Source organism: Mauremys mutica, unplaced genomic scaffold (assembly GCF_020497125.1).
Source record: "Mauremys mutica isolate MM-2020 ecotype Southern unplaced genomic scaffold, ASM2049712v1 Super-Scaffold_100320, whole genome shotgun sequence".
Classification (NCBI taxonomy): domain Eukaryota; kingdom Metazoa; phylum Chordata; order Testudines; family Geoemydidae; genus Mauremys; species Mauremys mutica.
Genome location: NW_025423313.1, coordinates 4,912 through 74,992, shown reverse-complemented (window position 1 = coordinate 74,992; position 70,081 = coordinate 4,912). Strand labels below are relative to the sequence as shown.

Below are 70,081 nucleotides of genomic sequence, written 5' to 3'. Positions count from 1 at the left end.
TGGGAAGATGGGGGAATCAGGAAAATACCATGGATTTGTTTACACTGCAAGTGAAGAATAATTAGAGTATTTTTGGTTTAAAGTCACTTTTCCCTTACTGGGAATTGAACCCAGGCTGTGGCAGTAAAAGTGCTAAATCCTAACCACTAGATCACCAGGGAGGTAATGATACTGTTTTCTTTTCACTTATGTTACACTTTCTTAGGCTACTTTCTATCCAATTTCTGAAGCTGCTCCATTGTCCACTCCCTGAGGGGCTAAGAGCAGAAAGTGCAGGAATCCCTGTACTCAGGGTCACAACCTGAGACCAACCCAAGCCACTGAAACAAACATAAATGATGCTTCTTCCAGCAGGATCACAGAGCAACACAAAGAAAACACAGCAGGAACAATCCTCCTCTGCCTTCATTTACCCCATCGCAACCCTCTCAGCAGCTGACTCTTGTGGGAAGGATGCTGAGCTGATAGGAACTCTGGCATAGAGACCAAGCGAGGGGTGTTGCACCCCCTCAGTGGGAGCTGATCACATTCTGACTCTGGAGGAGGAGGGAAAGGCCATGGCCACATGATGGGGCCAGTAAGTACCACAACATGGTTCTTTTCTGTGGGATGACTCTGAACATTAACTGATCTCCACTTCCTTGGATTTGAAGAGATGTTTAGTTGGGCACTTAGGAGGCTGAAGCAATTTTATGGAAGGTGATACTACGATTAAAGGGTTATTTAATGTTGTAGAAATTGTTAAAAACACTGAGCTTAAACTGGAACTGCCTGTTGTTAAAGGCTGGTTTCCCCACGTTAGTTCCATAAGCTCTGCTAGAAACACCCTGGGTTCTCTCCTGCCTCAGTGGGAACTGGAGGGAATCGTCCCCTGCTGCCCTTGGCTCCAGGCTGGTTTTTCTGGGGAGGGGACGTGGAATTGATTTGTTTGCTGTTGAGAAGGGAGCCGGGCCAGTTCTCAGGGAACGAGAACTCCCAACATCTGCCCAGCCCAGCCCAGCCCAGGCTGCTGCCCTGTCCCAGCCTCTGTTCCCCTGGGGGCCCTGCGTGTTTGACTCTAGAGCAGGCCGGGAGCAGCAGCTGAGGCAGAGGACAGCCTGGGCCGGGCAGAGAAGAAGGAGTTTAGCCAGCAAAAAAGCCTGGCTTTTGTGTCAGGCTCCTTTCTTTTATTTCTTCTCATAAAAAGAAAAGACCTCACTGCACAATCCTTGTAAGAGCTTGTTCAAGACACAGAGACCCTTCCTTGCAGCTAAGTCTTGGAAAGTGTTAAATGGTAAGTCTGGAGCTGATGGAAAGGTTACCATGACTCAAGTTGAGCTGAAGCTGCTGTGACTGAAACACAGAGCTGCTGTGACTGAAACACAGAGCGCTAATCAGTATCTGATCACAGCAGCTTGTGGGAGAAGTGCATGTTAGAAGCCCTCTATCAACTCAGCTGTGGCTTTCTGTGCACAGAGAGCCAGACAGCAAAAAGTCTGCAAGTCTTGAAGGAAATGGGGAATGTCTGTACTTTGGAATTTGAAGGTGTAGTCTTGGACCATCAAGTGTAGTGGTTGCAAATACCCTCTTGGGGAAGGCACCATGGCTTAACTGGCTAAAGCACCTGTCTAGTAAACAGGAGATCCTGGGTTTAACTCTCAGTGGTGCCTTGTTCTATAGCTTTCATCTCTTTGCTCACATTTTCCTGTGTCCTTCTAGGAAACAGAAGAGACCTCCCTTGACAATCCAAGTAATTGCTTGTGAAGGAAAAGACTTCTTTCCAGCGGAGCGTTGGAGAGAATCAAATCCTCAGTCTGGAGCTGATCAAAAGGCTATTGGCATTGGCAAGGAGGTTGCTCCGGCTGCAATTTGCTGTGACAGGAGAGCCTGTGTTGGGCACCCATGCAATTCGCTGAGGCTATCTGTGCACAGAGCCCCTTCTAGAGGGTTCTCTGCAGGGCTTGCAGGAAATGGAGAATTACTGTCCTTTCACTTTTCATGTTATTGTTGATGAAAAATGGAGCAGTTAGGGGAGAAGTCCCAGAGCGTGGCACCATGGCAGAGGTTCCCAAGAGAGCTGCGGTATAAAGAGCAGATTCAGGATCCAGCATCCAGTGCTGCATTGCTGAACGTGCCTCCTCTTGTCACCTTTTGGTCAATCTTTTTTGTTAACAGAGAAGCCCGACTCTGGCTAGCTATACAAATGCTTGCAAAAGAAACGGGTCTTTTTGCTGACATGTGTCAAAAGGAGGCTTTGGATAAACATGGAAACAAGGTCAAGGTCACTGAAACTCATCTTGCATGTGCAGTTGTTGAAGCTACAAGGCAGAGCACTAAGCACAGTATTACCCATGGCTGGTCACAGCAGGATCTCTGTGTGGTGGGATCCGCGGGGTACAATCCTAAACTGTGGAACTGCTCTGTTCTCTTATCTCTCCAGCCTGGGCTGTGTCTTACAATGCTTCACTAGTGACAAGCAGCAAAACCCCCTCCATGTGCTGTGATCACTCAACCAACAACATGCAGCAATGCACCTGTCATAAACAGATAGTTAAGGGTTAAGGTCTGTTTTACCTGTAAAGGGTTAACATGTAGTACCTGGTGACCACCTGACCAGAGGACCAATCAGAGATAAGATTTTTTCAAATCTCTGTGGAGGGAAGCCTTTGTCTGTGTGAGAACTGGTTTTGGTTTTAACAGAAGACAGTCATGTCTCCAAGTTCTCCTGGAGTAGTTTCTACTAATTAATAGTGAGTATTAATTAGAAAGGCGAATTAGTCTTATGATTTGATTTCTATATTTGCAATTGTGTGTTTGCTAAAGGAAATGCTTTATTCCTGTTTGCTGATATTGCTTTTACTGAGAAAAGGGGGAGAGGGGATTCTCTCCAGAGATTGATAAGGTTATACCCTATGAGTGTCCAGCTTGGGCTCATAGAGATTCTGTATTTTTCTTTTTATTCTTTAATAAATTCTTTTCTTTTCTTTGAACTTGGTTAATTCCTTCCCTTGGGGAAATTCAGGGGAAGGGGAGGGGGAAGTGGGCTGCTTCCCTGTGTGTGTGAGATTCAAGGCGTTTGAATCCAGGCACCTCTGTCTCCAGAGCAGGCTGGAGAGAGGGGGGAGGGGGAAGGTTCCTCCTCTGTGAATTGATCTGTGTTCCCAAGGGGGGAAACAGGGGTGTCTCGGCCCACGTAATCGACCGAGTGGTGGCAGCCGAAGGGGAGACCTACCCTAGGATTTTGGGGTGGGGGGAAGACATGCGGGTCCTCACTTTGAAACCGCCCAGTTTCAAGTGAGGGTAGACTCCTGACATGGTGGCAGTGGTGTTTCGGACCCAGAGAGAGAGGCAAGGCTTTTCTACCAGAGGCACTCTGAGGCAGTTTCAGGGTTACAAGTATTTTCAGTTTTTTGCAGGGCTTTCTGTTACAGTACTTGCGTCCATTGTGATACGAGGTACCACTCAGGATTCCTGAGGTGGGGGGAAGTGCTCGCCAAGTACATTCCCATCCAACAGGAAAAGCAGGTTTGGGGGTTGCAGAGAGAAACCCTCCAGCCAGGTTTTTTTTCTCCCTGTGTCTTTTCAAAGGATCAGAAGACAGGAGAACACAAATCCCTAAGGAATAGACCAGATTTTTCTCAGGGGTATTGTTAGCAGCAGCCTTTCAGCTGGGCTGCTGAGTACAGCAACTCAGAGCACAGGCAGTTTACAGTTCAGCCAGTTTGGCTGAAGGGAATTTAGTTTTCCAGCAGGCTTTGTTGGAAGCAAGTTTTCTTCTGTTGCTTGGACAGGCAGCTGGAGGAAAAGGCAGTTTAAAGCAGTTTTCAGGGTTAGGAGGTTTTTTTCTCTGCTGGCTATGCTGAGGAAAAACTCTTCCCTAGAGGTGTGTCCTTCCTTTGTGATATCAGGTATCACTCAGGATTCCTAAGGTGGGGGGAAGTACTCGACAAAGTACATTCCCATCCAACAGGGAAAACAGGTTTGGGGGAGGGTAGACTAAACCCTCCAGCCGGGTTTTCTTTCCCTGTGTCTTTTGAAATCCTCTGGGGCCAGGGAATACAAATCCCTGACAGGATTTACTAAACTTTTTTCGCAGGTACTAAGTAGCACCAGCTTCTTCTTTTTTTTCTCTTTTCTTTGTCTGCTTAAAAACAGCTAGGGAAAAGGTGCAAGTTTTTCTAGGAGGTTTGTTAGAAGGACCCCCACTGTGAGGTACTTAGCAAGTGCTAGAAACAGAACAAACCAGTTTTTTTGGGTCTTCTCAGTATATCAGCAAACAGCAACTACACATTTGCAAATGAAAAGGTTTTGTTTCTTTTCTATTCAGTCTCTCGGGAATATAAAGGGTTAGGAATTGGGGAAACCAATTCCTTGACTGCAGAGGGGTGTGGCCAGCACCAAAAAGCAACACCAGCAAGCCACACATAAAATTCACTAACTGCAGAGGGGTGTGGCCAGCACCAGAAGGCACTGTTCCCCATCCCAAGAAATTTCCCACCTACATGGCAGGTGAGGACACTAAGGCCTTCTTCAAAAAGGTTAAAAGGACCTGCCATGGGTACAGCATCCCTGAAGACCAGTACAAGGACTGGTCAGGAAAAAGGACTTTTGCTGTCTATTACAATTATTCCATCCCCATGCTACTGGGGGAAGACTTGGCCAACCATGTGCAGCTGGCCAAGAGGGGGGGAGTGGTCACCCGCGGCCAGGCCAAACAAGCAGGCACTCCCATCCCTGTTCTGAGCCATCCACCAGGACCCTGTCTGTGTTACCAGAGACCCAGACAGAGGTGGTGGAACCGAATCCCATGCCAACAACTACAGCAGCCATAGTACATCCAGTCCCAGAACCGGAACTGGAAGAGCAACCAGCGGCACAACCAGCGCCAGCACTGACGCCAGCGCTTGCAACTCCACCGCCAGGGGGCGCCAACGGGCCTAAACTGGCAGAAGCAGCAGACAACTCTACCCAAGAGGCTCAGCCAGAGCCTGAAATATCACCTTGTGCACCAGCGGAAAGCGGTCCACAGTCAATGCAAACAACCTCATCACCTGCATCGCTCCCAGAGGAACTGGTGTCTCCCGCCTCAAGGGAACAGTTCCAGACTGAGCAGGAAGCCGATAACAGCCTTAAGAAAGCTTTGGGCGGCGGCACGAAGCAACCCACCGCCTCTCAGCTCTTCTACCCAATTCCAGTTTGTTGTAAAACAAGGACTTTTATATAAGGACATTCTTTCTGGTGGACACCAGGAAGGCCAGCATCCTCAAAGACAGTTGGTAGTTCCAACTAAGTACTGGAACAAGCTCTTAAGCTTGGGCCCTGACATCCCAGTGGCCATTCTGGGGTCAACAAAGCAAAAACAGGTTAAAAACATTCCTTCCACTGGGAGGGGATGGGCAAACACAATGCCAAGTATGTCCGCTCAAATGCATACAAAGTGTTCTTCAGTGTCAAATATCTTGTTGTTTACATACTTAGTAGTATATGTAATAGTGCATGTGTTTTGTTTATCTGTTTATGTTACAGTGCTAGGAGGAAATCACCACCAGTAGTTCCCACTGTTGGCGATTTGGGGGGCGTGTCATAAACAGATAGTTAAGGGTTAAGGTCTGTTTTACCTGTAAAGGGTTAACATGTAGTACCTGGTGACCACCTGACCAGAGGACCAATCAGAGATAAGATTTTTTCAAATCTCTGTGGAGGGAAGCCTTTGTCTGTGTGAGAACTGGTTTTGGTTTTAACAGAAGACAGTCATGTCTCCAAGTTCTCCTGGAGTAGTTTCTACTAATTAATAGTGAGTATTAATTAGAAAGGCGAATTAGTCTTATGATTTGATTTCTATATTTGCAATTGTGTGTTTGCTAAAGGAAATGCTTTATTCCTGTTTGCTGATATTGCTTTTACTGAGAAAAGGGGGAGAGGGGATTCTCTCCAGAGATTGATAAGGTTATACCCTATGAGTGTCCAGCTTGGGCTCATAGAGATTCTGTATTTTTCTTTTTATTCTTTAATAAATTCTTTTCTTTTCTTTGAACTTGGTTAATTCCTTCCCTTGGGGAAATTCAGGGGAAGGGGAGGGGGAAGTGGGCTGCTTCCCTGTGTGTGTGAGATTCAAGGCGTTTGAATCCAGGCACCTCTGTCTCCAGAGCAGGCTGGAGAGAGGGGGGAGGGGGAAGGTTCCTCCTCTGTGAATTGATCTGTGTTCCCAAGGGGGGAAACAGGGGTGTCTCGGCCCACGTAATCGACCGAGTGGTGGCAGCCGAAGGGGAGACCTACCCTAGGATTTTGGGGTGGGGGGAAGACATGCGGGTCCTCACTTTGAAACCGCCCAGTTTCAAGTGAGGGTAGACTCCTGACAGCACCCAACTAAGTTGCACTGAATGCTCTATAAGCCACTCCTCAATTACACATAGAGAGACACCAGCATATCTCCCCAGCCCTCAGCCTTGCACCTCAGAAATGTACCGTCTTACACTGCTCAAAACCTCTTGAAAAGTGCAAGCTCATTAATTAATTCACCACTTCCTCAAAAAGAAAGTGAACATGCACCAGCCTTTTTAATCTGAGCAGCTTTCCCAAGCACTTTGGACAATTTCACAAGTAAGTATAAAACATTAAAATAAGTTTATTAACTACAGAAAGATAGATTGTAAGTGATTATAAGTGTTAGGCAGAGAGGTCAAAGTTGGTTACATAAATGAAAATAGAATCTCAGTGTGACATTCTAGACCTTTGGGGGAGCAGGCTGTAATCCCCATATTCCTCATTTTCATATAATCGTGATCTTACATATAGAGCATGACTTGTAAGGTACCAGGGGAAAGGATATGGTCTGCTGAAAGTCATTTCTCTACCCAAAGATGTATACCATTGATTGTGCAGTATGGTTGTCACTATGCTGTAAGTTGGGGGAATCAGCCATCACCTGCATGAGGCCACAGGAGGGGAATTGTTCAGCCTTGCTTGGAGAGACGCAGTGATGCTCACCTGACTCTGAAGAGGGCCACAAAGCCAATGGGGAAGAAAGACATGATAAAAGGAGAGACATTCGCCAAGCTTTATCTCTCTCTTCCACCTCCACCTACAGCCATCACCACACCAAGCGACTGAAGAGCTGATCAAAGGGGAGACCCTGGCTGAAAAGCAACCAGCCAGCCTGTGGTGAGAAGCATCTAAGTTTATAAGGGCACTGAAAGGGTTAAGATCAGCTTAGAATGCGTTTTGCTTTTATTTCACGAAAACAGCGAGGAGTCTGGTGGCACCGTAAGAACTAAGAGATTTATTTGGGCATAAGCGTTCGTGGGTCAAAAACCCACTTCTTCAGATGCATGGAGTGAAAATTGCAGATACAGGCATAAATATATATTGGAACATGACACGAAGGGAGTTACCTTACAAGGGGAGAACCAGTGTTGAAGGCCAATTCAGTCAGTGTGGATGTGGTTCACTCCCAATAATTGATGGGGAGGTGTCAATACCAAGAGAGGGAAAATTGCTTTTGTGGTGAGCCAGCCACTCCCAGTCCCTATTCAAGCTCAAATTAATGGTGTTAAGTTTGCAAATAAATTATAACTCTGCAGATTCTCTTTGAAGTCTGTTTTTGAAGTTTTTTGAACGGCTACTTTTAAATGTGAATGTGTGAATGTGTAATTAGACTAGTGACTGTTCAAGTCCCATATGGTCCAGTGGTCAGGATTCCTCATTTTCAGCCAGGTGGCCTGGGTTCAATTCCCAGTGTGGGAGCAGACTAGAGCTTTTGCTCAGAAGGGAGGCAGGAAATGAAAGGAATGGGAAGGGATCCTGCCAGCAGTGGAGTTGGACAGTGTTCAGAGGGGATCCCAGAAGTGGGGGTAGGGGCAGTAGCATAGCTGGCAGGATTCAGCAGAAGCAGCCACTTCCCATCAGGCTGGCAGGCAGGCACGGAAGTGGCGCCTGCCAGCCGGCACTGCCCACCACACAACCGGAGGAGCCGCGGGGCGGCAGGCCGGCGTGGAAGCGGCGCCTGCTGGCCCGGTGCAGGCACACCCAAGCCCTGGGACAGGAGCCGGGGACAGGCGGCAGCGCAGGAGGGAAGGTGAGCCAGGGAGGGTCTGGTCTGAGGGCGTGGCCAGAGGGGGAGCCAAGGGGGTATGGCCAGAGGGGGAGCCAAGGGCGGGGGTGCCTTTTTTATGTTTTTTGCTCCCCCTATGCTGAAAACCTGGCTACACCACTGGGTGGGGGGCAGAGGTCTGAGGGGAGATCAGGGAAGAATCCCGGCTGTGTGGGAAGTTGACACTCTGGAGAGCACAGGCCTGGCATGGGGAGTGGGAAGAGTGAGTGTGTCTCTCTAAACTCACCAAGGGCAGACTCGGCAGGACTGGAAGAATTACGTGTTTGTTGGTAAATGTCAATTTCTGTGTAAACACACGACCCAATGGCAAAATATTCCCATCAATAATAATCAGAATTGACAGATGGGCAAAGTAAGAAACATGCTGCTTGAGAACGTGTCCTGTTCTAATCCATTAGGGGTCCCCTCTGCCTTAGGCACCACCCTGTGGGCGTTTCATTTCCCTCCCCATTTTCACACAGAGACACAATTTCCTTTGCATGGATCCTTGAACAGCAAAACCTCCCTGTGTCTCTGGTCTGAGCCAGGGCATTCGATTCCATTGAAACCTTCTCTCCTGCAATGGCAATGGTCAGACAGAGGGGATGAGTCCACCTTCCCCCCTCCCCCCTGGCAGTGAGATATTCCCTCTCCTCTTCATGCTGCTGCTGTTATTCCATGAGTCATCAAGGATGGAATAAAAAGCTGAGTTTACTCCAGGGTGAGGAAAGAAAGGAGCCACCAACTCCCTGAAAAATCTCAGTGCCCAGAGAAAACCTGCCCTGCTATTGGACTCACAGAGGTGCTGGCGATACGACGGGAAAAGGGACTGTCTGAATTGTCAAGGCAGGGAATGAACAATCTACAGCAGCATCATTAACCACAAACACACTCTAGCCATGCTCCAGCCAGCAGGGAAATGGGCAGGAATTCTTGCTGTTCAGCCATGGCCACACGTACAGAGCTGCACAGCAGTGAGTGTGCTGGGGAAGCTGGTCTGAGCAAACCATTGGAAATGACCCTTCAGTGAGAACAGAGCCATAGTGTAGAAAGACCCCTGTGTTAAGTGGGTGTGATGAGGGCTTAGGGAGCTGGGCTGACACCATAGGGGTTTTTCTGTGGAGGTGTGATTCTTGCCAGCTAGGCAAGGCTGATGTGTGGTTTCTTCATGGCTGTATTTTCAGTGATGCAGGTTTCTCTATCCCATTGTTCCATAATTATAATCAGCCAATCAGAACCTCTCCATAGACCCCTTACACGACAACCTTTTAACCATATTGGCTGCAAATATAGAACAGTGGTCGCAACGGTGATCTATACAGTTACAGATTATGTCAATAACATCACAGGAGGTGACACAGCATCAGTGAGACTGATACTGGAATACTGCCTCCAGTTCTGGTGTCCTCATTTGAAAAAGATGTTGTGAAATTGGAGCTGGGGCAGCAAAGAGCCACCAAATGTTCTGAGGGCTGGAGAAAAATGCCTTCTAGTGAGCTATTGAACGAGCTCAACCTGTTTAGCTTATCAAAAGAAGATTGAAAGGTGACTTCATTGAAGTGTTGAAGTGCCTTAATGGAGAGAAAAGATTGGCTATTAATGGGCTCTTTAATCTAGCAGAGAAAGGCATAACAAGACCCAATGGCTGGAAGGTGAAAAGAGACAAATTCATATTACAACTAAGGCACAAATATTCAACAGCGAGGATGATTCACCACAGGAACAAGCTACCAAGGAAAGTGGTGGATTCTCCATCTCCTGATGTCATTTAATGAAGACTAGATGCCTTTCTGGAATGTGTTTGCCCCAAAAGTAGCTCTTGTGTCATACAGGAGGCCTGTGATATGCAGGGGGGCAGATTAGATGCTCTAATGGTCTCTTCTGGCCATAAAGGCGACTAATTTCTGAAATATTGAGTGTAGCATTGGGAGCAGAGTCTGATGTTTTCCTGTCTAGCCGGCTTGCTTCCTAGAACGAACGCTCCTTGAGTGGGGTGACCACAGGGAGTAGCTCAAACCTCCAAAGTGCCTGGGCAGGGGCAGGACATTAGCACAGCAAGGGAGGGGTGTGGCAGTGACATCACAAAGGCCTTTTGCAGGACCTCAGACTATTGGTCAAAGGTGGTGGGGAGGTGGTGACCTCACAGAGAGATGCTGACATCAGCCAGGCAGGACAGGGGCGAGGGGTCAGGGAAACCTCAGAGACCCCTGTGGCTTTGCTTCAGCAAGTCTCCTTCTCCAGGTCTCTCTTTGAGGACTGAGAGAGTATTCGGGTTCACGGACGTGAGCGCCAGGAGGAGCCTCCTTTGAGTTTTCTCCTCCCCTTTTCCTGATTTTACTAGAAAACAGCCGTCCCTGTTTAGAAGGTAAGAGCCTCCTCGAGGTTTGAAACCTGTTCAGTCTGATCCATCTGGTGACCGTTGAATTCTAGGCATGGAAACCACGAGCTTAAGGAGGAAGAATTTTATTCTGCACCTGGGATTTTGTCCCTTAGAATCACTGGGGACATTAGGGTTTGTCCTTTTTGTTTCACCTTTTCCTCCATCCATCCCTCCCTCCTTTCTCTTTGTCTCTTGCTTCTTTTGTCCTTTCACCTGTTCCCCTCCCAACACCAGGAGTTGTGTGTGTGTGTGTGTGTTGCGGGGGAGCAGTGTGTTTTTTCCCCATGTAGCCAGCACCAGACCTGGCACCACCCCCAGCTCTGCCCCCTTCCTGCCACTGCAACCCCATCTCACCTCCTGACCCTGGCTGGGCACCCCCGGCCCCTCGTAGCAGGGGGCAGTGCAGGAGGGTGCAGGGGGGTCTCCTTGCAACCAGGAGTGGGTGTCTGGTGGGTGCTGTCACTTCTGCCAGAGACCCCCAAGAGACTCACTAGCTTCCTCCGCATGCGAGGAGGGGCTCCTACTTTCTGACTTGGGGGGGGGAGGAGATTCTGTGATGTCAGAGCCCATGTGGGGAGGGGTTCAAATCACGAGTCTGGTGTGGAAGGGCAACCGCCCCCCAGTCAGATTCTGCTAGGGGGCTGGGCTGGGATCTGTAGGGAGGGAGACACAGGAAAAATCAGCCGCCACTATGGAACCCAGGAGTCCTGGCTCCCAGTCCCCCTGCTCTCACCTCTAGACCCCCCTCCACTCCCAGAGCCAGGGATAGAGCCCAGAGCTTCTGGCGCCCAGCCCCCTCCCTGCTCTGACCACTAGACCCCACTCCCCTTTTAGGCTCACTGCCTCTTCTATCCACCCAGCCCACCTTTCCATCCCTTTGCTGCAGGTTTCTGGGGTGTCACCCCTGCTCTGTGCTCCCCCAGTGCAGCCCAAGGCCTTTCCTCCCCCCAACCACACATCCTCTCCCCCTCGTGCTGGATCGTCTGCTTGGCCCCCCACCGCCTCCCGGGGTGCGCTGTGTGGTGTGGCTGGGGATTGTGCAATGGCCCAGCACCAGGCAACGCAGAACGGACACCACATGCCCTTCCCTGCCCCACCACACTGGAGCTGCCTTCCAGGTGCATCGGAGCCCAGCGCCCTGCATCTGTGCCCTCCTGCCCCACAAGGGGTGAGCTGCAGTCCCCACCATGCTCTGCAGAGGGAAGAAGGGTCAAGCCAACCAGCCCATTTAGGATGGGGGAATCAACACTCTTTTTTCTGCACAGCCACTGACCATCAGCAGGATTCCTCCTCCCTCCTGTGCCTCAGTGCGACTAAATCTCCACACCTAGACAGCTGGTCCATCCGCTGCACCCCAGTCCCCCATGCCTGAGCCTCCCTGCCAAAGGCCTGCACCCGGCTCCAGAGAATTAAGTCTCACATCTCGCTGGGAACTCGACTTCTTCTCCCCGGAGAGTCTCGGCCCCCTCAGTAGATGACCTGAGAAACACAGTGTCGCCTTTTCCAAAGAAGAGCTTAGACCCCCTCATCATGTGGCCTAAAGGATAAGGCATCTCCCTGTGGATCGGATGATTCAGGATTTGAGTCCCCTCGTGGTTGTGCTCACTTTGTGCTGCAAGTCCTGCTTTCTTCACAGCTGGAACCTCTTCTTGGCTGCTCAGGCCAGTGCTCCGGCTTCAGCTAGAGCCCTGGGAAGGAGTTGAGGGTTGGGTGTTACAAAGGCTGGGGCATGAGCCCCAGGTGCTTCCAGTCTTGCCTTTGCCCTTCCTGACTTGCCAAAGAAAATGGGCGGCTGCCCGGGCTAGAGTGTGGAGCAGTTTCCCTCTTCCAAGTGTGCACCTGTCCCTGTGCTGGAGGGTACTTGCTACATAGCATCTTCGGAGCCTGGATGTTTCTCTGCTGCTCGCCAGCTGGGGAAAAGCCTCTTGGGGTAAAATCTCCTGCCCCACTGCCAAAGTGAGCACCTTGAGTGGGAACAGATAGAGGCCCCATCAGGTGGGCTGGCCCTGCTTTCCTACCGTCTTCTGATGCTGGCCACAGAGCATCAGCAGCCGCCCCACATGCTGGGTGGCTGTTGGCCTTCACTGGGGATTCAGCATGCCAGGGAGCAGGCTAGCCCAGTGTCTTTCTGGCTGTCTGCTGGCCACGCATAGGCATGGTTCTCCCCTCCTCTTGCCCTGCGGCTTATAAGCCTTCCCTTGGAGCTGTCAGCACCAGCTGCTTCTGCTCTAAAGGTGCCCAGAGGAGGAGAGGTGCTGGGCTCCAGCCTGGGACTCTTCCCCCTCCTAACTATGAAGCCTGGCCCTGGCACTGCTTTCTTCAAGTGCCAGGCAGGCAAGAGGAACAGCACAGTGGCAAGTGCCAAACTTGTGGGCATCAGGTGAAGCTGTGAGAATCCCAACCCTCAGGCATCAGTAGCCAGTTCTAGAGCCCTGACCCACTGCAGCCGTCCCACCCAGAGCCTGGCTCTAGGAGGTGAGAGTCACCCAACAGGAGGGGAAAGACTGGCTCTTGCACAGCTGGAGACAGAGGAGTTGAGCACTGGGAGCTCCAGGGCTTTTCCACAAACCAACACAAGGTCCCACTGAGATTTGAACTCAGATTGCGGGATTCAGAGTCCTGAGTGCTGCCCGTTACATCATGGGACCAGCTTGTGCTGTTTTCTCTGCACATCGGTGACTCTCACGGGGCTGGCTTGTGTAAGGGACTGTTGGCCCCTTACTAAAACTTAGTGGGGTTTTTGGTTGGCTAGTTCCCAGTTCCAATAGAAGGGGGAAGGACCAATGGGAAATCAGGACCCTGAGACTGACAGTCCCGAGGGCAATGGGGAGAGGCCAAAGCTCCAAGTTAGCTGCACTGACAGGCTAGGCAGTGTAATGAGGGAGTCACCAGGCCAGGGGGTCCCAACCTCCGTGGGAGCTGGAACTGCCTGGGCCAGAGTGGGGCAGAGCTAAGGAGAGAGCAGGAGCCCGAGAAGAGCCAGGGAGCGGAGCTGCGCAGGTGTAGTGCCAGAAACTGCTCCCTGTAGGACTTTGCTACCTGCAGCAGTTACTGAGACCGAAGAAGTGAGCTTTAGCTCACGAAAGCTCATGCTAAAATAAATTTGTTAGTCTTTAAGGTGCCACAAGTACTCCTGGTTTTTTTGCGGATACAGACTAACACGGCTGCTACTCTGAGTCCTGAGGTTGTTCTTATTTGCTGACTTGTCCTAATTAGCTAAAACTTGACAGTGGTGGGGGATGGAAGCATAAAGGCTTCATCCTCCAAACGACCCTGCCTGGTGTCCATCTGTATCTATTACCTCTTAATACCGGATTGTAAAAAATAGAGTGAGGTCATTTAAACATCATTTATTTTGCAGCTTCATTTACTGTGCTAACAATGTAGCATCCTGACACCGATACTTCTGCCCATGTGACCTGTGGGTTGGATTCATTTTAGTGGGATGTGGGACATTGGAGGATAATTTAAACTCTTAATTTCCTTATGGTTTCCCTGTAATATACCTCTCTGCTGGTGCAATTTCTGACCATTGCACGTCTATTGTATTTATTACAATAGCACAAGTAAGTCACACAAGTGACATAGTCTAGGGGCTTGGCTACACTTGCAAGTTAGAGCACATTAAAGCAGCCCCAGGTGCCCTAACTCCTCAGGTGTCCACACTCACAAGGCACATGGAGCGCCTGGGCGCTGCAGGTGGAGCGTTCTGGGTAATCCACCTCCATGAGAAGTATAAAGCTCGCAGTGTGGACGACGTGTTGCATCACTGCACTATGTTTGGCATCAGGAAATGTCCCATAATCCCCTGAAGTCAAGAGCCCACTCTGGTCATTGTTTTGAAATTGGCTGCAGGCATGCGAATATCCCCTTTCAAAGCTCCGTTTCTGACAGCCGGCTGCTTATCTGCTCCGGGACAAAGCAACCGTTAGTGTGGAATGCTGCTGTTGTGAGTGTGTGTGAGAGGGGTGGGGTCTGCTGCTGTCGGAACACACAAGACAGCATGCTGACACACTCTCAGCCCCCCAAACACACTGTCGCTCTCCCCACGTACACACAACACACTCCCTGTCACACTCCACCCCCGTCCCCCATTTGAAAAGCACGTTGCAGCCACTTGCACACTGGGATAGCTACCACAGTGCACTGCTCTCTGTGGCATTGCCAGAGCTGCTAATGTGGCCACTCCAGTGTGCTTGCAGCTGTCAGTGTGAACACACGGCAGCGGTTTCCCTGCTGTGGTTTAACTCCCAGTGCTCTACATCTGCAAGTGTAGCCAAGCCCTAAATTTGCCAGACCAACCGAACTCAGTAACTGCCCTCCACCACCACATGCAGGGAGTAGGGGCACCGTGGAGCACACGCCGCACTTACTGGCTCAGCCTTGTGCATTCTGGGGTGGCCACCTCCCCGTTGATGAGACCTGGTCCCATCATCTCCGCGGAGCTCCAGTCTGCCCTGCTGCCATCCCTGTCTGTGTTGTCTTCTCTAGCAGTTGACTGGAAGGTGAGCACTGGCCGCATGCCATGTAGCCGTGTTGTCTCGAAGGGCGAAAGCAGGAGGAATGGTGCCTTCATAGCCCACCTAATATTCCATAACATAGTTAAGGAAAATATTTCTCAATGAATTCTCAGTAAAAGATCAGAGGCAGCCAGTGTCCGCATCAGTCTACGAGCATTGGTATTTTCTTGAAATTTGTCAGACCAACCTATCTAACACCTAACACACATTTGAAGTTCTTCTTTTCACACTGTTGCTCATTCTCAGGTTCTGCTTTGTCTCCAGACAGATCCATTCTCTTTCAGGACAGCCTTGCTCTTTCTGTCCGTGTCACTCACTGAGGTGTCGGAGTAAACACTCCCCTTCCTTCTATTCTCAGACAAACACTAGTATTAAGTGTCTGCTACTGATGGGTCTAGAAAGGATTTGTCAAGTGGAAGATACTGTTTCTGGGGGAGTGCTCCCAAGATCCAGTACTTTGGGTTCAAACGTCTCCCAGCTTCCTTGGGGAACATAACACCAAGGCTTTGTTGCAATATACAAGGAGTTTTTCCACCCCAGCTGAGACTTGAACCCACAATCTGTGGCTTAGGAAGCCAATGCCTTATCCATTAGGCCACTGGGGCCCTGAAAAGCAAGAAAAAGAAGGATGGAAATTCCCTCTCAGGATTGCACATTCCTCACATTCACTCAGAAGCCAAATACCCCATTTAATGGCCTTACAGAAACGTCTGCATCCCCTGGCAGTGAGGCAACTGGGCAGGTGGCTGACAGAGCTGAGCACCACCTTTCTGCCAGCCATCTTTAGAGAAGAACCCCACCCTAGAGTCACCCCTCCCTCCTTCAGCACCTCCACGGCTGTGGCTCTGAGTGGCAGTAGAATGCTTAGGGGGCGAATCCGGGGCTGGAAGGGGGGTAAGGTCGCCCTGTAAGGAGTAACCAGGTGGGGCAGACCCAGGGGGAGGCTGTGGGCTGCTGGTTGGTTGTTGGGATCCGAGCTTTAGATCAAAGCTGCACAGTGACCTGACACCCAGGGTTATAAGGCCGACATAGTGACCCCCTTACTGGCCTCGGTGACCCCCAAACCCTTGTTACTAAGGGCATTGAGGAGTCTCTGTCCCTTAATAACTTCTGGGAGCTCCCCAGCAGGCTGCAGGCGTCAGCCGCCTCCTGCCGCACAGGTTAGACTCTTGGGGCTGTGCCAGCCGCCCCCTCGCTTGCAGGCCCAGTGTAAGAAGAAGGAAGCCCGGTGCTGGCAGAAGAGGGTTTTGATTGATCGACCTCTGTGTTATGGGCACAGGACGCTTCCACTCAGTAGCACAGCTGGGGGGGAGCAGGGGGAGCAGCTAAGGGCGCCGGGTTCCTCCGGTGGGGGTGTGGAGCAGCCGTTCGTTTTCCTGTTCGCACTCCTCTGCGGTGTGAAAATCAGGGAGGGGAGGCAGAAGCCCCACTTCCCTCCCGAAATGACGCCCAGTGGGGGAAGCCAGGACAACAGGGTGGGGCGGCAAGTGGTGGCCAGACTCTCACTACCAGGGTCTAGTCTAGCTCAGGGTCCAACTCAACTTCCTCCCCGCGCCACTGGCCCCCAGTCCCCTTCCACCACCAGGTCAACTTGGGCACTAGGGCAGGAACGGGGTGAGGCAGCAAGTCAAGCTGAGCAAGGCAGGCAAAAGTGAGTCTTGTCTTCCTGGGCTGCTCACAATGACGTCCTTTTTGTGTGCAACTGCTGCAAAAACATCTCGAGCAGAAAAGCAACAGGCCAAAATATTACCATGCAGCTGCCAAAGTAACTCAGTTGGGAGAGCATTAGAGTGAAGTTCTAAAGGTCCCTGGTTCAATCCCAGGCTTTGGCAGGACCTTTCATCCCTCTTTGCACAGTGGTGGCTTGTTTTCTGGGAGCACAGTGGTCCCTGCACCCAAGGTGAGTCCCTGAGCTTGGGCTCTACAGTAGGAAAAGATATTGTGGGCTGCTGCCCCTAATTGGCTGGCCTGACATTTAACAATGAGGGACAGGAGCTGTCTCTCCTAAGTGAGTTATTGGTGGACGCAATATGGCAGGAAGAGAGTGCTAGAGGGGGTGCTGGGCAGTGACAGGCAGGTATAGAGGATGAAAACTCCTCTGTGCAGCTGAGGGAGGGCAGTACCAGGGAAGGGGCATGTGTGAAAGTGGCCCTGTGGAAGGGAGTTGGGGGCCCAGGAGGAGGCACTTGATGTTCAGTGTCTTGGAGCAGCTGGGCTTGGACATGGTGGGTGTTCAGGAAATGCACATTAACAACTCTAGGGTAGCTTGATGGGCAGAGGGTGATTGGAGGAAGGGCCCATCTCTCTGGTCCTCCAGGCCAGGGAAGAATGATGGGGTTGGAGTCTTGTTCTTCACATTCGCAGTGCGAGTACAGAAGGGGCTGGAGCTCCGACCAGGGAGGGCATTACTGGTGGCTTTGTGCTCCATGGCACTGGTTACTGCTATATTAGTGTGTATGGTCCCCAGTTAAGGCATGAAAGGAAAGTTCTATGAAGGAACTGGCTCCCTTCTTCTAGACTGCACGGTGTTTGGTGTCGGGGGGGATTTCAATTGTTGCACCGGCCTGAGGACTGCTGGTCCTGTTTTCCCAACAGTCAGAGGAAATTCTTCTATGATGAGCACTACCTGACACAGGTCTGTAGAGAGGTTGCCTTAGAGGACGTGTTTCTCCACAGTGGAACCAGTGGAGGGTTGGCAGTAGCCTCCTATTCCTCTGACCTGAGCTCACAGCAGCCGCAGAGGGGATACACCTTTCTGCAGGGACAGGCCAGGAGTTGCACTGACCGGATTTCCGTGAAGGAGAGCACGTCGACAGCCCAGTGCAGGGTGGAGCCAATGGACTGTTCGGATCACGCAGCTCTCACCATGTGCTCAATGTGGGCAATTCCCTGACCCAGGGCAGAGGACATTGGAAGCTGAACATCCAGAGCTTGCAAGATAAAGGAGCACGGGGGCGAGGCCTGGCGGTGTTGGCAGAACAGGAAAGCATCAGAGGGTTCTGTGGTTACCAGGGGGATTGGTGGGAGTCGGTGAGGGAGGAGTTGGCGGCTTTGTTCCGGCGGCTGGGGAAACACCACAACATTAAAGAAACCAACAGTGCAAAGTCCTGCAGTGTCACCTGTGGGATTTCCACAAGAGCATCCAGGCAGGGGAGCCAGTCAGCGTGTGACTGTACGACCGGATCAAGCGACAGCTGGCCGAGTTCCAGGAGATGAGGCTGCAGCTGGCCGATATGAGCGGGAGCATCGAGTGAAGGGAGGAGCAGACTCCCCTGACATTTTTGCAGCCTGTAGGGAATGGAGACAAAGCAGGGGGATGCAAGGACTCAGGGCAGGACCCACGGATCCGGTAGTGCAGGACCACAGTCACTGGAGGAGGACAGAGAGTCCCGCAAGAGGAAGCTGATGGTGGGAAGCAATAAGTGCAGAGTGCAAACCAGCCAAGAGTCAGAGGGGTCTAGAAAATGAAATAGCAGCAGGTTCCATGGTGTAATGGGCAGCACTCAGGATTTTGAATCCTGGAATCTGAGTTCAAATCTCAGTGGGACCTCGTGGCGATACGTTGCTTTGCTGCAAAGCCCTGGAGCTCAATGTGTTTGGCTACCTTCTCTCAGGGTGAACTAGACTGAGTTTTTTTCCCCCTTACGCTGGGTGACTGATGCCCACTGGAGATAGGTCTTTGGTCCGGCTTGTTCAGTGGACTGGCCACTGTAGGTTGGGGGTCCCAGAACTTAACAGTCTGGCTAGAGATTCCTGTGGATTGATCATATGGTTGCTTCTTGCTGCTTCACCTGATGTCCACAACTTTGGTCCCTGCAGCTGTCACACTCTTCCTCTTGCCCACATGGTATTTAAAGGAAGGAGGGCCAGGGCCAGGCTTCATAGTCAGGGCTAGGCAGGAGGGAGGCAGAGTCCCAGGCTGGAGCCCAACACACCTCTCCTCCTCTGGGCACCTGGGGTGTTGTTCCCCCCTGTTCAGGCACCCCTGGGGCCCTGCACTTCACACAGCTCTCCCTGATTTCAGCTGTTCGTGAGGGAGCCTCACTGCTAGCGCAGACTGGGCAGTTTCTTGCATGAGAGACACTGTCCCAAAGCAGGACTAATGCTTAGAGCTGGTTATCAGTGATTTCAGATCTGTTGGTCTGCAGCAAGACTCTCCATTGAGTCTTAACCGGCTCTGTTATTACACAGGAAAGAACAAAAGGGTGAAATGGGGCCTGGAACCCTTAAGAAGAATCCACCCCACCGAGTACAACACTTGTCGCTACCTGCACTCACCTCCACTGAGAATGTTTTGGGGTCACTCCTCACCTTTATCAACCTAGGAAACTGGGATAATAGCAATTAACAGGTGCTCCAGTGGTGCAATTGGTTAGCGCACAGTACTTATAGGGCAGTGCTGATAGGAGCCATGCTGAGGTTGTGAGTTCAAGCCTCACCTGGAGCACTGGTTTTCATTAGCCAAGTGGTGTCACCCCCTCCTTTGGCCTGTGGGATGTAGAATTCCAGCCCTGGGGACCCTCAGGAGGGGGCTAATAAAAAATGCCCCCTTCACTTATTACCTCCTCTCCAGGTCAGAATCTACAATCCTTTCTCCCCCCCCCAGCCCCTGTGCCAGGATCCCTCAAGCAGAGCCTGGAGTCCTGCCCAGGGCGTCTGTACTATTGACAAAGACTAAGTGACAGGGACAAAACACTCAAATCCCACCTGGTGCGGGGAGCCAGGTTTGCTCTTCAAATTCTGTCATTGGTACATTTTCAGGCCTGGGAATGTCCCACAACAGCATTTAATGGGAAGCTGCCTGCAGAACAGTTACACTGCACAGAGCTCCTGTGGAGGAGGGGTGGGAATTAGTAACATTTTGAGGATCGTTTGGGAAATGAGCCTTTGCTGACAAGGTTTGTCTCTGTTCATATTTCACCTTCAGGTGTTATGTTGAGGGATCTTTAGTATATTTTTGTGAGGTTAATAACTATCTCCTCAACTTTATTTACTCATCTTAAAAATTGGTGTCACTTGATTTTTTCCATGTCCCTGTGAAAATACAACTGACACGTGTGGCTTTCTACAGAGGGTCATGATGTTAAAGTTAAGGAATTCAGTCTCTGTACTTCTGGGGGGAGTGTTGCTTTTTTACAGCTGCCACAGGGCCAGGCACACTGGGCTGTTAGCTGCACCCACTGTCCTTGCCAGGGGCCCCTGCTGAATCCTGGGGGTTGCACTGCCGTGCTGGGGTGACTGCAGGTAGAGAAGCTGCTGTGGAGCAATGTAGAGCAGGTGCAGGAAAGAGACGGGGGTCACTATTCTCATTCTGAACTGCACAGTTTTCCAAATTTGGGACTAGATTCATAGATTCATAGACTTAAGGTCAGAAGGGACCATTATGATCATCTAGTCTGACCTCCTGCACAATGCAGGCCACAGAATCTCACTCACCCACTCCTGTAACAAACCCCTAACCTATGTCTGAGTTATTGAAGTCCTCAAATTGTGGCTTAAAGACCTCAAGGTGCAGGGAATCCTCCAGCAAGTGACCCGAGCCCCACGTTGCAGAGGAAGGCGAATGTCCGAGAACAATTCTAGGGGAAGGTGAACGCAGAGCAATGACACTGGAGATGCCCAGACCTCCAGTGGGGGCAGCGTGGAAATTAATAATGGGAAGATCATTTGTGAAATTAGTCGTCACTGACAAGATTTGTCTCTGTTCCTATTTCACGCTATGGTGTTAGTTAGAGGAATCAGTACAGATTTTTACTATATTAATTAAACACTTAATTTTATTTAATCAAGCCAAAAACTTAGTATCACTTATTTTTTCTCTGTCCTAGCAAGAATGAATTGAATTTTGTGACTTTCTGGAAAGTGCAGCGAGATTAAATGTGGGAAATTCAGTCTGTGTGTTTGTGAGCTGATGTTTTCCTCTCACAGGTCAGTGCCTGCATTGAAATACCCAGATGGCTCTAAGGGCTGGTGTACGCTGGGCACTGAACTGGCAAAGCGATGTCTCCCACGGTGTGATCCCTCCCACAAACCCATATAGTTAAGGTGACCTAAGCTTGGGTTAGACAGTGCTAAAGAAAAGGAAGAATTGTTCTGTCCATGTAGCTATTACAGGGATGGGAAAATCCTTCCAGTCACTGTCTACTCCAAAGTGCTATAGCAGTGCCACAGCAGCGTTTTAAGTGTAGACAGAGTGAAACTAGATTTATCTCCAGTTCGCATTGTGGATGCTCAGGCACTAAGACTGCAATAATAACAACGGCACCGCAGTGCTTGCATAGTGGCAGGATTTGAACCTGCGCAGGGAGACCCCAATGTATTTTTAGTCCATTGCCTTAACCACTCGGCCACAACTACTTAACATTCATATGTTTCACTGCATGATGGTTCTGTTGTCACTGAATTGTCACTTCAAATTGTTTGCTCAGACCAACTTCCCCAGCACACTCACGGCTGCGCATCAGTGTAAGTGTGTCCTTGGGTGAACAGCGAGAATTCCTGCCCATTTCCCTTCCGGCTGGAGCAGCATGAGAGTGTGTTTGTGTGAATGACATTGCTGTAGATTGTTGTTCATTCCCCACTCTGACAATTCAGACAGTCCCTTTCCCATTCAAATCTCCAGCACATCGTTCCAATAGCAGGCGGCAGGATTTCTCTGGGGCACTGAGGGCTGGTGCGTGAACTCAGCCTTGCATTCCACCCTTGATGTTTCATGGACTAACAACAGCAGCAGAAAGAAAGAGCCGAACCAATATCTCCCTGGCAGGGATGCAGGTGCCATGACCCCTCTGTCTGACCGTCGCCATTGCAGGAGAAAAAGGTTCACTGGCATCAAATGCCCTGGCTCAGACCAGAGACACAGGGAGGTTTTGCTGTTTATGGATCTGTGCAAAGGAATTTTGTCTCTGTGTGAAACTGAGGTCAGAAATGAAACGTCCACATGGTGGCCCAATGCTCTATGGAATGTGGGTGAAGGACTCGGGCTGAGAAATGATTTAACAGGGGTTTGTTTCAATTTATTGCCCTGATTAAAATCTATGGCTAAAAGGCAGCCACTGTTGTTAGTACTTGTACCTGTGTAGGGACACCCCAGTGGGTGTCAAGTCCATCGCCTTAACCAGGGGCAGTCGATTATTTTATCAAGGTACAAATTTCTTGGCCAAGGCATAGTCAAGGTCTAGGCTCCAGAGAAAACAATACACTGCTGATAAGAAGAAGTACATCAAAAGATTTTGCAGCCACCATGGGCATAACTATGATGTGTCGTGTTTCACTCTTTATACCTGGCGCCACCTCCTTTCCCTTTAGCCTTGTAGTTGACCAAGGGCAAAGCTGAACATCTCCTCAGATACCAGGGAGTGTTTATGTCCATTCCTGTGAGCTACACAGGGGTTTGATGTTGCTGTTTTAATCCTCCGGGATAAGGAACAATTCAGGCTGTCCCTGAACTGAAGGAGGAAGATCAGTTTTTGACAGGGAGAGGGACGCCTCCTCTTAAAGGTGTTTGTCTGGCTGGCAGTCCTGGTTCCCAGGTCTTGCCCGTGGGGCTCCAGCAGTTTTGGGACCAGGTCACTCCCTTGGCCCCACCTGCTGCCCCCAGGCGGTCCCCCCCAGGGGCCCTGTCAGTGCAGCGGAGCTGAGCAGCATCTGCCTGCTCACTGCAGTGGCTGCCGGCCCCTCCCCATGGCAGGGAGGGTCTGTGCCTCCACGCGCTGCCCCTGCCCCAAGCCCCTGCAGCCAATGGGATGCTGTGGGGGTGATGCCTGGGGGCAGCAGCACACGGAGGCCCCCCAGCCTGCCCTGCCTTGGAGCCCCAGGTAAGCGCCACACCCCTGACCCCCTTCCTGAGCCTGCACCACCACCCCCTCCTCATATACTCACTCCCACCCCCACCCCCAAACTCCCTCCCAGAGCCTGCACCCCCTCCCTCCACACCCCCAGCCCCCAAACTCCCCCCAGAGCCTGCACCCCTCCTGCACCCCAATCCCCAGCCCCAACCCAGGGCCTGAACCCTAGACCTCCTCCCCCCACCCAAACTCCCTCCCAGAGCCTTAGGCAGGTGAGGGGCGGAGTTTTGGGGGATGGGTTCTGGGCAGTATGAGTGACATTATTGGCCCACTGGGAGGACTGGAGGACTGGCCCTGGTCCTAAGGTAAATTGAGGTTGAGACCCTGCTTTAAGGGATTGGAGCAATGCTGGAGAGACTGACGGGCAGGGAGCTGGGGAGCTGTGTGTGCCCCAAGGAGAGTTGTTGTTGTGCTCTGGTGACACAGAGCGGGGGTGGGGAGTTTGTAAGCTCTGGTGTTTGTATAGAAGAGAGAAAGTTTACTAACCCCCAGGTTAAAAACTGTTCCTGCTCTGGGCTATCCAGGGCACTCTCTGTTGTGAGTGTAGGTCAGTGGGTGAATGTTTCCTTCTAGGATAATAGGTTTGTAGTTCCAATCCAAGTGATTCCCTTTAAAAACTTTTTCGAATTAAAATCGATTTCCAGACCCATCTCCAGTATGTTCAGGAGTTCGCTGAATGGGGGCAGGGGGCTTGAAATGAATTTAAACACTCAGCATTTTCCTGTGCAAATGAATAAAGACCTAGCAGAGCTGTCCAGCAGCTGAAATCAGTTCCAGTCCTCGGCGTCTCTAAGAGGGACACTCGGTAGCTGAGGCATGTGGGACACCTCTGTGGTGAGGACAGGTGAAAAAATGCTGGATTCAATGAAAGCTGAGACCATAGGAGGGGAAGGTGAACGGCAGCACCACACAGGGTCATAACACTCAGACACGGGGCTTCACTGTCACTGCCCCTGTGTTTTCCATCATTTCTATCCTAAGGAACACACCCTCCCCCTCCCCCACACATTGTCACACACAACCTTCTCCCCTTGAGCCCCATCCCACCCCTACCCCTCTCCCCCACACACGCCATGGGACACAGCCTCTCGGTGACTCACCCAGATGGGGGCTTGTCTCTGCATCTCCCCAACAGGGGAGCAGAGAGCCGAAAGGGCCACAGGAGGCCAATGGAGCTAGGCAGGGATAGAAAATACTTCCCCTCCCTTCAGTCCCGTTAATCTCACCCATGAGACATTCCAGCACCGGGTGGGCTCAAAGCACCAACCTTCCCCTCAGCAACGGAAGGGGGAACCAGCTCTATCACATGGAAGGAGGCTCCCCACCTCTGCTGCTGCCATCCTGCAGCCTTTAATATGGATTTGTTTTAGCTAATGCAACCCCCCACCCTCCGCTAATCCATCCATGAAACATGGAGACAAGCTCCTGAAAGCAGGGTCCAAGGGTGCAGTGGTTTAGTGCCCAGTACTTACAGAGCAGTGCTGAGAGAAGTCATGCTGAGGTTGTGAGTTCAAACTTCATCTACAGCACTAGTTTCCTTTAAGCAAATGGCTTCTGCCAATCATTTTGCCCTGCAGAAAATACAGTTGCAGCTCAGAAGACACCGAGGTCCCCTTGCTTTACAGAGAGCAGGGCAGATGCCACAGATCTACCAGGCTCTGCTCTCCACCAGCCGCCTGTGTCAGGAGGGGTCGAGCAGAGCCCAGAGCACTGCCCCTGACTCCCCCTCAGTCTTTGCTCCCCAAACCACCTGTGGGCTCACCCTCTTCGCTGTGAGACTCAAACCCTGCCTGGCTTTCTGTATGTTGGGGTTTTTTTGTTGTCTGTCATGTTGATGTGCATGTGGGTCCTGTGTGATTTTTGTGGATGCCATATAGTTTTGTGTGTGGGTGTATGACTTTTGCATGCAGATTGTTTTTTGCTATGTATTCTGGTATGTGGTTTTTGTGCTTTCCTGTTGTGGGCTTTTGCTGTATTTTTTGGTGTGGATTTGTTCTATGTTTTGTGTGGCTTTCCCTTGTGTGTCTATGGCTCTGTGTGCTGTGTGGGTTTGGTTTTTGTTTATGTCTGTGTGGGCCTGTGCAGTCTGTGATGGTCTCTTTCTCTCTGTTTGTCTCTCTGTTTGTATCTTCATGTGTAAATTCACTGGAACATTTCAAACTCTCCACAGCTTTGCCAATTTTCACCAGGAATTTTACTCATTAACAAATTCTCACTTGTTCCCTACCAGTTGGTGACCATCGCCCCAGGGGCCTGTCAGTCTCCAGGTCCTGATTTCCCATTGGCCCTTCCCCCTTCTATTGGGACTGGGAACTAGCCAACCAAAAAACCCCACTCAGTTTTAGTAAAGGGCCAACAGTCCCCTTACACAAGCTGGGCCTGTGAGGGAGGGAGAGCTCAGTGGTTTGAGTATTGGCCTGCTAAACCCAGGTGTGTGAGCTCAGTCCTTGAGAGGGCCATGTAGGGATCTAGGATAACAATCTGTCTGTGGATTGGCCCTGCTTTGAGTAGGGGGTTGGACTAGATACCTCCTGAGGTTTCTTTCAACCCTGGTATTCTATGAGAGGGTCACCAATGTTCAGAGAAACTAGCACAAGCTGGTCCCATGGTGTAAGGGTTGGCATGCTGAAATCTGAGTTCAAATCTCAGTGGGACCTTGTGGTAAATCCCTGGAGATCCAAGTGCTTTCCTATCTCCAGCTGTATGAAAATGAGCTGTTTACCTTGTGCTGAGTGACTCATACCCCCTGGAGCCAGGTCTTTGGTTGGAATGGGGTCTAGAAGTGGCTATGGTTTGACTGGGTGTTTGGGATTTTTGATGCCCACACGTTTGGCCCTTGTGCTTTCTACCACACATTTCCTCTTGCCCACATGGCGCTTGAAGAAAGGGGTGTCAGGGTCAGGTTTCATAGTCAGGAAAAGGCAGGAGGGAGGAAGAGTCCCAGGCTGGAGCCCAGCACCTCTCCTCCTCTGGGCACCTAGGACAGAGGCGGCTGGTGCTGACAGCTCCAAGGGACGGCTTAAAAGCCACAGAGCAACCAAGGGCAGGACAAGAGGAGGGGAGAACCATGCCTATGCGTGGCCAGCAGACAGCCACAGAGACACCCAGCCAGGCTGCTCCCTGCTCCCTGGCATGCCGAACACCCACTGAAAACCACCCACAGCCAGCTGCTGCTGCTTTGTGGCCAACATCAGAAGATGGTAGGAAAGCAGGGCCAGCCCCCCTGGTGGGGCCTCTGACCGTTCCCACTCACGGTGCTCACTTTGGCAGTGGGGCAGGAGATTTTACCCCAAGAGGCTTTTCCCCAGCTGGCGAGAAGCAGAGAAACACCCAGGCTCCCAAGGTGCTATTTAGCAAGTACCCTCCAGCACAGGGACAGGGGCACACTTGGAAGAAGGAAACTGCTCCACACTCTAGCCCGGGCAGCTGCCCATTTTCTTTGGCAAGTCAGGAAGGGCAAAGGTGAGACTGGAAGCACCTGGGGCTCATGCCCCAGCCTTTGTGACACCCAACCCCCAACTCCTTCCCGGGGCTCTAGCTGAAGCCAGAGCATTGGCCTGAGCGGCCAAGAAGAGGTTCCAGCCCTGAAGGGAGCAGGACTTTCAGCACAAAGGTAAAACTACACCAACATAACCATGAAGAGACTTGAACCCTCAATCGCCTGATCCAAAGTCAGACAACTTATCCATTAGGCCATGTGGTCACAGGAACAAAACCTTTCCAAGTACTTATTTGGAAAAGGCAGACACTGTGTTTCTCAGGTCCTCTACTGAATGGGGCCGAGACTCTCTGGGCACAAGAAGTCGAGTTCCCAGCGAGATGTGAGACAATTCTCTGGAGCCAGGTACAGGACTTTGGCAGGGAGGCTCAGGCATGAGGGATTGGGGTGCAGCGGACAGACCAGCTGTCTAGGTGCTTAGATTTGGTCTCACTGAGGAGAAGGAGGAATCCTGCTGACAGGCAGTGGCTGTGGAGAAAAAGTGGGATGTCCAGGCTGCTCCGGTCTCCTTCTTCCAGCTCATCTGGCTGAGCTGCTTCACCGGCCTAGACAAGACCTCTGCATGCACAGCAAATAGCCCAAGAGCCATTGCTGCCCAAACCTGTGCTGGGGGGTGAGCTTCTGTCTTCCCTGTCCCATGTGCCCTAGAACAGACCACTAGATTGAGAGAGACAGTCAACAACTATTAAGGCTAAGATTATATAAATGGCGTCACAGAAACTGTGACTTTCAGAGATCTCAGTGACATTTTCTACCTCAGCCCTGGGGCAGCAAGACTGGAGCTGTCGGCCGGTGGGGGCCTCACAGCTATCAGCCACCAGTGCTGGAAGGGGCTCCCACAGGCCCATGCCACCACGGATGGATCCCACAGCTCCCAGCTGCTGTGAGTGGATCCCAGAGCTCCCAGCCACCACATGGGACAGGGGGACCCTGGAGCTCCCAGTGGGGTGACTGGGTTATAAAGTCCGGTCAGCGGGGCTGCGGGGCTCAGGCAGGCTGGTCCCTATGTGTCCTAGGGCATCGCACTGTGCCCTGGAAGTGGCCAGTAGGTCCCCCCTGCTGCGCCGCTGACCAGGAGCCACCTGAGGTAAGTCTGCACCCCAACCCCTTGCCCCAGCCCTGAACCCCCCGAAACCCAGAGCCCCCTCTTGCACCCCAGCGCCCTCACCCCTCTGCACTTCAACCTCCTGCCCCAGCCCAGAGCTTCCTCCCACACCTGGAACCCCTCATCCCTGTCCTCACCCCAGAGCCATCACCACATCCTGGACCCCAACCCCCTGTCTCAACTCACAGCCCCCTCCTGCACTGCGAATCCCTCAGCCCCACACTGCAGCCTCCTCCTCCACCCCAAACCCCTCATCTCCCCACAGCTCCCACAGGCAGACCCTGGAGCTCCCAGCAGCCATGGGTGGCCGGGGAGCCCCCACAGCCCCACCCCACTGCCTATGGACCCTGCAGCTCCTACAAGTGGACCCCAGAGCTCCCAGGCGCTGCGGATGGACCCAGGATTTCCCAACAGGCCTTGATGGCGGGAGGACCCTGCAGCCCCACGTCATTGCTCACAGACCCTGCAGCGCCGAAGCCCCTGGAGCTCCCGGCCGCCCCAGGCAGGAGAGGAGCCCCCAGCGCTCAGACACCGCAGGCAGAGCCCGGAGCTCCCAGTCACCGGGGCGGGGGGGTGAGGAGAAGCCGCAGCCCCCGGCCATTGCAGGTGGCCCCGTAGCTCCCAGCCGCCGCGGGTGGACGCCAGAGCCCCCAGCTGCCATCGGGACCCCCCGGCCGCCCCGGGCAGGACCCGTCACCCCGCGACCGGCAGGAAACAGCCGCGCCCGGAAGCGCCTCGCGCCCTGTGACCCCCCCGGTGCTGCGGCTTCTCGCCAGGCGGGAGGCGGCGCCGCTGCTGCGGTCTCGGTTCCTCCGCCCGGCAGCGGGACCCGGCCCCGCGCGGCCTCGCGCCGCTTCTCGCGGGCGGCGCTGAGCTCTGAGCGCACAAGGCCCTGGCGGCTCCGCCCCGCATCGCTGTCAGACAACGTCACCAATGGGAGCTGAGCCTGTCAGAAACGTCAGTTGGGGAGGGCCCAATGAGAGACCAGCTTTCAGATACCAGCCCCGCGCGAGGGCCAATGGGAGATCAGCTGTCAGAAAACACTAGGCAGGCCAGCACCAGCCAACCAGGAACCGCCCCTCATCTCAAGGACCCAGACAGCCCCACCCCCACGTGTCCTACCCCTCACAGCAGCAGCCAGGGCTCATATCGTGCCCCACAGCAACCCCCAAAGCAGAGTCTCAATTCCCCTCCCCCACCACTGCTCTTCATTAGGTAACAAAAACCTCACCCAAACACCAAAAAAGAAAGGAGACACTTTCTGCTTCCTACAACCAAGCTTTTCCCGCAGCCCCTTCCCCATGTCTGGCCACACGCTCCCAGCTCAGGGTGACCACACACCCCGTCGGGGCAGGCTCTGCTCAGCCCGGCTCCCCACAGCCTGCACTAAACATGTGGGTCCCAACCCCAAAACTTACTCATATTTTACCCCAATGGCCCCAAACTGCCGCTTTAATATGCAAATAAGGTGCTGCCACTCTCAGGCCACTCCCCAGCTCTCCAGTGGAGCCACCCGATAGAAAACCAGGTGATATTTAAATTAGCCAGGACGCCGCTCAGTCATTTCCCTCTGCTCCCAACAGGTGGCGCCGGAGAGCTCCGAGCTCGCTCAATTCCCTTTCTCGCGTCGGCTTCAGCCCCCGGGTTACAAACGCACCAACCGGGGAGCAGGAGTGCGGGGCTGCTCCAGGGTGACCAGATGTCCCATGTTTAAAGGGACAGGCAGGTCCGGGAGGACTTTTTCTAATATAGGAGCCTATTACCCCCCCACCCCTGTCCCGTTTTCCACAGTTTCTTCAAGGTCACCCTATGGGGCAGCTCTGCGGGGACGGACTTGCACACTTGGGAGCCATCAGCCGGATCTGCGTGCCTGGGAAGCTGCGTCCCTCCAGAGGCGCTTGAGAAGCCAAAGGGGCCGTGGGTGAGTTTGTGATGAGGTGAGTGTGAAGTGTGGAAGGGGGAGGGTGGCAAGAGGAGGTTTTGAGAGGAAAAAAGGTGCTGCTGAGCTGGTAGGTGAGGGCAAGGTCCCAGGTGGGTGTTGTGTGAGGAGCTGTGTAGGCCCGAAAAGGCGTCCTGCTGGGCAAGGGCAGGTGAGGAGGGCCAGGGCTTTTCCCAGGGCTGTTGCTGCGGCCAAAGCCTTTGGGAAGCAGAAGAGGGCCAGGGGTGCTGTTGCCTGCTGGGGCCCATGCGACGGTGTAGGTGTACGCTGACCATAGCTGGTCTGTGGGAGCTGGGGCCACTCACCGTGCCCCTTTCCTCGTTAGTATAGTGGTCAGTATCCCCGCCTGTCACGCGGGAGACTGGGGTTTGATTCGCTGGCGGGGAGGGTGACCCCTTTTCAAGGGGGGAACAAAGAAATCCCTGGCCTGCCCACCCCATGCCTTGCATTCTCCTTCTACGGCCACTTCCCTTCACACCCCGCACTGATGACTTTCACCTCCAGAGAGACAATTACCTCGCAAGGACATGCTGGCCCTAGCCAAAGCCTCTCCCTGGCCTTCCGCCCCCGGGCCCAGCTTTGGGGCCTGCACGTGTGGCACGTTTCAGAGCGGCAAAGGGAAATAGGCTGGCCAGGGGCATGAGGACAATGGCCCAGACAAACGGGGAGGGACCTGGTCCAGGGGTGGAGGAAGACAGAAAAAGGGACAGGCATGGGATTGGCTTCCTGTCTTTTTTCCTTTGCTCAGCATTTGACCTGTGACTGTAATGGGGAGACTTGAGAAAGACCTGTGGCCGCCGGCGAGGTAGGTGGCCGCCCCGAGAGCACAGAGCTGAGCATTTTCCAGTGCGCTGCTTCCTCTATCCCCAGCGCCTGGCCGTGATCGTATAGTGGTTAGTACTCTGCGCTGTTGCCGCAGCAACCTCGGTTCGAATCCGGGTCACGGCACTGCTTTTTGGTGGGGAGGGGCTATCCTGCAGCACGCCTCGTGGTTTTTCCATCCTGGTGTTACAGAGATAGTGTACTTTCTTTCTTTCTTTTAATGAAATCCTTTTCTTTTTAGAACCTGATTGATTTCTTCCCTTGTTTGGATTTTCAGGGGAAGTGGAGGGGGAAAAGTGAATTTCTCTTTGTTTGATTCAAGGAGTTTGAATCAAGGTATCTTTCCCAACAACTAGGAGAGGGGGAAGAAGGTGGGGGAATGGTTTATTTCCCTTAGGGTTACGAGTCAAGGAGTTTGGATCTGTGTTCCCCAGGGAAGGTTTGGGGGAACAGGGCGTGTGCTAGACACTGGAACTTCTAGAGGGTGGCAGCTTTACCAGATCTAAACTAGGATTTAAGTTGAGAGGGGCCCATGCAGGTCCCCATCTTGTGGATGCTAAAGTTCAAAGTGGGGAATAAACATATGACGGGGCGATGCCCGCATTCTCCCAGCCTGTCAACTAAGGGCTCCTGATGAGCGTGGTGGACGGGAAATTCGGCCATCTGACTTTTCGCCTTGCTGCCCGTAGCGGTCAGGCCGAAAAATCAAAAGCCATCCTCCCCAGGCCCACAGCCACCCAGGGGCTCCTCTGCACCATCTTGCCTCCACGAGTGCCGCACTCTGACCAGCTGAACCAGGCAAGCCACGGCAAACTTCTCAAGGTCTTCCCCTGGTGTGGGCTTGGATGCGAAAAGCACCTGGCCGTTCATCAGCTGTTGCAAGAAGTGTGCAGAGTAGGAGTAGCGATGGGGCTGTAGCTTTCCACAGCATCTCAATTTGGGCAGCTTTCCATTCCCCTTTTCTGTGTAATGTCCCTCCCACGGGTTTCACTTGCGGAGCTGTACGACTCTGGCAGGGTGGCCATTTAGAAATCTTTTCCTTGCTTTTCTTTTTCGCCTGGCCCCAGCGTTAGGACCGTTTGGGTGTTTCAGTGTGTGTGTTTTCCCATTGGGAGGCATTTGGAAGTTTGGAAGGGGAGCCGAAAGAGGAGTCTTTTTCACAAGCAAGTTGGCTTTCTGCACAGGTAGGGCCCTTGGCCGTAAAGCTTAGCTCCGTCAATGCATCTGCATGGGGTTCCTCCAGTGCCTCAAGAGCCCGTGCTAAACTCTCGGTGTGGGCGTTTGGCTTGCGCCAGTCAGAGTGCGGTGCCTGCGTCTTCCCAGGGCCGGCTCCCGTGAGGCGCGCATAACTTGGGAGGAAAGGGGTAGAAGAGAAAGCAAGTGAAGCTGACTTCGAGTGGTGGTGCCCCTGGGCGGAGTGGTCCTCCTGCTCCTTCCTGTCGGAGGGGTGGGCTTGGGGGGTCTGGCTGTGGGCGGTGGGAGGATGGTGTCCAGGGAAGTCCCAAAGGTCACCCTGCGCCGGCGGAGTGTGAAGCCTCTCCCCTAGGTTGGGGTGCCGAGTATTAAGCCTTCCTCTGTGGCTTGGGCTGGGGAGCGTGATCCGGCGTCGGGTCCATTTGGGTGGAGCCGGCGGCCGGCAAGAATTCGGGCCATCAGGTCAACCGCCTGTGGACAATGGGGGCGAGCCGGCAGGCCTGCGATTTTGGCTTCGCGGGGGGGCAGCTCAAGCCTGGCCTCCTATGAGCCTGGAAGGCAGCCGGCCGGGCTCACCCGTCTCCAAGTTCCTTTCAGGCAGCAGGTGGAGCGAGGAGCCCAGGGAGGGGAGCCCAAGGAGGTGTCCCGAGCCTTGTCCTGCCCGGCGCCTGCGCCCAGCAGAGCTCTTGCCAGCTCCAGGCCCACCTGGTTTTGGCCTCTGCCACCCCTAGCAGTCAGCCAAAAGAGCAGAAGCCACCCTCTCCCTCCTGCACCCAGAGTGGCCAGCATGGGGCTTGAACCCATGACCTTGGTGTTATTAGCACCACGCTCTAACCAACTGAGCTAGCCGGCCAACGGCAAGCCCTGCCTTGCCTGACCCTTTTGGAAGGAGTCACCGGCTGGTGCGGGGAACGATGTGGCCTCCGTTATCGAATGGATGGATCGAGACGCCACCTGCCAAGGTAGGGGAATTAGCTCAAGTGGTAGAGCGTTCGCTTTGCGTACGAGAGGCAGCGGGATCAATGCCCGCATTCTCCAGCGGCAAGGCAGCCCTGGGATCTTCTCTTGCCCTTCTTTTAGAAGCCATGGACAGTCAGCCGGCTCAGCTCCTCCAGTGGCCTCCATCCCTCTCCCCGCTTGGCTTCCCAGAAAGCCAGCCCTTGCGGAGCACAAAGCTCTTCCTCCCCGGCCCTTCTCCCCCTTGTGCTGACTGGGAGGCTGGAGACAGCTGGGGGAAGTTAGCTCAAATGGAAGAGCATGGGAGAAGTAGTCAGACCCAGACACACATTCTCCAGCCTGCTCTGCTCTGCTTTGCTCTGCTGGGCTGGGCTCTAGTGGGGGACCTGCACCTTTCTTTCTGAGCTCTCACTGGAGCACAATCCCTTTCCTCCTCCCTCCCTGCTAGTCTACGCCAAGCTCATTGGCCGGGAGGGAGAGCCACTCAAATACAGAATTACTCACATCCCAGGGGTCCATGAAGGGAATGAGGAGATGGGCGGGGTGGCATGCGATACCAGCTCAGCTGAGACCGTGAGACCTCGCAGCCTCCTGATCTCAGGCAGCATGGCAGCCGTGGAGCAGAGCAGAGCACGCAGACAGCTTGGAGACAGCCAAAGCGGGGAAGGGCTGCATTAGTCTGGAAGAGGGAGTCGGTGGCTGTCTATCCTGGCGGCTGCAGGGTCGCTTTGCTGTATGCTGGGCCAGGGGCCAGGGACTCTGCTAGAGTTGCTGAGCTGGGTCTGTTTCTGGCTTTGCTTGGGTTAGAGGAAATTGGTGAAGATAAGAACGGCCCTCCTGGGTGAGACCGATGGTCCATCTAGGCCACTATCCCGTCTTCTGACAGTAACCGATGCCAGGCGCTTCAGAGGCAATGGCCAGAGCAGGCAATCGTCAAGTGATCTATCCCTGCGTTGTCTTCTGAAGCTTGGTGCTTGTTTCAGGGGCTAACTCTCAGCCCAGACACACTCCAGGGAGGGAGCGTTGGTGTTTGTGCCGAGGAGCATGGCTGGGACTCGGACCCCCTTCCCCAGCTCTGGGTAGCGCCCCCCCCCCCATTTCAGGCTGTGTTCTGCTTAAGGCCACAGAGCTCTTGCCTTTTTTTGCCCGGTGCCTGAGAGTCAGGCCAGCTGCAGGGAATTAGCTCAAGCGGCAGAGCGCTCGCTTTGCATGCGAGAGGTAGTGGGGGACGCTGCCCGCATTCTCCGAGCCTGTCGACTAAGGGCTCCTGATGAGCGTGGTGGACGGGAGAGTCGGCCATCTGACTTTTGGCCTTGCTGCCTGTAGCGGTCAAACCAAAAAATCAAAAGCCTCCCCAGGCCCACAGCCACCCAGGGGCTCCTCTGCACCATCTTGCCTGAGCCGGTGGAAGTGGAGCCTGGAACTGAGCTGATGCGCTGAGGGTTATTTGCACTGTGCGCTTCACATGGAGGTGAAAACACGGGGCACAGATCTTTGAGCACAACCCTCGTCCTGAGGAATGGTGGCGGGGGCGGGGGGGCTGCATAAAGAGAGACCAGCTCTCCCTGGCAGGGCTGCAGCAGCTCTTCACAGGGGCAGTCCCACTGCCAATTGGTACCAGAGTTTTGCCAGCCTCCTTTCGTGGGCTGACCTGGCTCCTCTCTCTTTAGGGAGACTGGTGACCCCAAACTTCCCAGAAACCAGCATAGCGAGGCCAACCTGAGCACAGACACCTGCTCAGCACCCCGGGGTGCAGCCCTGAACTCCGGCAATCAGCTACGCTCAGCTGCCCACCCAACAAGCGTTACACGCAGGAACCTTCGTGCCCCGTGTGTTCAGGTCCCTCCCAGCGCCAGCTTTAAACTCCGCTGCTCAGTTCTAAGCTTTGGCCACACGGGGGCAGCCCGGAGCTCAGCCAACGCCTCCCGGTGCTGGTTGCATTTCCCACTCCTCGTGGCAGGTTCACACCCCACAGGCAGATCTCTGAATCGGAGCCGAACCGTTCCCCAAATCCAGCGCTTTAGCAGCAGCTTTGCTAGGAAAGCGCTGACGTCCCCAAGTAAAGCCAGAGCGCTGTGTCCAGGATCTTCTCTTGGGCCCCTCACCGTGGTGTCTGTCAGGTGCAAGGAGAAACCAGGGAAATGTTTTCATGGCGTTTAAGGGCAGAAGGGGCCATTAGCTCAGCTAGTCTGACCCCCGAATAACACAGAATTACACCATGACACGTATTGATCCCACAGACCTTAGATAGATCAAAGCGTTTCAGCCCTCAGGAAGGAGGCTAAACTGGGTGCCAGAGGCAGCGAACAAGGGGCCCCCAAGGCAATGGCAGGGAGCTGACGAGGTGAAATATGCCCAGATGATCCCAGCAGGCGACCCACCCCCATGCTGCAGAGGTGGGAGTCCCTGTTCCTCTGCCCTTAAGAATCTCTGGTGGTAAGTGGGTGCACCCAGTTCCCCAGATAAGAATCCTCCATGTGGTTTCCCTGGCTTCACCTCCAAACAAGAACATTGTGTGGAGGGAATGGGTTTCCCCTGCCTGACCCCATCTGGGATCTGTGGGTGTCTCTGTTCCCCTTTTCCAGATCCGTGTTGCTTGGGTGCGTCCCTCCCCGCCAAGTCAGAATCCCCAGCGTGTGGGTGCTCCCATCCCGCCCTGCAGGCTCTGCGGGGGGTGTCTGTATAAAAAGAGACCGTGTCTCACCCAGGCTACGCTGCAGGGGCTATTCACAGGCGTGATCCCACCACTGATCAGCACGGGAGTTTTGACCTGCTCCATTTCCGTTCTGGACCAGTTCACCTCTCCTTAGGCAACCTGGGGACCCCAAGCTTTCCCAGGATCACGATATTGATGCCGAGCTTAGTGCAGGCACCCGATCGGCACAGCCCCCTGCAGCCCAGAACTCCTGAGCTCAAGCGATCCGCCGGCCTCAGCCTCCCCAGGAGCTAGGATCACAGGCACCAGCCACAGGGCCCGGTTTGTTTCACAGCCTGGCAGCTGGAGCTTTAAACTCTGCTTGTGAGCTCTGTGCCTTGGCCAAACGGGGACAGCCTGGAACTGGGAAATGCTCCTTCTCCCCCCGCCTCCGTCTCATGTCGAGCTGCAGGCACTGCTGTCCTCCCAGGTAAGATCTCGGACGTTTCGGTGCCCCCCATCCCCCGCCCAGGTGTCCGGGTACCTCTGCCCCCCATACAGAATCCTGGGTGTGTGGGTGTCCGTCCCTCTGCAGAGGATCCCGGAGTGTGGATGCCCTTGTCCCCCCCTACAAGATCTGGGGTGTGTGGGTGCCACTCTCCCCCCAGTAGATCTCTGGTGGGTGGGTCCCCATGCTGTGAGTGCTCCCATCCCCCGATGATACAGGCTGGGGCGGGGGTATAACTGGCTCTCCCTGTCCTGCCCAGGCGGTGCTACAGCAGCTATTCACAGGGGCAGCAACCCCACTGTCACCCTGCAGCTTTAACCTGCTCCAGGGGTGACCTGCTTCCCCCTCCTTTGGGAGCCTGGGACCCCGAACTTCCCAGAATCACCTGATTGATGCCGAGCTTAGCACAGACACCGGCTCAGCCTGGCAGGGAGCTGCCCTGAGCCCTGACAATCAGCTTCCCTCCGCCTCCTGCTGCACAGCGAAGGTCACACGCGAGAGGCTTTGTGCCCAGTTTGTTCAGGAGCGTCCCAGGCTCCAGCTGTAAACTCTGCTCGTCAGTTCTAGTCTTTGGCCACACGGGGGCGGCACTAACGGTCCCATCTAAACGCTGTTTGCGTTCGACCCTTCGGATCGCAGATTGTAACCCGCGGGCAGATCTCTGAGTGCAGCGAAATCCCTCCCCAAACTGAACATTGAAGCAGCAGCTCCCGTTGGAAAGATCAGGATTTTTGCCTTTAAAAACAAGGGAAATGTCTACAGCGAGAGACTGAAGAAGCTCAATTGATTTCATTGACTCCATGAATGTTCCTCTGTGTCCCCCTAGGAGTCATGCCCCACTTTTTGGGGACCACTGAACCCTACTCGCTAATCAGCGGCTAGTGATGCCAAAGCCCAGGGAAAGGGAGAACAAGTGCGGGCCCCCCAGCACTGGAGCCATGTGAAGGGGCTGCAGGAGAGGGGCAATGGCTGGTGGCCCAGGGAGTTAAGGGCAAAGGGGGCACAGGAGGGGGCAGGAGTTGGGGTGAAAGAGGTGCAAGGGTTGGGAGTGCAGGAGCTAGCGGTAAAGGGGGAGGGGGATCATCCAGGGGCAGTGGGGAAGTGCCAAAGTACAAGCTTTGCCCAGGGCACCATTTTCCCTAATGCTGGTCTGAGCAAACAATTGGAAATGACCCTTCAGTGAGAGCAGAACCATGGTGTAGAAAAGCCCCTTTGTTAAGTGGTGGTGGCTGAGGGCTTAGGGAAATGGGTTAGAAAACAACAGGCATTTGTCTGTGGACGTTTGATTCTTGCCTGCTAGGCAAGGCTGGTGTGTGGTGTCTCCATGGCTGAACTTTCAGTGTCTGATCATCCACAGTGCCACTGGGAGCCAACTCTAGACATATTCAGAGGCTCTATGCCAGGGTTTCTCAAACTTCCTTTCACTACAACCCCTTTCTACCAAAAAAAAATCAACTTCCTACATGGCCCTGGAAAGATGCACCAAGCCCCCCCACACTGAGCAGAGGCAGAGGAGACAAAGCCTGAGCCCTGCCCCAGTTAGGGGAGGGCAAAACCAGAGCTTGAGGGATTCAGCCCTGGGTGGTGGGGCTCAGACTTTTGGTTTCAGCCCCAGGCACCAACAAGTCTAATGCCAGCCCTGGCGACCCCATTAAAACAGGGTTATGACCCACTTTGGGGTCCTGACCCAGAGCTTGAGAACCACTGCTCTATGCTGAGGGGAGAGAGTTTTCCTGTGGGTGCAGTTAATCCACTTCCCAAGAGGTGGCAGCTATGTCAGTGGGAGAAGCTATATCGGTGGGTGCGCAAGCTGTGGTGTTTGCCACATTTAAGAAGTTTAATCAAACCCCATTTTTAAAACCACCTGTGGTCTGCGAATGGCAAAGGACCTCGATGAAGCAGGGTCTGTCCTTCAAAGTGCTGGACATCATGATTCCATAGTCCTGTTGTCATGGGGATATTGCTCAGTGTTAAAGTGCTTGACTGCAGTTTAAGTAGTCCTCAGTTCAACCCTGCGTGTTCTCTTATAACCCTCTTTCTTTTTTTCAAAAAAAGGAAAACATTTTCATTTCCATTCTCCATTATGTTCAGGGGCTCCTCTATACAGGAGTGCTTGATATGAATGTAAACACTCAACATTTCGCTGTCCAAATGCATAAAAACCTAGCAAAGCTGTCCATCAGCTGAATTCAGTTCCAATCCTCTAAGTGTCTAGTTTATGTTTTCATCAGTTAAACAAAGGTATCATACGAATGTACATTTGCAGATCCCTCTTCTCCAGGAGCTATGCTGTGCAGAAGAACAAGAGCCAGATCCAGCTGCAGTTCAGGAGTCTGATGACCAAAGAGCCACGAAGTGTTCTGAGGGCCGGAGAAAAATGCCTTCTAGTGAGCTATTGAATGAGCTCAACGCGTTTAGCTTATCAAAAGAAGATTGAAAGGTGACTTCATTGAAGTGTTGAAGGGCCTTAATGGAGACAAAAGATTGGGTATTAAAGGGCTTTTTAATTGAGCAGAGAAAGGCATAACAAGACCCAGTGGCTGGAAGGTGAAAAGAGACAAATTCATATTAGAAATAAGACGCAAATATTCAACAGCGAGGATGATTCACCACAGGAACAAGCTACCAAGGAAAGTGGTGGATTCTAATTCTAATTCCTTATGACTATTCTGTGTGTTTGTGTCTGCAGGGGAGGAACATGCTATACGCCCAGAGGACTTTATTCCTCCAGCCTGCAAGGACAGAGGGGATGTCAAGGAGTTGCTCCTTCAATCCCCCCCCCACAGAAAGGCCCTTCTTAGGAAAGGCAAAATCCTGGAGAGAAAGAACAACACTGAACAAGACTCCAGAAAGACAGATTTTTATATTCACAGTGAGAAGTTTTTCACCTGACTAGGGACTTGAACCCTGGCCCCTCAGATTAAAAGTCTGATGCTCTGCCAACTGAGCTAGCCAGGGTCACCTACAAAAAGCACAAGTTGGTGCAGAGGTGAAGCTAGTCCAGAAAAAGTGAGACAGCCACAATAGGGGAAACCTGCTGCTCTCTCTCTCTTCCCAGCCCTGGCCTGGCTGGGTATTAGCGCTGGTTAAAAAGATGGGAAAATATCGGCATCTACCAGCCTTTCATACCTGTACAAGATTCAGGCACAATACAGAGGTGCCCATCTGTAAGTGCCAAATGGTTGGATTGGCTAATGCAGCCTGTAGACGTCCAGGGCACTCTGGGATATACAGCCAAGTGTCCATCACCATCATTATTTCAAAGGGATAATGATAATGGTAGCAAGGTTCACAACTGACTCAGCAGTTGCATACAAAGGTGCACGTTTGGCAGTTACGTTGGCTCAGGTTGGCCAACCCGGTCTAGATGTAGAAGTTACAACATTTAAACTTGAAAGAGGGGCCAATTTCTCCATCATTTCCCACCTTTACATCCAAACACGATGAAGGTAGCAGATAGAGCAAGAGCAGGTTGTCTATGGGACCAAGTATATGCAGAGTATCCTCGACAGAGGTTTGTTCAACCTGTTCTTAAAAACCTCTGAGGACAGAGACACCACAGACGCCTTTGGGAGCCTATTCCAGAGCTTAACTGCACTCAGAGTCTGACATTGGTGAAGTAGGAGGCTGAAAAAAACAATGCTGGCTGTCAGAGAACAACACCCCTCCCTGGTGCTTTAAGCAGTAGGTTCTGGTGTTTTAATAGCCATGGCCTGGGTTCAATTCCCCCTAAAAACCAGAAGTTTTTCAATGAAAATCTCCATTCATTTCACATTTGAAATAGAAAGGAAAAGAGGGCTTCTTGTCCTTATCAACAAGGCAAAGAATGGCTTTTTTCTCAGTAAATACTTTTAAAAGGCGCTGACTCGACCTGAAGATCTCATTTCATTTGTATTTACAATGGAATGATTCTCTCTAGGATAGACAGAAATTCTTCAGCTAGACTCGGATTCCACGGGAATACGAGAAGCGATTGTGTCTAACACCTGCCTTTTTCCGGACAACAGTGATGTCCAAGTTTTCCATGGACATTTCCCTTCCAGCACCTCAGCCCCCTCCAACAATACAAGAAACTGAAATGCACAGAAAGTTTCTCACCACAGGATTCACTGACCAGGTTGGGGGAAAAGTTTTGCCATTTGAAGATGTTTGAATTCCCTCCAACTTCTCTCATACAAATGCTAAATAGTTGGTGGTGAAATGTTACAGGAGAGGTTGAAATTAGGCTATTTCGTCAGATAGAAGACAGTGATTGTGTCAGGAGTGGGATGTGAATGGAGCCTAGAGCAACAAATGACAGTGTTAGGGGGCTTATTTCTTCACCCTCTTACTTCCCTGGTCCTTCTCGCATGAACAGAGAGCAACAATACCCGAAGTCCAAAGGCACAAACAATTCAATGTTTATTGGGGTGAACCTCAAGTAAGCAATGATTCCAGTTTCCTTCCTTAGTGTCCCCTTCTCAGCTCTCACACCACAGAGCCTTGTCTGTGTCCCTGTTTCTGTTCCCATCCCCGTTCCCATTTCCCCCTGTAGAAAAACATGATCCCAATTCCCCCATCCCCAGTCCCTGGTCCCATCCCCCCCCGCCTTCCTGATTGACTGCAGACTATATAGTAAAACCTGAGTTTTGCTTAGCTATTCCTTAACCAATCATTTTACTGAAATGTAACTAACCAATCCTAACATACTGTAACATGGTTATTTAACCAATTATATTCCACCACCTTCATTGGTTTACACCCAACAAAATGAATTATACAGCAGACAGAAACAATCACAGAACCAGACAGAGACCATGTAAATAAACATACAAAACAATACAGAAGGGAGGATTTCACAACTACATCTATACAGACATAAGGGTTTTCCAGCTGTGTCTATTGATAAGTGAGTTCTTGCCAGACAGGATGCTACCAAACTAAGTTTCCCTTTCTCTGGAGGTGACAGGAATATCAGGACAGGATTGTATTCCTCACAGCCCAATAGCACCTTAGTTCAATGTGACTAGTTGGGAATGTGAGGATGTGACCATACACTTCCCAGCTTATGGCTGCCTTTGCTGCTTAGCCAAAGAACCAGGCCTCAGACTGTCACAGTGAGAGAAGGCCATTACACAGACAGACAGTGATTTTTTATTCTCTCTTTTATATATTTATAACTAGCTAAGTGATAAAAATACACCTAAATTCTTAAAGTACAGGCCTTTGCAGACTGGCCTGAATCTCTGTATCCTAACAGTCCTCGAGGTCAGGCAGCCTCTGGGTAAGGGGGTGGGGACTCAGATCCTTCCACTGGCCAATTCCACCAGGGTCTTGTATAAACCAGGGAAGTTTGCCCCAATAGCCAGACCAGATGCCCCCTTTACACTTGCACTCTGTCCTCATTGCTTCTCTCTCTCCCTTCCCCTCATCTCTGCTGCTCCCCCTCTGGGCTTTCTCAGCACCTGGCCCCACAGCACTTCCTGGGGGCCAGAGACTGCGCTTTCTGCCCCTGCAGATGTGGCCTCTCTCCTGATTGCTAAGGAAAGGAACCATTCCAGGAAATGGCCACAGCTTCTGGGAATCCTTGTGTGGCTGTGAACAGAATTTGGCTCCTGGCACACAAGGCAACTTAAAAGCTGAGCACCTAGACAGGGGTTTTAACCCTGGATGCTCAGATTAAGAGCCTGATGCTCTACCAACTGAGCTACCTGGGCTTGTTGAAAAAAAAAATCTTTACCGTTCACCACAAGAGCGAGCAGGCAGGCAAAAGCGAGGCAAAAAAAGTCCCAGGAACCCCTCCTCTTTTTCTGCACAGCCACTGCCTGTCAGCAGGATTCCTCCTCCTCCTCAGGGAGACTAAATCTAAGCACCTAGACAGCAGGTCCATCCGCTGCACCTCAATCCCACATGCCTGAGCCTCCCTGTCAAAGCCCTGCACCTGGCCCCATAGAATTAAGTCGCACGTTTCGCTGGGAACTCGACTTCTTGTGTCCAGAGCATCTCGGCCCCCTCAGTAGATGACCTGAGAAACACAGTGTCCGGCTTTTCCAAAGAAGCGCTTAGATCCCCTCATCATGTGGCCTAAAGGATGAGGCATCTCCCTGTGGATCGGATGATTCAGGATTTGAGTCCCCTCGTGGTTGTGCTCACTTTGTGCTGCAAGTCCTGCTCCCTTCACAGCTGGAACCTCTTCTTGGCCCCTCAGGCCAATGTTCTGGCTTCAGCTAGAGCCCCGGGAAGGAGTTGGGGGTTGGGTGTCACAAAGGCTGGGGCATGAGCCCCAGGTGCTTCCAGTCTCGCCTTTGCCCTTCCTGACTTGCCAAAGAAAATGGGCTGCTTCACTGCCAAAGTGAGCACCTGGAGTGGGAACCATAAGAGGCCCAGCCCTGCTTTCCTACCTTCTTCTGAGGTTGGCCACAGAGCATCAGCAGCTGATCTGCAGGTGGTCTTCAGTGGGGTTCAGCACAGCAGGGAGCAGGCTGGCCCTGTGTCTGTCTGCTGGCCACACATAGGCATGGTCCTCCCCTCCTCTTGCCCTGGCCTCTGTGGCTTTTAAGCCTTCCCTTGGAGCTCTCAGCACCAGCCGCCTCCACTCTAGGTGCCCAGAGGAGAGGTGTGCTGGGCTTCCACCTGCCCAGCCCTGACTAGGAAGCCTGGCCCTGCTTCCTTCAAGCACCAGGTGGGCAAGAGGGAAAGCACAGTGGCAAGTGCCAGACTTGTGGGCACCAGGTGAAGCCATGAGAATCCCAACCCTCAGGTGTCAGTTCTAGAGCCCTGACCCACCACAGCCTGAGTCACCCAGCAGGAGGGGAAAGACTTGTTCGGCACAGCTGGAGACAGGGAAGTGGAGCTTTGTGAGCTCCAGGTCTTTACCACAAACCCACACAAGGTCCCACTGAGATTTGAACACAGATTGCAGGATTCAGAGTCCTGAGTGCAGCCCGTGACACCATGGGACCAGCTCATGCTGCCTTCTCTGCACATCGGTGACCCTCACGGGGCCGGCTCGAGTAAGGGACTGTTGGCCCCTTACTAAAACTTAGTGGGGTTTTTGGTTGGCTAGTTCCCAGTCCCAATAGAAGGAGGAAGGGAGCACCATGTGTGAGAATGAAAATCCTAAACCACTCTTTGAAATAACGAAAGCAGCAGAACGTGTTATTGTCCCTACCCCAGAGCAGACAGAACAGTGGAGAAATGCCATTGAGTCCAGGATTTACCATTTCTACTCGCTAAACTCCCTCCCACCCTTCTGGGCTCCTAAAGCAGGGGACTGAGCCTGAGCCGAGACACGGACACTGCAACTTTACTCCAGACCAAGCCGCATGACCCCAATTAATCCGACACGGGCCAGCCAAGAGTGTTTCATTGCACTGGAGATGTAGCCTAACATTATGTCTACACTGTGATTAACTCACCCAGGGCACCTGTCGCAAAGCCCGGGTCAGCTGACTCAGGCTTATGGGGCTCGGGCTGCAAGACTATAAAATTACAGTGCAGACAAATGGGCTCGAGCCCAACCTCTGAGGCCCCACGAGGGGTGAGGGTTTCTGAACCCAGGCTTCAGCGTGAACACAAATATCTGCACCACAGTTTTTAGCCCCTCAGCTTTAGCTCCAGGAGCCCAAGTCAGATGACCCAGGCCAGCCCTGCTGCCATCTTAATCCCAGGAGAGATGGACTCTAAGGGTACGTCTCCATTGCAGTGTAAGCCCAGGTGTGGCACGCTGTGCTCAAAGCAGCACCTGGAAGCCCCATATTCACCACTCTCATATAAGGATGCCATGGTTTGTACAAAGTCTGCCTGGTGAGGTATCATTTTAAAAATCTTGAACTGTTCATCTGTTGAACATTAATGTCTTCTTGCAGTCTATGTGCTCGCATTGGTTGGGAAGTTATGAAGTTTTGCTCTGTGTGCGTTACTGGGATATGTTATGAGGTTGGGAAATGCCCCCCACCAGCCTTTCAGGTGCGACAATGGAGGAGCCAGACTCACTGCTGGCCCATTGAAGATATCCACACTCCCAAGGACTATCCCAGGAACCATGTACAATGCAGGCTTCTCTGAGATAGCACAGAGACAATGGACACTGCTTGACTCACATGGTAGCAAAGGAGCTTCCTATCAAGTTGGAAAAAACCATGAAAGAGGGGAAGAGACATCATGACTTGGCCTCTCTCCCCCACAACTCAGCAGCTGGAAACACACCTGGAGGACAAAGACTGAACTGAACTGATTCAGAAATCAGAAGAGAATAATAACAATAATACTTGCAAACCAAAGTCCCCAAACAGACTAGTATTGGTTTTTCAGCAGAAAATTTTCAGTTTGGGGAATTTTGTTTTCTCAGTCAGACCTTGCCAAGGGAAGCAGGGAGAAAATGTTTGAGTTGACTCCTTCAGAACAGCTCGGCCTAGACACTAGCTGTGGTTCACTGCTCTGGCCTTGCTCGGGTTGAGGGTATTTTAATAATTTGGGCAGGTCCCAGGGTGTTTGGGGGAGATGATGAGGATGTTACCTTTTGAGATAAAGACTAAGAAATACAGCAATAGAGAATTTTTTTTTAAGAAATCTGGGATTTAGACCTTTTATTTAAAGCAAGAGAGTTCTGAGTTTCTGTTTGCAAGAAGCAACATTGTTTGAACTGTCATTGTACCAAAGGGGGACATGGCTGTCTACAAAGGAGAGGTGATGACTAAATGCATCTGATAAGTATGGGATTTGAATCCATGCAGACAGAGCACACTGGATTAGCAGTCCACCACCTTAGCCACTCGGCCACCTCATCTGAGCTGTCAATAAAGAGACAGGAGGAGAAATCTAAGGCCAGCAGAGCTAGGGACAATAAGGAGTTTTTAAATACTAAGCGGAAGCAGGGGCTGAATGAGCTCCCCCCTCACATCTAGTGAGGAGATGGGGGAAAGACTTCAGGAACAGACCGTTTTTCCATAGACACCTACTCTGCCTAGCTATGCAGCATGATGGGGCCGCTTTCCCAAAATGACCAGTTTCGGCTGGTGGTGGGTTACAAATCACTTTAGGATTGAGTGGAATGAAATGTTATTATCCTTCCTGCATGAGTGAAGGGCAGCAGAACACACCTAGTCAGTCCTGATCGAGGGGTAGGTGGGTGAGGAATAGCTTTTATTGGACTTTGTAGAAGTGATTGAGAACATCACCCTAAACCAGTGGTCCCCAAACATTTCACACTGTGCCCTCTTAGCCATGGCTGTGGCCCCTCGGAAGCCGCAGTCAAGAACCGAGGCTGGGAGTGGGGCTGTTGCTTGCTGGGGAGAGGGGTGCAGACAGGGGTAAGGGGGTCGAGGCCGAGCTGGGAGCCAGAGGCCCAGGCTGAGGGTGGGGTTGGGGAAGAGCTGGGGAAGAGTGGGGCTGAGTGCTGCTCCCTCCATGGGGGCTGGCTCAGGCCCTGAGGTGCCCCCATGAATGTTCCTCTGTGTCCCCCTAGGATTCATGCCCCACATTTTGGGAACCACTGAACCCTACTCGCTAAGCAGGGGCTAGTGATGCCAAAGCCCAGGGAAAGGGAGAACAAGTGCGGGGCCCCCAGCACTGGAGCCATGTGAAGGGGCTGCAGGAGAGGGGCAATGGCTGGTGGCCCAGGGAGTTAAGGGCAAAGTGGGCACAGGAGGGGCAGGAGTTAGGGGTGAAGGAGGCGCAAGGGCTGGGAGTGCAGGAGCTAGCGGTAAAGGGGGAGTGGGGATCATCCAGGGGCAATGGGAAAGTGCCAAAGTACAAGCTTTGCCCAGGGCACCATTTCCCCTAATGCTGGTCTGAGCAAACAATTGGAAATGACCCTTCAGTGAGACCAGAACCATAGCGTAGAAAAGCCTCTTTGTTAAGTGGTGGTGGCTGAGGGCTTAGGGAGATGGGTTAAAAACAGCAGGCATCTTTCTGTGGAGTTTTGATTCTTGCCTGTTAGGCAAGGCTGGTGTGTGGTGTCTCCATGGCTGTACTTTCCATCTCTGATCTGCCACAGGGAGCCAAGTCTAGACATATTCGGAGGCTCTATGCCAGGGTTTCTCAAACTTCTTTTCACTGCAACCCCCTTCTGCTAAAAAAAACTCACTACATGGCCATGGAAAGAGGGACCAAGCCCCTCCCCACTGAGCAGAGGCAGGGGAGACAAAGCCTGAGCCCTGCCCCAGTTGGGGGAGGGCAAAACCAGAGCTTGAGGGATTCAGCCCTGGGTGGTGGGGCTCAGACTTCTGGCTTCAGCCCCAGGCCCCAACAAGTCTAATGGCAGCCCTGGTGACTCCATTAAAACAGGGTCACATCCCACTTTGGGATCCTGACTCACAGTTTGAGAACCACTGCTCTGTGCTGATGGGAGAGAGTTTTCCTGTGGGTGCAGTTAATCCACTTCTCAAGAGGTGGCAGCTATGTCAGTGGGAGAAGCTATATCGGTGGGTGTGCAAGCTGTGGTGTTTGCCACATTTAAGAAGTTTAATCAAACCCCATTTTTAAAACCACCTGTGGTCAGCGAATGGCAAAGGACCTCGATGAAGCAGGGTCTGTCCTTCAAAGTGCTGGACATCACAGTTCCATACTCCTGTTGTCATGGGGATATTGCTCAGTGTTAGAGTGCGTGACTACAGTCTATGTAGTCTTCAGTTCAAACCCCCTTGTTCTCTTATAACCCTTTCTTTTTTTTAAAAAAAGGAAAACATTTCCATTTCCATTCTCCATTCTGTTCAGGAGCTCCACTATACGGGGGTGCTTGATATCAATGTAAACACTCAACATTTCGCTGTCCAAATGCATAAAAACCTAGCAAAGCTGTCCATCAGCTGAAATCAGTTCCAGTCCTCTAAGTGTCTAGTTTATGTTTTCATCAGTTAAACAAAGGTATCATATGAATGTACATTTGCAGAACCCTCTTCTCCAGGAGCTGTGCTGTGCAGAAGAACAAGAGCCACATCCAGCTGCAGTTCAGGAGTCTGATGACCAAAGAGCCACGAAGTGTTCTGAGGGCTGGAGAAAAATGCTTTTTAGTGAGCTATTGAACGAGCTCAACCTGTTTAGCTTATCAAAAGAAGATTGAAAGGTGACTTCATTGAAGTGTTGAAGGGCCTTAATGGAGACAAAAGATTGGGTATTAAAGGGCTTTTTAATCGAGGAGAGAAAGGCATAACAAGACCCAGTGGCTGGAAGGTGAAAAGAGACAAATTCATATTAGGAATAAGACACAAATATTCAACAGTGAGGATGATTCACCACAGGAACAAGCTACCAGGGAAAGTGGTGGATTCTCCATCTCCTGATGTAATTTAATGAAGACTAGATGCCTTTCTGGAATGTGTTTGCCCCAAAAGTAGCTCTGGTGTCATACAGGAGGCCTGTGATATGCAGGGGGTCAGATTAGATGCTCTAATGGTTTCTTCTGGCCATAAAGTCAACTAATTTCTGAAAAACTGAGTGTAGCATTGGGAGCAGCATCTGATGTTTTCCTGTCTAGCCGGCTTGCTTCCGAGAACGAACGCTCCTTGAGTGGGGTGATCTACAGGGAGTAACTCAAACCTCCAAAGTGCCTGGGCAGGGGCAGGACATTAGCACAGCAAGGGAGGGGTGTGGCAGTGACATCACAAAGGCTTTTTGCAGGACCTCAGACTATTGGTCAAAGGTGGTGGGGAGGTGGTGACCTCACAGAGAGATGCTGACATCAGCCAGGCAGGACAGGGGCGACGGGCCAGGGAAACCTCAGAGACCCCTGTGGCTTTGCTTCAGCAAGTCTCCTTCTCCAGGTCTCTCTTTGAGGACTGAGAGAGTATTCGGGTTCACGGACGTGAGCGCCAGGAGGAACCTCTTTCGAGTTTTCTCCTTCCTTTTTCCTGATTTTACTAGAAAACAGCCATCCCTGTTTAGAAGGTAAGAGCCTCCTCGAGGTTTGAAACCTGTTCAATCTGATCCATCTGGTGACCGTTGAATTCTAGGCATGGAAAACACGAGCTTAAGGAGGCAGAATTTTATTTCGCACCTGGGATTTTGTCCCTTAGAATCACTGGGGTCATTAGGGTTTGTCCTTTTGGTTTCACCTTTTCCTCCATCCATCCCTTCCTCCTTTCTCTTTGTCTCTTGCTTCTTTTGTCCTTTCTCCTGTTCCCCTCCCAACACCAGGAGGGGTGTGCATATGTTTCTCAGGGGAATGCTCTGCAGCTCCCACTGTGGGAGGTCCACCCGAAAGTGTGGGGCTGAAATAGTGCTCAGGCAGTGTTCCCCACCGGTGACCATCCTTTGGGCAAGAACCCTCAGCCTCCCATCCTCAGTCTCTACCCTGATTGGCTGAGCAGGGGGTTATTGACAGGGAGGAGACTCAGGTCCTTGTTGTTCTCTTTGAAGCCCAAGGAAATAAGTCATAACCAGTTCTATGTTTGATGAATTTTGCTGCTTCGCTGCATTAATTGTGTCTGAGCAGTTCATGATTCTCTCTAACATTGCAGTTCTCCTCAAATACTTGCTGAATATTTATTGTGCACTGTTGTTGGTCTGGAGCTCATCTGAGAGCACTTTATTCAGGTCATTCAGTGTCTGAAATTCAAGATCCGATCGTTAGTTTGAAAATCAGGGCTCTTGGGTCCTATTCCCAACTCTGCCACTGGCTGTCTGTGTGACCTAAGACAAGTCAGTTCTCCTTTCTCAGCCGTAGCTTCTTCCTCTTTCAAGTAGGGATAATAATGATCTGCTGCTACCTACCTCACGGTGGGTGGGGATCCATTGGAGAGTGTCACTAGGAGTAGTGTGTAATATGTCCTATCACATTTACTCCGAGCAGATTATGACATAATAGAATAGCTGAAATAGTCTATTTGATTTGTATTTTTTTATTTTGAAATTGTTAAGAGCAGCAATTACTTAGCTCAGACTGAAGCATCTTATCTAATGTTTGAGATCTAAGTGTCTCCTCTTTGTGTGCAACGAGACAATTTAACACACTCTGACAAACAGGAGATGCTTTTGTTTTGCAACAAAATATTTTTGCAAAGAACTTGTTTTGATTTCGAGAAACAAACTGGTTTAGTCTGAAGGGGATTTTCTGACAGAAATGGTTTCAATGAAATTTCCCCACCATCTCGATTCCTGGGCTCTAGCCCTTTCTCTGGGTTTTTTTTGTCCATTAGAACAGGAGTCAGGACTGTTGGCTTTTCTTTCTGGCTCTGCCACCACCTTGCTGTGTAGGCCCTTGGGAAGGTCACTTCCCTTCTTTGTACTTCAGGCTTCTCCCCATCTGTCCAATGAGAACAGGGACAGTTCTTGAACTCTGGGCAGTCATTTTCAGCCGGGCCCCGGCAGGGATAACTTAAAATTTATATAGATATATATATGTATATATAAAAAAGGCTTTCATTCCTTAGGAACCGGTTCCCTATAAAAAGTTCTGATTTAAGGGATGTGCCACAGTATGTATTTTTTGTACCAATAGCGTTACCATGCATCCGTATTTTCCCAGGAGGAATTTTTCAATTTTAAAAATTCCTCCCGGACGGTGATTTAAGAACCAAAAAGCCTGACATGTCCAGGAAAATACGGGTGTATGTTAACCCTACCTAAAGTTCTTTTTTAAAAAGATGGGCCTGAACTAGAAACGAATTCCGTTTTACATGTGTGGGTCCCTGCCACTCCCTGGGGGTGTGCTAGTGTGACCAGATGTCCTGATTTTATAGGGACAGTCCCAATTTTTGGGACTTTTTCTTATATAGGATCCTAATAACCCACACCCCCTATCCCGGTCTGGTCACCCTACGGTGTGCACATGTGTGGGTTCCAGCTGCTCCCTGCCCCCTTCATTGAAACAGGTGAGCAGGGTTACTGCCCTGGGAACTGCAGGCATCAGTGGACATGGGGCTGGCTGGAGGCAGGGCAGGGGCTGACTGGAGGTAGGGTCTGGCTGCAGGCAGGGCAAGGGGTTCGGGGCTGGCTGGAGACGGGGTGTGCGGGACTGGCTGGCTTCAGGCAGGGGGGTGCAGCAGGGGTTGGCTGGAGACAGGGCAGGAGGTGCGGGGCCGGTGGTGTAGGGCTGGTGCAGGCAGGGGGGTGTGGGGAGCTGGCTGGCTTCAGGCAGGGCCGCAGGGGGTACGACAGGGGTTGGCTGGAGACAGGGTGCAGGGCTGGCTGCAGGGGGTGTGGGGCTGGTGCAGGCAGGGTGTGCAGCAGGGGCTGGCTGCGGGCAGGAGGTGCAGGGCTGGCTGGAGGCAGGGGCTGGTGCAGGCAGGGCAGGGGGTGAGGGGCTGGAGGCAGGGCAGGGGGGAGGGGCTGGAGGCAGGGCATCCTGTATGGTAAGTGCCCCCTCCCGCTTCAGCACCGGGGTAGCAGCAGCAGCCCGGGGCTTGGGGGTTATTTACATGGCCCGGGGCTCCCCTGCTTCCACCGCCCCGGCCCTGTAAATAGCTGTGGGAGCCCTGGGGAAGCTGCGGGGCTCTGGGGGCTATTTAAAGGGCCGGGGCGGTAGAAGCAATGGGAGCCCTGGACTTTTTAAATAGCCCCCAGCCCCCCACAGCCCTACCCCAGCCCCTGCTGGGAGCCCCAGGCCCTTTAAATTGCCCCCTGAGGAAGCCGGGCCACCCTGGTACAGCGCACCAGCTCTTGCCAGTACGCAGTACCAGGGCTTGGGCACGGGGCTCTCTTAGGGGTGGGGCCCGATACAGGGGAATCAGGAGAATCGGCCTAAAGCTGGTCCTGTGTGGGGGTGGGGTGGGGTGGGGCAGGACTTGGTCCCATTCTGGGCACCACCAAAAATTATACAAACCTGCCGCCCCGTCCAGCCCAACCTTCTGCTGATGCACCTCAGCCCACACCCCTGCAGGGTTTGAAGCTTCCATTGCTTAAATTCCAGGACACTGAGGCATTTCAGCTCCCCTTTGCCCACAGGGAACCTTCACCCCACTTCCAGCCAGGTTCTTGTCCATGGGATCACGGTAGGGGGCTGGGTCCCGCTGGGTCTTTTCTCTCTCTGTGACAGGCCAGGGTGCAATAACTGGGGCATCTGAGCACCCAGGACCTTCTGTGGGGCTGCCATTCCCCTTCCCCTTCTGTGGTCTCGTCTGTCATTGACTCCAGCCTTTTTTCTGTCCATCGTCAGCACCATCCCAAGCCAGCTGCACTCGCCCCAGAAAGACAGTGTCCCCTGGTGGGTGTAAATCACTGACCTCTCTCCTCTCTGAGCACTGACTGCCCCTCTGTTTCCTGGCCTCTCAGTCTGTGCAGATGGGACCTTTCCCTCCAGTGCTGCAGGATTCGCCCTTCTCATCTACCCTTGTCCCAAGCAGCACAGCGGGTGGGAATCTTACATGTACCGAGGTGACTTAGGAGCAGAAACCGCCCCCGACATTCCATGCAATTGGCACTTACCCCTCACTGAGCAGGACTGAAACTCCTGCAGGGAGACTGGTGGGTCACATCCCCTCTGGGCATGAGCAAAGCAGCAGGGTGAAAAAAAGAGCTTGGAGATGCTGGGGATTGAACCCAGAGCCTCATACATGCAAAGCATGTGCTCTACCACTGGGCTACATCCCCAGATGGTCTGGAGGTTACACTCAGAGCTGTCCTATTGCCAGAGCATCCAGTGGCCTAAGCACAGCATGGGGGACACATTCCCTGCTCTGAGGGCCAAACCTGCGGTCCTTGAGGCTGCTGGTTCTTAGGGGTCACTTTGCAGCAGGGCCAGATTCGATGTGTGGGGCAGAGAGAGTGGGTGCCCTGGGCTCAGGGTGCAGAGATGCACTCAGCCCTCTCCCCTGCATTGGGTGGGGGGTGCTGCCACCTCCTGCTGCAAGGTAATGTGTCGGGGGGGGGCACTGTGAGTCGCTCAACACTGACCCTGGTGGCAGCAGAGGCGTGGGAAGCTCCAGGTGTTTCTAGGATCTGCTATTGCCAGCTGCCTGTGAAGTCCAGCTTTCCCCAGCACATTCACTGCCATGCAATTGGGTCACTGTTTCCATGGCTGAACAGCAAAGAATCACTCCCAGTTTCCCTTCTATCTGCAGCAGGATTAGCCTGTGTCAGTGGTTAATGAGGTGGATCTAGTTGTAGATTGTTATTCATTCCCCACCTTGACAATTCACACAGTCCCTTTCCCATTCAGATTCCCAGCACCTTGGTGATCCTGGTAGCAGGGGTTGGGGCCTGAGATTTTCAGGGTCCTTTTCCCCCTCCACCTGGAGTGAACTCAGCTTTTCCCCCATCCCAGACAATCCATGAAATAACAACAGGAGCATAAAGAAAGAGGGGAGGGAACATCTCACGGCCAGGGCTGGATGTGCCCAGGGCCCCCTGCTTGTCCATTGTTTCCATGGAATTTGGCCCCCAGCTTTGCACAAGGGACAGAGAAAGATCTTGCTGTTCCTGTGTCTGTGCAAGGAAAATTGTGCTTCCCTAGGAAAGAGAGGCGGGAAATAGCCCCATGGTGGGACAATATCCCCAGGATTAAGACCTAAGGACTCAGGCTGAGAACTGATAGAACTGCACTCATCTGGGATTTGACAAATTGTCTTTCATGGGGCAGGGCCAGATCCAGCGTTTTTGGCAACCTAAGCGGAAAAAAAAATAAAAAAGCTGCAATCAATGGCAGCTCTACCTCTGCCGCTTTTGGTGGCAAGTCCTTCCCTCTGAGAGGGACTGAGAGGGCCGAATTGCCGCTGAAGCCTCCCCTTTCCATTGACTGCCCCAGGGACCTGCTTGCTGCGCTGGTGCCTGGAGCCAGCCCTGCCATGGAGACACTGGGAAGATGGGGGAATCAGGAAAATAACATGGATTTATTTACATTGCAAGTGAAGAAAAAACAAAGCTTTCTTGGTTTAAGGTCACTTTTCCCTTACTGGGAAGTGAATCCAAGCTTTGGCAGTGAAAGTGCCAAATCCTAACCACTAGACCACCAGGGAGGTGAGGATAGTGCTTTTCTTCTCACTTATGCTACACTTTCTTAGGCTACTTTCTAGCCACTTTCTGAAATTGCTCCATTGTCCACTCCCTGAGGGGCTAGGAGCAGAGAGTGCAGGAACCCCTGTGCTCAGGGTCACAACCTCAGCCCAACCCAAGTCACTGAAACAAACTCAAATGATGCTTCCTCCAGCAGGATCACAGAGACACACAAAAAAACCCCATGAGGAACAGTCCTCCTCTGCCTTCATTTACCCCATTGCAACCCTCTCAGCAGCCCGCTCTTGCGGGAAGGACACTGAGCAGATAGGAGCTCTGGCATAGAGACCAAGGGAGGGGTGTTGCTACCCCTTGGTGTGAGCTGATCACATTCTGACTCCGTGTAATGGGGCTCTGAGCTTTGCCATCTTGTGAGTTCTGAGCACTGAGCCCCCCGGACCCTTCTGCTGGGAGCATGGGGATTGCACAACAGCTGCAAGCCCTTTTCTATCAGGCGCTGGAGGGATCTAAGGACCTGCAGGTTTCCGTCACCCACCTCTTAAGGCAAACAGTGATTCCCTTCTCTGACACTCCTGGGCCTGGGCTTCTTTTGAGTTTTTCCCCAGGGGACCTGATTCCCTGTGAAAATGTGTGTGTGGCATGTGGGGAACTCAGACTCAGACTCTCCCCCACTAGATGAGTCCAACAGCACCTCCCCTTGGTGGAAGAATCCTAAATTCCACCCTCCCACCCTGGTTACTCTGACCAGCTGATGGCGACAGCATGTTAAATCAACCCCAGCTCTCTGGTCTAGAAAGCAGCATCTAACCAGCCTTGTGACAGGTCCGGTTTGCTCGCTGGAGACATAATGGACCAGGAAAGAAGGCAAATGTCAGACAGGGAACCTCAGCTCACAAATAAACACCCTCAGGCTCCTTCTACACTGCGACTGGGCAGTTGACTGACTTTAAATCTAGCTAGCTCAGTTGGTAGAGCATGATGCTCTTAATCCCACCATCATAAACTCAAGCCCCTTGGTGGGTGGTAGTGACAGCCCTTAGGTGTCACTCTTCTGCTAATAGTCACAGTTCAAAATGAAACAAACTCTCTATGCTCTTCGGCAGGTCATGTTTCTTCCTCTTCTGCTCTCTGGTCTCATGGGAAGGACCAGGGAATGGGAAGGAGATGGAATAAACCCTCTAACAAGTACGTCTTTCAGGGTGTGAAAACCCCGAAAATCAGTATAATTAAGCTGACCTAAGCCGTGGTTAGATAGTGCTAAATGAAAGGAAAGATTGTTCTGTCAATGTAGCTATTACAGGGATGGAAAACCCCTCCAGTCACTGTAGCAGGTGTCTACTCCACCGTGCTAGAGTAGTGTCACAGCAGCATTTTAAGTGTAGCCAGCCTCACAGTGAGACCAAATCCAGCTCCAGTTTTGCTCTGTGGACACTCAGGCACTAGCAACATACTAATGCCTCCATAGTTGTCAGGATTCAAACCTGTGTGGGGAGACCCCAATGGATTTCTAGTTTATCACCTTAACCACTCAGCCACAAGTACTTAATCTACAGTTACTTCACTACACCATGATTCTGTTCTCACAGAATTGTCACTTCAAATGGCTCAGACCAGCTCCCCCAGCACACTCACGGCTGGGCATTAGTGTAAGTGTGTCCATGGCTGAACAGCAAGAATTCCTGCCCATTTCCCTTCCAGCTGGAGCAGGATGAGAGTGTGTTTGTGGTTAATGACATTGCTATAGGTTGTTGTCCATTCCCCACACTGACAATTCAGACAGTCCCTTTCCTATTCAAATCTCCACCCTATCATGCCAATAGCCGGGGACAGGATTTCTCTGGGGCACTGAAATGTTTCAGGGGATTGGTGCGTGAGCTCAGCCTTGCATTCCATCCCTGATGTTTCATGGACTAACAACAGCAGCAGAAAGAAAGAGCCGAGCCAATATCTCCCTGGCAGGGATGCAGGTGCCACGTCCCCTCTGTCTGACCATCGCCATTGCAGGAGAGAAGGTTTCAATGGAATCGAATGCCCTGGCTCAGACAAGAGACACAGGGAGGTTTTGCTGTTCATGGATCTGTGCAAAGGAAATTGTGTCTCTGTGTGAAATTGAGGAGGGAAATGAAACGTCCATATGGTGGCCCAATGCCCTAACAAATGTGGGTGAAGGAGTCGGGCTGGAAAATGATTTTACAGGAGTTCGTATCAATTTATTGCCCTGATTAAAATCAATGGCTAAAAGGAAGCCACTGTTGTTAGTACTTGTACCTGTGTAGGGACACCCCAGTGGGTATCAAGTCCGTTCCCTTAACCAGGGATAGTTGATTATTTTATCAAGATCTAAATTTCTTGGTCAAGATATAGTCAATGTCTAGACTCCAGAGAAAATAATACACTGATGATAATAAGAAGAATTTAGAAATAATTTGCAGTCACTATGGGCATAACTATGATGATTGTCTCGTGTTTCACTCTTTATATCTGGCACCACCGCCTTTCCCTTTAGTCTTGTAGTTTACCAAGGGTAAAACTAAACATCTCTTCAGATACAAGAGAGTGTTTGTGTTCATTCCTGTTAGCTACACGGGGGTTTGATGTAGCTGCTTTCAATCCTCCGGCTCTGCCCTGATAAGTAACATTTCAGGGTGTCACTGAACTGAAGGAGGGAGATCATTTTTTGGCAGAGTACGTTGCCTCTTAAAGGTGTTTCTCTGGCTGGCAGCCCTGGTTCCCAGGACTCTCCTGAGGGAAGAAAGTTTCTGTGCAAAATACTAAAACTTTTAACAGAGAGGAGGGAAAGGCGATGGCCACATGATGGGGCCAGTATGTACCACAACATGGTTCTTTTATGTGGGATGACTCTGAACATTGACTGATCTCCACTCCCTTGTGTTTGAAGAGATGTTTAGATGTGCACTTAGGAACCTATAAGGATGAAGCAATGTTATGGATGGTGACACTACGACTGAAGGGTTATTTAATGTTGTAAAAATTGTTAAAAACAACTTAGCTTAAACTGGAACTGCCTGTTATTAAAGGCTGGTTTCCCCATGTCAGTTCCATAAGCTCTGCTAGAAACACCCTGGGTTCTCTCCTGCCTCGGTGGGAACTGCAGGGAATTGTCCCCTGCTGCCCTTGGCTCCAGGCTGGTTTTTCTGGGGAGGGGACGTGGAATTGATTTGTTTGCTGTTGAGATGGGAGCCAGGCCAGTTCTCAGGGAACGAGAACTCCCAGCATCTTCCCAGCCCAGCCCAGGCTGCTGCCCTGTCCCAGCCTCTGTTCCCCTGGGGGCCCTGCGTGTTTGACTCTAGAGCAGGCCGGGAGCAGCAGCTGAGGCAGAGGACAGCCTGGGCCGGGCAGATAAGAAGGAGTTTAGCAAGCAAAAAAGGTAAAATGGCAGGGGAGTATTACCTTGGACTCGGCGGCATTTCTCCATTGGTCTGTCTGCTTGGGGGCAGGGACAATAACACGTCCTGCTCCATTCGTTCTTTCAAAGGGCAGTTTAGGATTTTCATTCTCACACACGGTGCACAAAGCAGGACTCAACCTTTGCTGTAAACTAAACAAGCTGCTCACAGATTCTGGCAGCCACAATGAGCATTTGGGTGAGAGCTCAGAACTGCCCCTGTCCCAGAGGGAGACAGGGGTCATCTGTGTGGGGACTGGACCACTGACCTACCCGCTCCTAACTCCCAAACGTTCAGTAACTCTGTTATCAGTGCCTGTGAGTGTTATTTAAACCATAAGAAAAACCACACTGGGCTAGACCAAATGCCCATCTAGCTCTGAATCTTGTCTTCTGATAGTAGCCAACAAGGCACCAGTAGAAGTTGAACCTAGGATCTCCTGTTTAAGAAACAGAAGCTTTAGCCAGCTAAGCCATAGTGCCTGGGGGGGGCTAAAATACCGTGTCTGCCCTCACCTGACTCCCTGCCATCCCCACCAGGGCCTCACAAGCTTTGCTTGTGTTTGGATTCTGCAACGCAGAGGAGCAGGTGACGTTTTCCTTACAAGTTGTGTGTGAGTGAATCTTTGGCCAGGTCTGCACTACAAAGTTGTTTCAGCAGAATTATATTGCTCAGGTGTGTGAAAAACACACAACGCTCCCTCGGTCGGTAGCTTGTGGCTGGTGCACACACTGCAATGCCATGTCTGGTGACAAAAGTGCTCTGTTTTGCTGACAAAATAAAACGACTTCAATGAGAGAGCTAGAGCTTTTTGCAGCAAACTTAAAGTAACAGAGTAAATGCTGCTGTTCATTATATCACCATAACTGGCCTTCCCCAGTATCCCACAATGCCTGCTGTGAACTTGCCTGCCCTGCATTCCTGCTACAGAGCCACGGGCCCCTCCCCTTTCATCACTCTGGGAAGTTCTGACAGCTGAGCCTGCTGCTCCGCTCCGGCAGCCAGGAGCAAATCACTGCCGTGGATGCTGCTCTCTCCCACCCTGCGAACACAGAGCAGGGTGGTGGGAACTTCCTGTAGGGGAGCCACTGGCATCCGAACTGTGACACGCCCATGACACCCCTTCCCTTGAGGAGGCTCTTACCTTCTAAACAGGGACTTCTGTTTTCTAGTAAAATCACTAAAAGGGAAGGAGAAAACTCGAAAGAGGTTTCTCCTGGCGCCCACGTGCCTGAACCCAAATACTCTCTTAGTCCTCAAAGAGAGACTTGGAGAAGGAGACTTGCTGAAGCAAAGCCACAGGGGTCTCTGAGGTTTCCCTGGCCCCTCGCCCCTGTCCTGCCTGGCTGATGTCAGCATCTCTCTGTGAGGTCACCACCTCCCCACCACCTTTGACCAATAGTCTGAGGTCCTGCCAAAGGCCTTTGTGATGTCACTGCCACACCCCTCCCTTGCTGTGCTAATGTCCTGCCCCTGGCCAGGCACTTTGGAGGTTTGAGCTACTCCCTGTGGATCACCCCACTCAAGGAGCGTTCGTTCTAGGCAGCAAGCCGGCTAGACAGGAAAACATCAGATGCTGCTCCCAATGCTACACTCCGTTTTTCAGAAATTAGTCAACTTTATGGCCAGAAGAGACCATTAGAGCATCTAATCTGACCTCCTGTATATCACAGGCCTCCTGTATGACACAATAGCTACTTTTGGGCAAACACATCCCAGAAAGGCATCTAGTCTTCATTAAATGACATCAAGAGATGGAGAATCCACCACTTTCCCTAGAAGACATTTTTCTCCAGCCCTCAGAACGTTTGGTGGCTCTTTGCTATTGAACGAGCTCAACCTGTTTAGCTTATCAAAAGAAGATTGAAAGGTGATTTCACTGAAGTGTTGAAGGGCCTTAATGGAGAGAAAAGACTGGGTATGAAAGGGCTCTTTAATCGAGCAGAGAAAGGCATAACAAGACCCAGTGGCTGGAAGGTGAAAATAGACAAATTCATATTACAACTAAGGCACAAATATTCAACAGCGAGGATGATTCACGACAGGAACAAGCTCCCAAGGAAAGTGGTGGATTCTAATTCTAATTCCTTATGAATATTCAGTGTGTTTTTGGGTGCAGGGGAGGAACATGCTATATGCCCAGAGGACTCTATTCCTCCAGCCTGCAAGGACAGAGGGGATGTCAAGGAGTTGCTCCTTCAATCCCCCCCACACAAAGGCCCTTCTTAGGAAAGGCAAAATCCTGGAGTGAAAGAGTAACACTGAACAAGACTCCAGAGAGACAGATTTTTATAATCACAGTGAGAAGTTTATCACTTGACCAGGGACTTGAACCCTGGACCCTCAGATTAAAAGTCTAATGCTCTGCCAACTGAGCTAGCCAGGCTCACATATGAAAAGTACAACTTGGTGCGGAGGTGAAGCTAGTCAAGAAAATCGAGATGGCCACAATAGGGGAAACCTGCTGCTCTCTCTCTCTTCCCATCCCTGGCCTGGCCTGGTATTAGTGCTGGTTAAAAAGACGGGAAAATATCGGCATCTACCAGCCATTCATAGCTGTACAAGACTCAGGCACAATACAGAGGTGCCCATCTGTAAGTGCCAAATGGTTGGATTGGCTAATACAGCCTGTAGACGTCCAGGGCACTCTGGGATATAGAGCCAAGTGTCCATCACCATCATTATTTCAAAGGGATAATGATAATGGTAGCAAGGTTCACAACTGACTCAGCAGAAGCATACAAAGGTGCACGTTTGGCAGTTATGTTGGCTCAGGTTGGCCACCCCGGTCTAGATGTAGAAGTTACAACATTTAAACTTTAAAGAGGGGCCAATTTCCCACCTTTACATCCAAACACGATGAAGGTAGCAGATAGAGCCAGAGCAGGTTGTCTATGGGACCAAGTATATGCAGAGTATCCTCGACAGAGGTTTGTTCAACCTGTTCTTAAAAACCTCTGAGAACAGAGACACCACAGACGCCTTTGGGAGCCTATTCCAGAGCTTAACTGTACTCAGAGTCTGACATTGGTGAAGTAGGAGGCTGAGAAAAACAACACTGGCTGTCAAAAAAAACCAGCCCTCCCTGGTGCTTTAAGCAGTAGGTTCTGGTGTTTTAACAGCCATGGCCTGGGTTCAATTCCCTCTAAAAACCAGAAGTTTTTCAATGAAAATCTCCATTCATTTCACATTTGAAATTGAAAGGAAAAGAGGGCTTCTTGTCCTTATCAACAAGGCAAAAAATGGCTTTTTTCTCAGTAAATATTTTTAAAAGGCGCTGACTCGATCTGAAGATCTCATTGCATTTGTATTTACAATGGAATGATTCTCTCTAGGATAGACAGAAATTCTTCAGCTAGACTCGGATTCCACGGGAATATGAGAAGCGATAGTGTCTAACACCTGCCTTTTTTTGGACAACAGTGAGGTCCAAGTTTTCCATGGACATTTCCCTTCCGGCACCTCAGGCTCCATCCAACAATACAAGAAACTGAAATGCACAGAAAGTTTCTCACCATAGGATTCACTGACCAGGCCGGGGGAAAAGTTTTGCCATTTGAAGATGTTTGACTTCCCTCCAACTTCTCTCCTACAAATGCTAAATAGTTGGTGGTGTAATGTTACAGGAGAGGTTGAAATTAGGCTATTTAGTCAGATAGAAGACAGTGATTGTGTCAGGAGTGGGATGTGAATATGCACGTACATATGGAGCCTAGAGCAACAAATGACAGTGTTAGACGGCTTATTCCTTCACCCTCTTACTTCCCTGATCCTTCTTGCATGACCAGAGAGCAGCAATACCTGAAGTCCAAAGGTGCAAACAATTCGATGTTTATTGGGGTGAACGTCCAGCAAGCAATGATTCCAGTTTCCTTCCTTAGTGTCCCCCTTCCCAGCTCTGACACCGCAGAGCCTTGTCTGTGTCCCTGTTTCTGTTCCCATCCCCTGTTCCCATTTCCCCCTGTAGCAAAACATGATCCCAATTCCCGCATCCCCAGTCCCTGGTCCCATTCCCCACCCCCACCTTCCTGACTGACTGCAGACTATATAGTAAAACCTGAGTTTTGCTTCGCTATTCCTTAACCAATCATTTTACTGAAATTTAACTAACCGATCCTAACATACTGTAACATGATTATCTAACCAATTATATTCCACCACCTTCATTGGTTTATACCCAACAAAATGAATTATACAGCAGACAGAAACAATCACAGAACCAGACAGAGACCATGCAAATAAACATACAAAACAATACAGAAGGGAGGATTTCACAACTACATCTATACAGACATAAGGGTTTTCCAGCTGTGTCTATTGATGTGAGTTCTTGCCAGACAGGATGCTACCAAACTAAGTTTCCCTTTCTCTGGAGGTGATGGAATATCAGGACAGGATTGTATTCCTAACAGCCCAGTAGCACCTTATTTCAATGTGACTAGTTGGGAATGTGAGGATGTGACCATACACTTCCCAGCTTATGGCTGCCTTTGCTGCTTAGCCGAAGAACCAGGCCTCAGCCTGTCACAGTAAGAGAAGGCCATTACACAGACAGACAGTGATTTTTTATTCTTTCTTTTATACCTCTATAACTAGCTAAGTGATAAAAATACACCTAAATTCTTAAAGTTTAGGCCTTTGCAGACTGGCCTGAATATCTGTACCCTAACAGTCCTCGAGGTCAGGCAGCCTCTGGGTAAGGGGGTGGGGGCTCAGATCCTTCCGCTGGCCAATTCCACCAGGGTCGTGTATAAACCAGGGAAGTTCCCCACAATAGCCAGACCAGATGCCCCCTGTACACTTGTGCTCTGTCCTCATTGCTTCTCTCTCTCCCTTCCCCTCATCTCTGCTGCTCCCCCTCTGGGCTTTCTCAGCACCTGGCCCCACAGCACTTCCTGGGGGCCAGAGACTGCGCTTTCTGCCCCTGCAGATGTGGCCTCTCTCCTGATTGCTAAGGAAAGGAACCATTCCAGGAAATGGCCACAGCTTCTGGGAATCCTTGTGTGGCTGTGAACAGAATTTGGCTCCTGGCACACAAGGCAACTTAAAAGCTGAGCACCCAGGCAGGGGCTTGAACCCTGGACCCTCAGATTAAGAGCCTGATGCTCTACCAACTGAGCTACCTGGGCTTGTTAAGACCATCTTCACCATTCAGCACAAGAGCGAGCAGGCAGGCAAACGAGAGGCAAAAAAATCCCAGGAACCCCTCCTCTTTTTCTGCACAGCCACTGCCTGTCAGCAGGATTCCTCCTCCTCCTCAGGGAGACTAAATCTCTGTACCTAGACAGCCGGTCCGTCTGCTGCACCACAATCCCCCATGCCCGAGCCTCCCTGCCAAAGCCCTGCACCTGGCCCCATAGAATTAAGTCGCACGTGTCACTGGGAACTCGACTTCTTGTGTCCAGAGCATCTCGGCCCCCTCAGTAGATGACCTGAGAAACACAGTGTCCGGCTTTTCCAAAGAAGAGCTTAGACCCCCTCATCATGTGGCCTAAAGGATAAGGCATCTCCCTGTGGATCAGATGATTCAGGATTTGAGTCCCCTCGTGGTTGTGCTCACTTTGTGCTGCAAGTCCTGCTCCCTTCAGGGCTGGAACCTCTTCTTGGCCGCTCAGGCCAATGCTCTGGCTTCAGCTAGAGCCCCGGAAAGGAGTTGGGGGTTGGGCGTCACAGAGTCTGGGACCTGAGTCCCAGGTGCTTCCAGTCTCGCCTTTGCCCTTCCTGACTTGCCAAAAAAATGGATGGCTCCACTTCCAAAGTGAGCACCTGGAGTGGGAACAGTCAGAGGCCCCACCAGGGGGCTGGCCCTGCTTTCCTACCTTCTTCTGATGTTGGCCACAGAGCATCAGCAGCCGCCCTGCATGCTGGCCTGACGGTAGCCTTCAGTGGGGGTTTGGCACAGCAGGGAGCAGCCTGGCCAGGTGTCTTTGTGGCTGTCTGCTGGCCACACATAGGCATGGTCCTGCCCTCCTCTTGCCCCACTTTCCATTGCTCTGTGGCTTTTAAACCTTCCCTTGGAGCAGTCAGCACCACCTGCCTCTGCTCTAGGTGCCCAGAGGAGGAGAGCTGTGTTGGGCTCCAGCCTGGGACTCTGCCTCCCTCCTGCCTAGCCCTGACTATGAAGCCTGGCCCTGGCACTCCTTCCTTCAAGCGCCAGGTGGGCAAGAGGAAAAGCACAGAGGCAAGTGCCAAACTTGTGGGCATCAGGTGAAGCCATGAGAATCCCAACCCTCAGGTGTCAGTAGCCAGCTCTAGAGCCCTGACCCACTGCAGCCGTCCCACCCAGAGGCCTGAGTCACATAACAGGATGGGAAAGACTTGTTCTTGTACAACAAGAGACAGGGAAGTGGAGCACTCTGAGCTCCAGGGCTTTACCACAAGCCAACACAAGGTCCCACTGAGATTTGAACTCAGATTGCAGGATACAGAGTCCTGAGTGCTGAGAAAGTTCAGAGGGGGAGCAGCAGAGATGAGAGTAAGAGAGACAGAGAAGCAATGAGGACAGAGTATAAGTGTACAGGGGATCTGGTCTGGCTATTGTGAGGAACTTCCCTGGTTTATACACGACCCTGGTGGAATTGGCCGGAGAAAGGATCTGAGTCCCCACCCCCTTACCCAGAGGCTGCCTGAGCCCAAGGACGCTCTTTCTACTCTCCTGTGTGGCAGAGACCTCGTAACCCCAACAAGGCTGGGCCCAGGAATCCTGGGGGGTTTGATGACCCCCAATCGTGTCATGATCACTTGAACAGGGGCTACAGAGTCTCCACTATGGGCACTTCCCTGACCCACTCCTCATTGCATGTGCTTCAAGCAAACACCATTTATTACCCAGCAATCAATGTAAAACACAAGGAAAGATTAAAGGAAAACATGTCACCCTGTTCTGTGGCGCAGGGAGATCACAACCCGCGTCTCTGGAGGGTCAGGGCAGGTCACAGTCTCTCCCTCACATGTCCCAGGCCTCCTCCCCAGGCCCTGGCTGTGCTGCAGGGACACCACGGGCTGGACACTTGCTCTGGCAGTGGCCACATGCTCTAGGTGACAGGCCCCTTGTTCTCAGTGTCAGCCCCCATGTAGGGGATATGATCCCCCCACCCCCAAAAGTCTGGCCTGCAAGATCTCTTGACTGGTGGCATCTCCTTGCACTGGGCCTTCTGCCCAGGGTCCCCCTCGCTCTCCCACGCTGCTCACTGCACCCACCTCCAGCCCCAGTGCTGCTGCGGCTCTGCCTCCAGCTCCCTGGGCTGCTCCTCTGGCTCCGCTTGCTGCAGCTCTTCTCCCAGCACAGATCTGCTCCCTGGGCAGCTTCTACGGCTCGTGCTGCTGCGGCTCGGCTCCCAGCACAGATCTGCTCTGGTTCTCCCTGGCTGGTGCAGCTCTGCTCCCCGGCTCTTCTCGGGCTCCTGCTCTCTCCTTAGCTCCGCCCCACTCTGGCCCAGGCAGTTCCAGCTCCCACGGAGGATGAGACCCCCTGGCCTGGTGACTCTCTCATTACACTGCCTGGCCTGTCAGTGCGGCTAACTTGGAGCTTTGGCCTCTCCCCATTGCCCCTGGGGACAATCAGTCTCAGGGGCCTGATTTCCCAGTGGCCCTTCCCCCTTCTGTTGGGACTGGGAACTAGCCAACCAAACCCCCCACTAAGTTTTAGTAAGGGGCCAACAGCCCCTTACACGAGCCAGCCCCGTGAGGGTCACCAATGTACAGAGACAGCAGCACGAGCTGGTCCCATGGTGTAACGGGCAGCACTCAGAACTCTGAGTTCAAATCTCAGTGGGACCTTGTGTTGGCTTGTGGTAAAGCCCTGGAGCTCACAGTGCTCAACTTCCCTGTCTCCAGCTGTGCAAGAGCAAATCTTTCCCCTCCTGCTGGGTGACTTGCCCACTGGAGCCAGATCTTGGGTCGTGATGGCCAAAATTGGTTGGGGCTCTAGAACTTGTTACCCTGATGTCTGTGGTTTGACCAGGTCATTGGGATTCTTGCTGCTTCACATGAGGCCCACAAGTTTGGCCATTTTGCTTGCAGCCACGTTACCTCTTGTCCACCTGGCACTTGAAGGAAGGAGGGCCAGGGCCAGGCTTCATAGTCAGGGCTAGGCAGGAGGGAGGAAGAGTCCCAGGCTGGAGCCCAACACACCTCTTCTCCTCTGGGCACCTGGAGCAGAGGCGGCTGGTGCTGACAGCTCCAAGGGAAGGCTTAAAAGCTACAGAGCAACCGAGGGCAGGGTCAGAGGAAGGCAGGACTATGCCTATGCGTGGCCAGCAGACAGCCACAGAGACACCCGGCCAGCCTGCTCCCTGCCATGCCGAACACCCACTGAAGGCCACCCACAGATCAGCATTCGTTCATGCGGGGCGGCTGCTGATGCTCTATGGCCAACATCAGAAGAAGGTAGGAAAGCAGGGCCAGCCCCCTGGTGGGGCCTCTGACCGTTCCCACTCCAGGTGCTCACTTTGGCAGTGGGGCAGGAGATTTTAACCCAAGAGGCTTTTCCCCAGCTGGCGAGAAGCAGAGAAACACCCAGGCTCCCAAGGTGCTATGTAGCAACCCCCTCAAGCACAGGGACAGGCGCACACTTGGAAGAGGGAAACTGCTCCACACTCTAGCCCGGGCAGCCGCCCATTTTCTTTGGCAAGTCAGGAACGGCAAAGGCGAGACTGGAAGCACCTGGGGCTCATGCCCCAGCCTTTGTGACACCCAACCCCCAACTCCTTCCTGGGGCTCTAGCTGAAGCCGGAGCATTGGCCTGAGCAGCCAAGAAGAGGTTCCAGCCCTGAAGGGAGCAGGACTTTCAGCCCAAAGGTAAAATTGCACAAGCACAACCACGAAGGGACTCGAACCCTCAATCGCCTGATCCGACGTCAGACGCCTTTTCCATTAAGCCACGTGGTCAAAGGAACAAAACCTCTCCAAGCACTGATTTGGAAAAGGCAGACACTGTGTTTCTCAGGTCCTCTACTGAGTTGGGCCGAGACTCTCTGGGCACAAGAAGTCGAGTTCCCAGTGAGATGTGAGACAATTCTCTGGAGCCAGGTACAGGACTTTGGCAGGGAGGCTCAGGCATGAGGGATTGGGGTGCAGCGGACAGAGCGGCTATCTAGGTGCTTAGATTTGGTCTCACTGAGGAGAAGGAGGAATCCTGCTGACAGGCAGTGGCTGTGGAGAAAAAGTGGGCTGTCCAGGCTGCTCAGGTCTCCTTCTTCCAGCTCTCATCTGGCAGAGCTGCTCCACCGGCCTGGACAAGTCCTCTGCATGCACAGCAAATAGCCCAGAGCCATTTCTGCCCAAACCTGTGCTGGGGGGTGAGCGTCTGTCTTCCCTGTCCCATCCATGCTAGAGCAGACCACTAGATTGAGAGAGACAGTCAACAACTATTAAGGCTAAGATTATATAAAGGGGGTCACAGAATCAGTGACTTTCAGAGATCTCAGTGACATTTTCCACCTCAGCCCTGGGGCAGCAAGACTGGAGCTGTCGGCCGGTGGGGGCCTCACAGCTATCAGCCACCAGTGGCGGAAGGGGCTCCCACAGGCCCATGCCACCACGGATGGACCCCACAGCTCCCAGCTGCTGTGGGTGGATCCAAGAGCTCCCAGCCACCACATGTGACAGGGGGACCCTGGAGCTCCCAGTGGGGTGACTGGGTTATAAAGTCCGGTCAGCCATGCTGCGGGGCTCAGGCAGGCTGGTCCCTACGTGTCCTAGGGCACCGCACTGTGCCCTGGAAATGGCCAGTAGGTTCCCCCCTGCTGCACCGCTGACCAGGAGCCCCCCGAGGTAAGTCTGCACCCCAACCCCTTGCTCCAGCCCTGAACCCCCCCAAACCCAGAGCCCCCTCTTGCACCCCAGAGCCCTCACCCCCGTGCCCCAGCCCAGAGCTTCCTCCCACACCTGGAACCCATCATCCCTGCCCTCACCCGAGAGCCATCACCCCGTCCTGGACCCCGACCCCCTGTCTCAACCCACAGCCCCCTCCTGCACTCTGAATCCCTCGGCCCCACCCTGCAGCCTGGAGCCCCCTCCTCCACCCCAAACCCCTCATCTCCCCACAGCTCCCACAGGCAGACCTTGGAGCTCCCAGCAGCCATGGATGGCTGGGGAGCCCCCACAGCCCCACCCCACTGCCTATGGACCCTGCAGCTCCTACAAGTGGACCCCAGAGCTCCCAGCTGCTGCGGATGGACCCAGGATTTCCCAACAGGCCTTGATGGCGGGAGGACCTGCAGCCCCATGTCATTGCTCACAGACCCTGCAGCGCCGAAGCCCCGGGAGCTCCCGGCCGCCCCAGGCAGGAGAGGAGCCCCCAGCGCTCAGACACCGCAGGCAGAGCCCGGAGCTCCCAGTCACCGGGGGCGGGGTGAGGAGAAGCCGCAGCCCCCGGCCATTGCAGGTGGCCCCGCAGCTCCCAGCCGCCGCGGGCGGGTGGACGCCAGAGCCCCCCGCTGCCATCGGGACCCCGCGGCCCCCGGCCCCCATGGGCAGGACCCGTCACCCCGCGACCGGCAGGAAACAGCCGCGCGCGGAAGCGCCTCGCGCCCCGTGACCCCCCCGGTGCTGCGGCTTCTCGCCAGGCGGGAGGCGGTGCCGCTGCTGCGGTCTCGGTTCCTCCGCCCGGCAGCGGGACCCGGCCCCGCGCGGCCTCGCGCCGCTTCTCGCGGGCGGCGCTGAGCTCTGAGCGCACAAGGCCCTGGCGGCTCCGCCCCGCCTCGCTGTCAGACAACGTCACCAATGGGAGCTGAGCCTGTCAGAAAAGTCAGTTGGGGAGGGCCCAATGGGAGACCAGCTTTCAGAGACCCGCCCCGCACGAGGGCCAATGGGAGATCAGCTGTCAGAAAACACTAGGCAGGTCGGCACCAGCCAACCAGGAACCACCCACATCCCAAGCACCCAGAAAGCCCCGCCCCATCACCCTATACTCCCCCCAGCAGTAACCAGCACAGGGGGGGCTCATGTCAGTCCCACCCGTAACCCTCTAAGCAGGCATCTCAATACCCCCCCTCTTTGTTCTTAATTAGGTAGTGAGAACTGCATTCTCAGCCAAACTCCCCTGCCCCTTCCCCATGTCTGGCCACACGCTCCCAGCTCAGGGTGACCACACACCCCGTCGGGGCAGGCTCTGCTCAGCCCGGCTCCCCACAGCCTGCACTAAACATGTGGGGCCCAACCCCAAAACTTACTCTTATTTTACCCCAATGGCCCCAAACTGCCACTTTTAATATATGCAAATGAGGTGCTGCCACGCTCAGGCCATGCCCCAGCTCTCCAGTGGAGCCACCCGGCAGAGAACCAGGTGATATTTAAATTAGCCAGGACGCCGCTCAGTCATTTCCCTCTGCTCCCAACAGGTGGCGCCGGAGAGCTCCGAGCTCGCTCACTTCCCTTTCTCGCGTCGGCTTCAGCCCCCGGGTTACAAACGCACCAACCGGGGAGCAGGAGTGCGGGGCTGCTCCAGGGTGACCAGATGTCCCATGTTTAAAGGGACAGGCTGGTCTGGCTGGACTTTTTCTTATATAGGAGCCTATTACCCCCCCACCCCCGTCCCGTTTTCCACAGTTGCTTCAAGGTCACCCTCTGGGGCTGCTCTGCGGGGACGGACTTGCACACTTGGGATGTTAGTGCAAAAAACTCCCCCTGGGCTGAGTAAAGGGCAGAGACCTGCCCTTTGCCTGCCCTGAGTGGGGGTCACCCAAACCGACCCTCACTCGCCAGGCAGGTGCCACCTGCTGCCCGGGGAAAAGGCAACACGCCCCCACTCCCCAGCTCTGCGTGGGCGGAGAGCCCATGAGAACTACTATTGAAAGGGAAAGAGAATCAAGCCTGAGTTTGGGAAAACCCCACAACCACATTCAAATCTACACTCATCAGCAACCCCCACCCCCACCCCAGAGTATGCTGGGCAGTGCTGTGCCTCAGTTTCTCACCTTGCGGTGTGACAGGCCAATCCAATGTTCCTTTAACAGACCCCTCCGCTCTCCTTCCCCCAACCCCCACTCCCCTTGGGCAGCAAAGCCCCAGGGGTGGGGGAGGGAGGGGAAGGCATCAAGCGAAACCTCAGCTTCTGCTGCTGACACTCCTTCAACTGGCTCTCGGTTTGCCCTGTTCACTCTGCGTCGCTGCTGCTCCATGGCATTGTCCTTCACCCTGCTGCTGAGAGCACCTGTGTCGCCACTTCCCCTGCTGCCACCTGCCTGTCTCCTGCAGCCTCTGCGCGGCCACCTAGTGGGGGAACCTCGCTACAAGTGCAGACTGGGCAGCCTCTGTCATTGCAACACCATGGGCAGGGCGTGAACCGCCAGCTGGGGGAAACTAACGCCCTGCCCCGCCCCTTCCACCTGAGGCCCCGCCCCTTCTGCAAACACCCCTGTGCCCAGCGTACACCAGCCCTTAGATCCCTCTTGGTATTTCAATGCAGGCACTGACCTGTGAGAGGAAAACATCAGCTCCAAACACAGAGACGGCTTTCCCCACATTTAATCTCTCTGCACTTTCCAGAAAGTCACAAAATTCATTTAGTTCTTGCTAGAACAGAGAAAAAATAAGTGACACTAAGTTTTTGGCTCAGTTAAATAAAATTAAGTATTTAATTAATATAGTAAAAATATGTCCTGATTCCGCTAAATAACACCATAACATGAAATAAGAAGAGACAAATCTTGTCAGTGATGACTAATTTCGCAAATGATCTTCCCATTATTAATTTCCACACCGCCCCCATTGGAGGTCTGGGCACCTCCAGTGTCACTGCTCTGCATTCACCTTCCCCTTAGAATTGTTCTCGGACATTCCCAAATTTGGAAAATTGTGCAGTTCAGAATGTGAATAGTGACCCCGGCTCCTTCCTGCCCCTGCTCTACATTGCTCCACAGCAGCTTCTCCCCCTGCAGAGTCACCCCAGCACGGCAGCGCAGCCACCCAGGGTTTTGCAAAAATTAATAATACAGAGTTTGGAGGAAAGTAAACATTTTTGAGTTGTGGAAATAGCAAAAGGCAACAGTTGTGGTGTTACAAGAAGGCAGTTTTTGGTTTAATAATAAAACCCAGTTATATAAATGTAACTGTATGTGCAGCTCTGTGCACTCACGTTGGATGGAAGCTTAGTAATTAAATTATACAAGAGGGTCAGGTAAAGTGGCTGCTACCACCACTATGTTTTGTCCCAAGAAGCATTTATAGACATTCTGAGGGGAAATGGGCAATTTTCCTGCAATTAGCAAGGAAATTTGTAAAAGGAAGTGGTATTATTATTATTAAGCACTAATCTGTCCCCACCGGGGGCGTGTGTGGAAATTGTTTCTTTTGTTTTTCAGACACTCTACAAGCAAGCTGGTGCCAGCAAAAGACTAACCCATAATACCATGGATCTATGTTTTGTGTTGTTTGTCTGTGGTGTTTGTCTTGTTGTTAGCATTGTTGTGTTTCAATGAACAGAAAACCTCATGACATGGGTGGGGGTGGCTTCAAAAGGCTGACCTGGGGGAAGATGTGTATGGAAATTCAAAATGCTCAGCAAGGAGGCCAGCACCTGTGTAATACCTACCGTGGTATCTGGAAGTGAATCAGCAGCTAAGGTGGGCCCCACAAGCCCTATGGGAATAATGAGAAGGGGATTTGCTCACTGGGAATCAATGGAGGGGTGTGTAAAATGGTGTAAATCCAGAGAAGATGTTTGAATGTGCCCCTCCCTGATGGCCATGGAGGAGCACACCCAATGGCCCATGGCAAGGGGTGGACAATTGGGTGTACTGTGTATGAGGTGTTAAGCTGGCAATGTACATATCACTGGGGACACAATTACACCAGCCCCTAACCAAATTCCACACTACACACTGCTCTCTGGGCTTTGGCGCACAGATAGATCTGTGAATCTTACTGCTGTGAATAATCGAACCAGCCCATACAGCCTGATTCCACACCATGTGGTTAAGCTGGTTTGGACAATAACCCATTTCTCTGTGGACATTCAATGGACTTATGATATGGACAAAAGCATGTAAAACCTGCAGCGGCAGCGTATTGCAGCTGCCAGCAACTGGGCATGTTAAGAGCTTGACCCCGTCAAAGGAGGAGAGGAGGTGTTTCGGTGGTGGCCAGGATGTTGGACCATGCTGCAGTGCTCAGGTCTCTTGGTGTTGCTGTGGATTATTACAGCGGCTGGTGTATTGCTAAGTATACTTGTGTTACGTTGCCTATGGAAATAACCTAGAAGTAATGGAGTAAGCCCCTCCCTCCTGTACAAGACAACCTGGACCCAACCTTCTCGGGCCCACTATAGTGGGAAGTCTGGAACGCTAATTGGAACAGGTGTGGCAGCCCCGTACGAGAGAAGGTGCAGGG

At 52.4% G+C, this 70,081-nt stretch overlaps 8 non-coding genes across 8 annotated transcripts; 4 read left to right on the top strand and 4 right to left on the bottom strand.

Annotated features, from left to right (window-relative positions):
• The first annotated feature begins 1,575 nt into the window (after window positions 1-1,575).
• Window positions 1,576-1,649, top strand: TRNAT-AGU. Its single transcript has one exon. It is a non-coding gene; the product is annotated as a tRNA-Thr (tRNA).
• A 16,797-nt stretch (window positions 1,650-18,446) lies between these two features.
• Window positions 18,447-18,518, top strand: TRNAQ-UUG. The gene has a single exon. It is a non-coding gene; the product is annotated as a tRNA-Gln (tRNA).
• An 803-nt stretch (window positions 18,519-19,321) lies between these two features.
• Window positions 19,322-19,415, top strand: TRNAI-UAU. The gene is made up of 2 exons: window positions 19,322-19,359; window positions 19,380-19,415. It is a non-coding gene; the product is annotated as a tRNA-Ile (tRNA).
• A 10,819-nt stretch (window positions 19,416-30,234) lies between these two features.
• On the top strand, window positions 30,235-30,306 carry TRNAN-GUU. The gene has a single exon. It is a non-coding gene; the product is annotated as a tRNA-Asn (tRNA).
• A 1,847-nt stretch (window positions 30,307-32,153) lies between these two features.
• TRNAI-AAU lies at window positions 32,154-32,227 on the bottom strand. Its single transcript has one exon. It is a non-coding gene; the product is annotated as a tRNA-Ile (tRNA).
• An 8,870-nt stretch (window positions 32,228-41,097) lies between these two features.
• TRNAK-CUU lies at window positions 41,098-41,170 on the bottom strand. The gene has a single exon. It is a non-coding gene; the product is annotated as a tRNA-Lys (tRNA).
• A 9,739-nt stretch (window positions 41,171-50,909) lies between these two features.
• On the bottom strand, window positions 50,910-50,981 carry TRNAA-UGC. The gene has a single exon. It is a non-coding gene; the product is annotated as a tRNA-Ala (tRNA).
• Window positions 50,982-60,806: 9,825 nt separating this feature from the next.
• Window positions 60,807-60,879, bottom strand: TRNAK-CUU. Its single transcript has one exon. It is a non-coding gene; the product is annotated as a tRNA-Lys (tRNA).
• Between the last annotated feature and the right edge of the window lie 9,202 nt (window positions 60,880-70,081).